This window comes from Heloderma suspectum, chromosome 3 (genome assembly GCF_057233095.1).
Source record: "Heloderma suspectum isolate Gila_16-S chromosome 3, 16-S_ref, whole genome shotgun sequence".
In the NCBI taxonomy this organism is placed as follows: Eukaryota; Metazoa; Chordata; class Lepidosauria; order Squamata; family Helodermatidae; genus Heloderma; species Heloderma suspectum.
In genome coordinates this window covers 114,614,055-114,686,143 of record NC_139460.1, presented here as the reverse complement: position 1 = coordinate 114,686,143, position 72,089 = coordinate 114,614,055, and the positions used below count along the sequence as shown (strand labels likewise).

Below are 72,089 nucleotides of genomic sequence, written 5' to 3'. Positions count from 1 at the left end.
CTTTCTTTCTCTTTCTGCCCATGCAGTGGGCTGCCAGGGAAAGGACAGATTTCTCTTGCCAGAAGGCTGAACTGATAACATGCAGAGGGTTTCGGAAATTAAGGCAAGGGTGAAGACTGCAGGTTTTCCACCTACATAATGATAAAACAATATTCGAGACGGGTACCCCAGTTTCTCCTTAGAACTACCAAAGGTTGATATAATTACAGGATCCATTCAAGCTATTTGTTTGGGGGCTTTATTTAATCCCCATGTTCTCTTTATGGATCTTCAAATGAACACCCCTTGCACATTGAAAGGGGGAGCATGGCTGAACCTGTCACCCCACCCTCCATTGCTGATGTGCATGCCAGCCATGACTTCCACCAGTCACACGTCACAAGAGATGGGTCCCTTCACACATACCAACATATATATGTAGATCGCTTCCATGCAAGGTGGGATCCTGACTGGCCAAGTATTCTCCTCCTCTCATGTGGAGGAGCTCTCCACACCTACATTAGTACGCACGTAGGGTCCCTTTTCATCAGTGGTGACGTGGAGCCAAGGCTCACAGCGACACAGCGCCAGCCCTTTTTAATTAACAGGGATGCTATCATCATCTACCCGCCCCCTCAGAAGTCCCTGTCCCCTCTAAGCTTAGCTGCACTTCTCCCAGTAGCTGGAGGGAAATGCATTTTCCAAGTATATTGTTCCCTGTAGTAATGCAAAGCATTTTGGGGCGCCTTGGTCTTGAATGGGCAATTAAGAGCCATTAGCTTAACCCCCCCCCCCGCTCCTAATGGAGATAAAACTGCTAGAACTGGTTTGTTGATATGGATCAATGTTCCTGCCTGTATTTTTGGACTGTCCTTGGGATTGTGGCTATGGGGACTGTCATGATGAGGGCATGCACTTCAAAATTTACCACTGTATCACTGCTTCTCATATTCGAAAATGCAGCTGACCAGGAGCATGGCTGACATGCATAGTGCCGGCATTTCTGTGTGTGGGAGAATTTTTTAATTAAAAACAACCTGGATACATGAACTGCAATCATATCTTTCACATACTGTTTAGTCTGGCACTAGGGACGAACGAACTCCTCTGCGCCCGTCCCACGCACTGCTCGACAGACCCCCACAGCTTACCCGACCTTGTGTTGCGCTGGGCAAGCTGCCAGACAGTCTGCAGGCATCCAGCAAATGGCATGCAGCTCTTCTTCCTGTTAGCTGCCATTTTGTATAAAACTCGTGGGTAAACTACATTTATTTATTTATTTATTTATTTAGGGGTGTTTTTACCCCACTCTTCAGCCAAAAAAGGCTCCCAGAGTGGCTTACAAAGATGAATATTAAGATAGTCCCTGCCCTCGAGCTTACAATCTAAAAGACACGACACAAAAGGAAAAGGGACTGGGAGGAAGGAGGGGAAGGAAAGCAAATACACCAATGACAGATGTATAGGACCAGGTTGGTCTCCCCCCTGCAATGATGTTCATCCTGGGAGGCAGGGGGTGTAGGCCCCCAGTGGCCCTCGGTTCTCTAGCTGATGGATGAGGCCAGAGTCTGCAGTCCCAAGGAAGTGTCAGTTGGAGCTGCGTGTTCTTTCTAGCAGGAAGGGGAGGAGTGAGCTCCCTGCAGCTCCCCCCTCTCTGGCTGATGTAAAGGACCAGGTTGGTCTCCACCCTGCGATGATGTTCATCCTAGGAGGCAGGAGGTGTAGCCTCCCAGTGGCCCTCGGTTCTCTAGCCCTCTACATACTACATTTACTTACATAAATGGCACTTTCCGCAAAAGGGTCATTGTAAATAGTGCCATTTATGCCTGTAGTATTGCATAAATGGCACTATTTATGGCTGCCATTTTGTGGAAATTGCAATTTACATAAGTAGTTTACCCATGATTTTTACTGAAAATGGTGCTTGCGGGTAACTGGGGATCCCTGCATACTGAATCGGACAAGTGCAGGGACCCATGGACTGGCACTGGGCAGCCAAGCTGGCAAGAAATTGCCAAGCTTGAGCACCAACCGGATAAGTAACCTCCGACATCCCTATCTGACACTTTGGCCAGTCAGGCACAATGGCCAGGCACTTTGTAAGTTTCACAACATATGGTTGCCCACTATGGGGGATTTCCTCTCCCCAGCTCTAACACCACCTGTGTGGAAACTGCTCCTTCACTAGGCAATCCCACCTATAGGGTTTCTTATTTATAGCAAATGCTTCTATTTGGGATCTAAGAAACTGTCTGCCACGATAACTCAGAGTTCCACAAATTGACCGTTTTCTGTTGCCACCATTTCTGATAGAATACTTTAAAAACCCCTAGTAGCTGGTATAAGAGGCTTAGGTGTGAGATGGGCACCAACACTAGAAACAAGATGAACTACTAAACAAGTAATTTCTTAAAGGGATATTTTGTATATAAGGGATCACTAATATTTACTTTGGGGTTTTCAAAAGACTGCTTAGTGACAATTCTTAAGGACTCTAGAGACACTGTTGCTGCTACAAGCCTCTTATTGATTTATTTTACCTCTGGCCAAATTCCCTACTTCCACCCCAGCCAAATACACTTGCAACCAGGTTCAGTTTCTGGGTACAGTCTTCCTCTGACACCAAAGCTCCTCCTGTTGTATTTCTGTACTTGGACAGTTTATCTGGTATTTTACTGCCTGCTCACAACTAGGGATGGCAGAGAATTCCACCACGGACTCCAGTGAGGCCGGATTCTTTAGAATCCCCTCCCCCCCGCCACTCCGCAGAATCCCCCCAGGACAGACCTACCTGGTGGCAGATGAGGCAGCGGCGGCTCCAGCAGCAAATAAAGTGGCCATGGCGGCTCCTGCCACTGCCAGGCTGCTGCGGCCGCCATTTGTGTCCCTACACTAGCCCATGATAGGCTATGTATATATTTACATAGCCTATCACAGCTAAAGCAGGGATGCAAATGGCGTAGGGGATGCCATTTGCGTCCCTGCTTTAGCTGTGATAGGCTATGTAAATATTTACGTAGCCTATCATGGGCTAGCGTAGGGACGCAAATGGCATCCCCTACACAGGACGCCATCTGCGTCTGCCGGAGCCTGGCAGCGGCCCTACTGCAGGTTGTCCCAGCCAGCGGCTTCACAGACTGGCTGCGGAGTGGAGCCGGCCGGGCAGGATTCCAGGGGGGAAGAAACGGATCGCCTCCCCCCCGTCGAGGATTCCAGGGGGAGGAACGGATTGCCTCCCCCCACCTGTGGACCCCAACAGAGCTAGGTAAGTTGAGTTTTGTACACCCATACTCACAACCCTTGTTCTGGCAAGACCTTAGGGCAGCCTCCTAGGCTGAATCTACACATAGCAGTTATACCATTGTCATAACTATTGGTATACATGACACTAATGCGCACCAATAGTTATGATAACGGTATGATAATGGTATAACTGCTATGTGTAGATTCAGTCCAGCTGCTGAAATAACACAGCCCCTACACCTGATCTTCACCAGCCACGTAAGGTTATCCCATAAAGAAGGAATAGCTTAACATCCAGGCCTTGGCTATTCCCTTTGTACTCAGCTTTCTCCTAGTCCTTCTATAACACCATCCACTAACCAGCAGACCTCCTCCCTCCACAGGAGGGAACTAACTAACTACCACAGACTAACTTCCCAACTGTCAACTCTTTAACTGTCATTTCCCAACAGCTCGTTTCCATCTAGATAGAATCCCACCAATCAGAAATAAATTTATCTGATCCAGGCACCATCTGACAATATTCAAAGCAATTGACTCTCTCTCCCCTTTCAGAACATCACTAAGCAACTACTACATAGGCCTTTGACAGTAATAAAACAAGGCCTCAGGCTTACTCAGGGCCGATCTACATTGCACCCGCTATTGCAATGAAGTCGGGGTCCTGTCGGATTAAATGCACTTGCATTAAAAAGTGATTATCCACACTCATCCATTCTCCCCGTTGGGGTTCTTGATCGAATGCGTGAGTTCGGTTCACACTCGAGAGCTGTGCTGTTTTCCTGTTCTTAAAGATGGTGGCTCTCATTGGAGGAGCAGAAACTCTCCCTGTTTCTGCTGATTCCCCGCCCACCATCCCTCTCTTTCTCTATCCCTACGTGTGTGTGTGTGTGTGTGTGTGTGTGTGCGCACATGTGTGTAGGGATGGTACGAGCATCCTGTTGGGGCTCGAAGCCCAGTGAGAGCTTGTCCCTTGCTGCCACCACTGTAGAAGGTGGGGGTGGAGGGAAGAAGGAGGCACCTATCCTCTTCCCCCCCACCACCTGCTGGAGGCCAGGGCGAGAGGCTGGGGGGTGTCTGCCGATGATCTTTTCCCCACACCAGCCCTTTGCAGCCAGCCTGAGGAAGAGGGGCAGCGGCAACAGTACCCAGTGCTCCGCTTTGGGGGGGGGAGGCTGCTAGCATCTTCGAAGCTTCAAAGCTGCGCAGCTTTAAAGACAGTGAAATGACATTGCACAGGTTCCTTGGCACTCAAAGCTTTATCACCAGCAAGGAAACGGCTGGAGGTGCCTGCTCTTGTCTGATCTTGGAAGCTCAGCAGGGTCGGCCCTGGTCAGAATTTTGGATAAACGACCGCCCAGGAATCAGACTTCCTGCACTGAGCAGGGGGTTGTTCTCTCCCTTCAAATGACACTAACTTTTACCTCCTTCTATCCCCTGCTTCGGCTTAAAAAAAAAAGGATCACAACTGAGTGCAGCTCCTTGAGATAGGCTGGGCCGGAACCGTATAGGGTTTTAAAGGTCAAAACCAACACCTTGAATTTGGTGCAGAAAACCACTGGAAGGTCTTCCCCACCCCTACCTTACACACACATAATTCTCTTCTTCCTCCCCTTCTCTTGCTTGGATTTTGATTCTGGGTTTCCCTCCAGACAGACAGACCAACAGAGCCTGCCGGCCTACCTTTGAGCGCAGTGGAAGAATGCAATGAAAAAAGAAGGAAAGGAGGGGGACAAAATAAAAGGAAAAGCAAAGAAGCGCCATTTATTTATTTATTTGTTTGTTTGTTTATTTATTTACTTACTTACAATGTTTATATACCACTCCACATCTAGACAGATTCTGGAGCAGTGAACAATATGCTGCCTTCCCTCACCCCATTCTAGCTTAACTGGTGCTGTAATATTTTCTCACGGCCCCAATCCTGGGCACTCACTTACCCTAGAGTAAGCCACATTGAACTCAATGGAACTTACTACTGAGTAGACATAAGATCATCCTGTAAGTCTGCAAGCTTCAAGTAAGCCCCATTGAGCCCCATAGGGTGCTCTGGAACAAAAGAGGACATTGCTTCTGAGCTTGGTGGGGTGGGGGATCAGAGGTGTCTCCCTTCATTGCAGGGAGGCATTTTACCCTCTGCTCCCTCCAACTGAGAAATGCAGAGGCATGAGAAGCTCAGGTCGGGGGGGGGGGGGCTGCTTACGTCTTTGAAGCCTGCCCAGTGAAGAAATTTATGCTTGAGTGCAGGGAAATCAGGCTGGAGAAGCCCTATTCTTTGAAGATTTAAAGATCTGAAGATTTGAAAATTTGAAGTTAATGCCTTAATTTTTTTAAAAAAAGGAAAGAAAAGATCACTTACAGGGTGATCTTATGTCTACGCAGTAGTTAGTTCCATTGAGTTCAATGTGGCTTACTCCAGAGTAAGTGAGTGCCCAGGATTGGGGTCATGAGAAAACATTACAGCAGCAGTTAAGCTAGAAAGTGTGTGTGTGTGTGTGTGTGTGTGTGTGTGTGTGTATAAAGGCACTCAGTTGTGATCCTTTTTTTTTAAAGCCAAAGCAGGGGATAGAAGTAAAACTTAGTGTCATTTGAAGGGAGAGAACAACCCCCTGCTCAGTTCAGGAAGTCTGATTCCCAAGCGGTCTCCCATCCAAAATTCTGAGCAGGGCTTACCTGGCTGAGCTTCCCTGATGAGTCAAGAGCTGGCATTTCTAGCCCTCTGCTGGTTGGTGATAAAACTTCCAGTGCTAAGGAACCTATGCTATCAGTAGCTGGAAGACCAGATGGGAACATCTAGAGCTGTGATTGGACAGGAGGGAAATACAAACACTGCCGTATATGGACAGGCATGGGAGGCGACTATGACCTTATAAAGTAATGGACACAGAAGAGCAGAGCACATAAATGCGAAATACCGGGATATCAGGGTATTGAAAGCGGGAGCACGGAAGTGGGAAATTCTGGTCCCAATTCGAGGCGGGTCCTGCGTAGTGTAAAAGACCAGCAGTGAAACCTTATTGGAAGCGGAAAAACAGTAAGTGTAGATTGGCCCCTAGATACACTGTAGCCTCACAGAGGCCACACGAAGTAAACACTACATAACAACAACAGTTACATACAGGGCATTTCTTCACACCCATACTTTCCTATTCCAGCATAATACTCTTGTTTATATCAAAGATATTTTAAATATCTACTAAACATAAACAGAAAAAAATATTCCTTTCACAAGCTTTTGTAAATACCCTCTAGAATTAGACTTTTCATTGCCTCAATCAAATAAATAAACAGAACCAGAGGCATGTCATTAAAGATATAGATGAAGTACCAAATGCAACAATAATGAAAATCTGGAGCCTATGATAAAGAGAAATTTATCCTGCAATTTTTGGATTAAAAATAGAATCCTTTAGAAATGAAAATATTTATTTTATTTTATTTATTAAATTTATTAATCACCCATCTGGCTGGTCACCCAGCCAAAATATTTTCCTACTGCATACATTTGTTTCTGTTTGTTTTTAAGATAATAATTATTTGCCAGTCAATTTGTTTTATACTCCTTATGTTTCTTTGAATGCCTGCTTATGGATCTGAATAAGATTGTAGCCACAAATCTCGTCAGTACGTCACCATGACAACAGACTACAAAGGAAGCAAGGTTCAGGGAAAGCGTCTCTTGAAAGGATTCACGTATTAACCTGTCTTCAGCTAAGAAGAAACAAAGTTGTTCTGTGCATTCATAGGCAGATATTAACAGAATGCAGTATACTTATACTCTCTCTCTCTCTCTGTCTGTATGCTTTTCTGTATTCTGTAGGCTTCACTGAGGTGGCTTTAGGGAAGTCATAATATTCAGTTAGAGAAGCCATAGCTACATGCCTTAGTTTTTTATTGAGACTATTATATTAGGCCTACTTTGGCGAGTAATGCCAGATGCTTTACCTACCATTATCTCTCCTGTACAGAAAAAGAAATATGAAAACTAATAGACTGCCAACCATGTTCTGAGGTAGCCTTTTAACATAAAAGTTCCAAACCTCTAAAGTCTGATAGCTAAAGGGTTGTTTCGCCCTTAGAAATCAGGACATATGTTTTACGTTACAATGGGAAGCTGAAAATAATCTATCCCTTTATAATAAAACTTACATTTCCAGCCTTTTGTTGTTGTTCAGTCGTTCAGTCGTGTCCGACTCTTCGTGACCCCATGGACCATAGCACGCCAGGCCTTCCTGTCTTGCACTCTCTCCCGGAGCGTGCTCAAGTCCATATTCATTGCATCAGTGATGCTATCTAGCCATCTCATCCTCTGCCATCCCCTTCTCCTTTTGCCTTCAATCTTTCCCAGCATCAGGGTCTTTTCCAGAGAGTTTTTTCTTCGCATTAGGTGGCCAAAATATTTGAGCTTCAGCTTCAGTATCTGTCCTTCCAGTGAGCAGTCAGGGTTGATTTCCTTTAGGATTGACTGATTTGACCTCCTTGCAGTCCAGGGGACTCGCAAGAGTCTTGTCCAGCACCACAGTTCGAAAGCATCAGTTCTTCGGTGCTCAGCCTTCCTTATAGTCCAGCTCTCACATCCATACATTACTACTGGGAAATCCATACCTTTGATTAGACGGACCTTTGTCGGCAAGGTGATGTCTCTGCTTCTTACTATGCTGTCTAGGTTTGCCATAGCTTTCCTCCCAAGGAGCAAGCGTCTTTTAATTTCATGGCTACAGTCACCATCTGCGGTGATCTTGGAGCCCAAGAAAATAAAATCTGTCACTGCTTCCATTTCTTCCCCTTACATATGCCAGGAAGTGATGGGGCCAGATGCCATGATCTTCGTTTTTTTAATGTGGAGTTTCAAACCAGCTTTTGCACTCTCCACTTTCACCCTCAACAAGAGGCTCTTTAGATCTTCTTCACTTTCTGCCATTAGGGTGGTATCATCTGCATATCTGAGGTTGTTGATAATCCTCCTGGAAGTCTTAATTCTGACCTGTGATTCATCCAACCTGGCGTTTCTCATGATGTACTCTGCATATAAGTTAAATAAGCAGGGCGACAATATACAGCCTTGTCGTACTCCTTTCCCAATTTTGAACCAATTGGTTTTTGAACCAATCTGGTTCTTACTGTTGCTTCTTGACCCTTGTACAGGTTTCTCAGGAGACAGGTAAGGTGGTCTGGTACCCCCATCTCTTTCAGAATTTGCCAGAGTTTGTTGTGATCCACACAATCAAAGGCTTTAGCGTAGTCAATGAAGCAGAAATAGACGTTTTTCTGGAATTCTCTTGCTTTCTCCATGATCCAGTGAAAGTTGGCGATTTGATCTCTAGTTCCTCTGCCTCTTCGAAACCCAGCTTGTACTTCCGGTAGTTCTCGGTTCGCATACTGCTAAAGCCTAGCTTGTAGGATTTTGAGCATCGCCTTACTGGCATGTGAAATGAGCGCAATTGTACGGTAGTTTGAACACTCTTTGGTGTTGCCCTTCTTTGGAATTGGAATGTAAACTGACCTTTTCCAGTCTTGTGGCCACTGTTCAGTGTTCCAAATAGGGATGTATGAAAATCACTTACCTGTTCATGGATTATGCTGATGGTGGGGGGGGAGGCGCTCCGTCCCTCCCCCCGGAATCCTGGATGGGCGGGGGAGGTGCTCCGTTCCTCCCCCCCCCCCGGAATCTTCCTTGGCTGGCTGTGCTCCACGGCGGCTCTGCGGAGCAGCCGGCCAGGCCCCGCCAGGCCAGAGCCGTCCGCAGCCGGATCTCCGGCCACGGAGGGCTCGGGGGGGGGGAGAACCGCATACGCAAATGGTGGCGGCTACGGCCGCTGCCATTTGTGTTCCTTATTTTTGACGTCTTTATCTACGTAAATATTTACGTAGACTAAGACAGCGAAAATAAGGGGAACGCAAATAGCGTAGTGGATGCTATTTGTGTTCCCCTTATTTTCGCTGTCTTAGTCTATGTAATTATTTACATAGACTAAGATGGCCCAAAATAAGGAAAGCAAATGGCGGCAGCCATAGCCGCCGCCATTTGCGTATGCCTTTTTTTTTTTTTTTACCCAGACGTTTTAGTGCTCCGTAAAAACATACGTAGCCTATCACGTCGGTGTAAAAAAACCCACAACAACCTGCAAATGGCGGCGGTGGCAGCCAGTCGGAAGACCAGCCGCCACAGCTGCCACCGCCAAAGCCACCACCGGAGCCGCCGCCGCCCGGAAGATCCGCCCCAGGTAAGTCTCGTCCCGGGGGGATCTGCGGGGGGGGCGGGGGGCAGGCCATTCCGCCACAGATTTCGGGGGGCCGAATGCACTGGCATTCGGCCTCCCCGAGATCCGTGGCGGAATTCTCTGCCATCCCTAGTTCCAAATTCGCTGGCATATTGAGTGCAGCACTTTAACAGCATCATCTTTTAGGATTTTAAATAGCTCAGCTGGAATACTGTCATCTCCGCTAGCTTTGTTGTTACTAATGCTTCCTAAGGCCCACTTGACTTCACTCTCGAGGATGTCCGGCTCAAGTTCAGTGACTGCACTATCATGGCTATCAGGGACATTACGATCTTTCCTGTATAGTTCTTCTGTGTATTCCTTCCACCTCTTCATCTGCTTCTGTTAGGTCCCTGCCTTCTTTGTCCTTTATCATGCCCGTCTTTGCACAAAACGATCCCTTAAGATCTCCGATTTTCTTGAAGAGATCTCTAGTCTTTCCCATTCTATTGTTTTCCTCGATTTCTTGGCATTGTTCATTTAAGAAGGCCTTCTTGTCTCTCCTTGCTATTCTCTGGAGCTCTGCATTCAGTTGGATATATCTCCCCCTTTCTCCCTTGCTTTTCGCTTCCCTTCTTTCCTCAGCTACTTGTAAATCCTCATCAGACAGCCACTTGACTTTCTTGCATTTCTTTTTCTTTGGGATGGATTGAGTTGCTGCCTCCTGAACAATGTTACGGACCTCCGTCCATAGTTCCTCAGGCACTCTGTCTATCAGGTCTAATCCCTTAAAACTATTCCTCACCTCCACTGTATATTCATCAGGGATATGATTTAGGTCATACCTGAATGGTTTAGTGGTTTTCCCTACGTTCTTCAATTTAAGCCGGAATTTTGGAACAAGAAGCTCATGATCTGAGCCACAGTCAGCTCCAGGTCTTGTTTTTACTGACTGTATGGAGCTTCTCCATCTTTGACTGCAAAGGACATAATCAATCTGATTTCAATATTGACTAGGGGTGGACGAAAGTCACTTACCTGTCCTCGAAGATTTCCCGCGGTGGGGGGGAGTTGCTTCGTTGCTCCCCCCGCGAAGTTCAGGCCGGGGGGGGAGGCTTTCCGCCTCGCCCGGCCAAAATTCAGGCCGGGGGGGGAGGCTTCCCACCTCGCCTGGCCGAAATTCACACCGGGGAGGAGGCGCCTCGCCTCGCCTCGCCCGGCCGCGAACTAAAAAGTTAAAAAAAAAAAAACGCCCCCGTGATAGGCTACGTGACGATTAACGTAGCCTATCATGGCTAGATCTGCAAAGTCAGCCGTGATAGGCTACGTAAATCGCCACGTAGCCTATCACGGGTGACTTTAAAAAAAAAAAAGCGCGTACGCAAATTCACGTTCCTTATTTGGTCGCTGTAGTCTACGTAAATCTTTATGTAGACTACGGCGAAAATAAGGGCAACGCAAATAGCGTTTCCCTTATTTTCGCCGTAGTCTACGTAAACATTTACGTAGACTACAGAGACCAAATAAGGAACAGGAATGGCGGCTCCCTATGGGGGCCGCCATTATCCGTACGCGCTTTTTTTTTTTTTTAAAGTCACCCGTGATAGGCTAAGTGATGATTTACGTAGCCAATCACGGCTGACTTTGCAAATCTAGCCGTAATAGGCTACGTTAATCGTCACGTAGCCTATCACGGGGGCGTTTTTGTTTTTTATTCTTTTATTGCAATGGCGGCGGTGGCAGCCGGTCGAAAGATCGGCTGCCGCCCCCGCCCCTGACAAAGACCCGCCGTACCGCCAGCCAGACCCGCTGCCGGGAGGGACATTCGGCAAAGGTAAGTCCCATCCCGGGGGGGGTGCGGGGGGCGGGGGGGTGGAGAATTTCTCCCCGAAACTTGTTCGGGGGGCCGAACACATTGGCGCTCAGCCCCACGAAGTTTCGGGGAGAAATTCTCCGCCATCCCTAATATTGACCATCTGGTGATGTCCATGCGTAGAGTCACCTCTTGTGCTGTTGGAAAAGAGTGTTTGCTGTGATCAGCGTGTTCTCTTGGCAAAACTCTATTAGCCTTTGTCCTGCTTCATTTTGTACACCAAGGCCATGCTTGCCTGTTATCCCGGTGATTTCTTGACTTCCTACTTTGGCATTCCAATCCCCTATGATGAAGAGGACATCTTTTTTTGGTGTTAGTTCTAGAAGGTGTTGTAGGTCTTCATAGAACCGATCAATCTCAGCTTCTTCAGTATCAGTGGTTGGGACATGGACTTGAATTACTGTGATGTTGAATGGTTTGCCTTGGATTCGTACTGAGATCATTCTATCATTTTTAAGATTGTACCCCAGTACTGCTTTTCCCACCCTTTTGTTGACTATGAGCGCTACTCCATTTCTTCTAAGGGATTCTTGCCCACAGTAGTAGATATGATGGTCACCTGAATTAAAATTCGCCCATGCTTGTCCATTTTAGTTCGCTGATTCCCAAGATGTCAATGTTCAGTCTTATCATCTCATGTTTGACTACCTTCAGCTTACCTTGAGTCATTGATCTGACATTCCAGGTACCTAAACAATATTGTTCTTTACAGCATCGAATTTTCTTTTCACCACCAGACACATCCACAGCTCAGTGTCCTTTCGGCTTTGGCCCAGCCGCTTCACTCTTTCTGGCACTACTTGGAAATTCCCTCTGCTCTTCCCCAGTAGTATATTGGACACCTTCCGACCTGAGTTGCTCATCTTCCGGCATCATACCTTTTAGCCTTTTGATACGTTCCATGGGGTTTTCTTGGCAAGAATAGTGGAGTGGGTTGCCATGTCCTTCTCCAGTGGACCACATTTTGTCAGAACTCTCCGCCATGACCTGTCTGTCTTGGGCGGCCCTGCACGGCATAGCTTATGGCTTCACTGAGTTACGCAAGCCCCTTCGCCACAACAAGGCAGTGATCCATGAAGGGGTTTCCAGCCTTAGCACTGTTCAGATATTAAACTGGTGGGGTTTTACATACAAAAATGTTATTACTGGCTGAAGTTTTATTCATAGTCTTGGGGAAGACATTAAGGTGAGCAACACTTCAGTGCTAATGGCAGGATTTCTTGTGGGGGATGGGTCCCAAAGCATTTATTTGGCAAAATAATATTACATAAAAGGCATTTCTACCCATGATCTCTGAAGGTGTGGGTTTATTCTCTAAGAGTTTGGCATGCAGTGCAGAATGTTTGTGGAATGGCCTTGTGGATGTTCAGTCAACCCAAAATGCTCCTTAGCCCAGCCTATCAATCCTGAACTAATTTAGGGGTAGTTCACACAAATAAGCATTGCTTAGGTCTCCACTCAGTCAGGAACCCTGCCTTATTAGTATTCCTAAGTGATTACATCTCTGCTGCAGCCTTGCTCATCAATCTGGAGAGGTTGCATGTGGAGTCGGTAGGAGAGGAGCATGCATCCCCACTCACCTCCATGCTTATATGTATTGAATGCTCAAACAGGGTCATAATGTTCATGAACATTCTGTGACATCTCAGCAGCTCTGTCAACAGGGAGGGAAGCTCAGAAAAAGTATCTGGGTAGTCCAAAGCTGGGTTGTTATTGTTGTCCTACCTGTTTTAAATATGATTGAACCTCTTGCACAGGAATAGCATTTTCCTCAGTAATAGTTTCTTAATTGAGCCATTATTATTGACATTCACTGAATCAGAATACCACAAGGAACCAAATAATTATCTAGGCCAAACACCTGCTATTCTTTAAAGAAAGAACAGGACAACTGAATGTGACAGTTGAATCTGTTGTTCTACGAAGGCCCAAACTAGACATGGTGAAAGTAGCCGTAATTGTTTATTCATATGTCTGTCTGACCTGTTTACATATAAAGTAGAGGATGGGACGTTCATATCTAGCTTAGCCTTAATATTCTCCAAAAATACACGTAATTGTGAGGTCGATCACATGTTACAAATGAAGCTGATGACTGACATGTCATACAAACACATTCCTAACACAGCAGCCAATTAGGTAGCTTAGTCTGAACAGAGGAACTGTTCTTAAGCTTTCCAAAGATGAAGTTCTTTTAGGCCCAAAGCAAAAATTAAATGCATCCAATATACTATTTGAACCTCAGATCATTCCTGACCTCAGTGGCCAACTGACTGCATTCCAAAGTCTGATTAAGCATGAAAAGTTATATTTCACCCATGATATCCCATGAACACTTAGCATTTAATTATTTTCTTTCATACAATTAAAAATAAAGTGTTGCAATTAAATAATTACCCTTTTCCCAGTGAAACACTATCATTCTGCCTTAAAGGATTCCGGCCAAAAATGTTATAGCACATCAGTACATATTTATAGGTTTTTGCCAATGACTTTTCCCTCCTCACTACAAGCCTGCTTCATTAATTTATTGGATGAGAAATAAATATTTGATGTGTAATTAACTGGAGATTAGTATGGAAGTTTCCCTTAGAAACAGATGCTCAGTGCTTTCCATGACTGAAAAGCATTTTACAATGAAGAAAAATATAATGATATTGTGTCACTTTGGGCAGGGAAAATTGTTCAAAACATTCAATTAGTGAATAAAATGGCTGCTCATTTAATACTTTGGGGGTTGATTAATTGCTGCTATAGAGGAAAAACACCAGTTACCATGTGTTCACATAAAAAGCTTCCAAGTGCTAATCTGCTGGAAATTATATTGAGGTGGCAGCCAGCTTACAACTCAGTACTTTACCCAGCTACTTTAAGGCCTAGTTCATACAGATCTTGAGTGTGTGATAGCTCCCAGAAAAAATGAACTACATGAGTATTGTGTAAGACAGAATGAAGCAGTAGGTGGTGAATACTGGGGGCAGGCAAAGGTGATGAGGTGTTGGAAGCAGAGTTGAATGTGCCAAGCGAGTTGTGCTGCATTCCCCAAGCTAGCCTGTTGCCAGTGTTGCAGTTTCAATTGACAGTCTAGTTAGCTTCTGTACATGGAATGGGGGCTAGGGGAGGATACCATTTGGTCCTTTGCCTCAGGCATCAAAATGTCTTGGGCCAGCCCTGTCATGACCACCATGTCAGTTCCATACATTTGGAGAAGGACAAACAGTAAGACACATGCTTTAAAAAAACTGTTCCATGTTCAGTCCAGGTAAGGCTGGGAAACACCCCTGTGTGAAACCCTGGAGAGCTGCTACCAACTAGTGTAGACAATACTGAGCTAGATGGACCAATAGTCTGACGCAAGATAAGGCAGTCTTCTATGTTTCTACATCGTTCATATCCTTGCTGGAGTATAATACCAATGATATAATAATTTATAGATGTTTTCCTTTGCTGACAAATCTACTTAATATCTCGGTACTTCTATACAGATTAAATGCACCTGGAATTTCCTTTACATTCTTAAGGGAAACTAACAGGAATGCACTGAATTATGTATTTGACACAACAAATTCCAACAACAGCCACAACTTTTATATTTTAAAAGGCATACACTCAATGACAAGCACAATTTGTGCATAGAAGCAGTCACTTGCAATGAATAACGTTGATCTGCTTCACAAGACAGCACCTTACAGAATTTACAGAAAACTTAAATGATCTTCATTGTGTGTCTGCAAGAGCATAGTAGCCAAGACAGATGTTGTGCTGACCTCTATTTACTGAATCTGACAGCTAGTTTAGGTACCATCTGCCACCCATTTGGGATACTCACCAGGGAGTATTAAGCTGCTGATGTATCATTATACCAGGTGTCATAGTTGATCAGGTACATCATTTTGGGTGCAATGAATGGAAATCTCTTTTTCATTCACAGTTGCAGAAGACCTTGCTTTTAACTTGGCTACCCCTCATTAAGTCAGGAAACCTAAGGCATTTTCAGTTGAAACAACAGCAAAAGTTAAAGAAAAGATAATCTTTTTATTGGTTAATGTATATTCAGGTCATCTGTTTCCACTTCAAAACTTGTGACCTACAGAAACCAGAAGCAGAGAAACCAAATAGATATACCTATGCAGAAGTCTACTGTGGCCCATTGGACTAGGCTATTAAGATACAATTTTCAAATGACCACATAGGCCAAGTAATAAAATGTTCTTTAAAACCATATCTTCAAACATTTACCATTTCATCTGAGCAGCCTTGCTAAGGGAGGACTTTTGGATCATTGGGTGAAACCAGGAAATTCATTCTGGCATTCCTGGGATAGTTATTGCAAGAAAATAATATAAGACGTTTCTTTCTTTTCCAAGAAAGCTACTGTCTGTATGGTGCAGAATAAAGACCACATTTCTATGTTAGTCAAGAGAATTCCCTTTGGGTGAAGAAAAATAATAAATATGCAAGCATATTATTCTTACATGTCCCATCTCTTAATGATGGAATAGAAATCCTTTGAAGAATGACAGTTCAAAGGACTTTTTGCCACACATTGATAATACAGTAAATGTAGGAGGCTGCAAAAAGGAATAGAGTATATGGGATATACATATAAAGAGAAGGGGAGGGTGGTTAAAAAGTACTGGGAAAAGATTTAAAAAGAGGGTTATGATATCAAAGGAGTGAAAATTTTGGGAAAAGGAAGGATGTAGGTTGACATTCATTTGCTCGGTCAAGGACAACACCTTAAAAGAAGCTACTACACACAGGCACAGTGGCCATTTAATGGGGACAGAATGTCTCCCCCCCACCCACACACACACAGTGTCTTCCATAATATCTGTGTCCCCTGCCCGTTGTGTTTCCATCAGCTCTCATATCATGGCTCCTTTCCACTCTTTCTTCCTGCCCCCAGCCAGACTCTGATGGAGGAAGTAACTCTCTTCAGCTGTTTCTTATTCTGTGAACTAGTCTAACTCCCTTTGGGAAATGGGAAATTGGTGCATTGCCTCTGTCATTGCTCAACCATGCCATACAGTGAGTTGGATACAGTGAGCTGTATCCAACCCAGATCCAGACTTGGTCATAGACCCACTGAAATCAATGGGACTTCTCAAAGTATAACTAAGTCTGTATCCAAACCACTTATCATCATCATCATCATTATAAATGTGAAAACAAAAGAGGAATTCAGGTTTTACAACCTTCAAGATGTCCTACTCCACACCACTTCCAGACTTGTAAAGCCATAAAATAGATAACGGCCATACACCAAGTGGGCCTAGTTATTCCACTCTGATTACTTCTCTAAAGGAAAGAAATGTTATGATACTTAGATAAATAATACTATGCCTGATGTTCTTCCTTAAGGGTGTGATAGAAAGCTGTATAACCAAAATACAAGATACAGTTCATTGTCTGCCCTACCCGCCCACCCAAAATAAGCTACAATGGATGCAACATTTTAACAGTGAAATATATGTTAACTTGTATATATTTACCAGTTATGTCAGTGGTAAAACTTAGATGTAATTTAGGTCAGGATTTTGTCTTATTTTTTAGCTCAGTTTTCCATTTTCTTGCATAGTCTTATTCTACTCCTTCCAGAAGTACTGTTGGGGAAACAATGTCCCTGGAAGGATGATACATCATTACATAGACACTTTTCACAGAGGTATAATGGGGGGAAATGATTCCTGATCATGCTAGGAACACTGCTGCTGTTTGTCACAGTTTCATAGAGTAGTGGGGGGGGGGGAGTTGCCTCTAATATCCTAAATTTTGAGATATAAGTCACCTTCCAAAACTGAAATCAATTTTTGTCAGCCGTTCAAGGAATACAGCAATATTTCCCCCCCCCAGCCTCTAGACCTCATGAAATCAACACACACACACACATAATCCCATCAGATATTTCAGTCCAATGTTACTTGAAAAAGGAGGTACGGAGCAACCCTAAGCATATTTAGATAGGAAAAAGTTCTACAACTCTCAGCATAGGGAATGCTGGGAGTTATAGGACTTTTTTCTTTCTAAATATGCATACGATTGTACCTTTAATTTAGCTGGAGTTAAAGAACCAATGAGCTGCTCTGGTGACTGCAGTTGTAACAAGCTTGCTGTTTACATGAGCATATATGCAGCCGAGAAGAGAAGAGAAGAGAAGAGAAGAGAAGAGAGCTATTTGCAGCTGACTTACTCTCTGACACATGTTAAAGAATCTGAATTACATTCCCTTCTGGCCCATCTGTTTCTTATAGTCCTCACTGGCTTCCTTACACGGACAGAAACTAGACATTCATTTGGTACACTCCAAACATCTACGATTTTGGCAGCTGATGACATATTTATGTAATGGAATGTATGAAATAGTGATACTAATGTTCAAGGCCTAATTTATTTTACACAAAATTTAGTGCTGAAGAAAGGTGACAGATTAACACCACCAAAACTAAATTATTTGGCTCTTTACACCATGCATGGCAGAAGCAGGAAAGGGAAACCCTATAGCATGCCTGGATTCCTCTTTACTGTTTTTTTTCCTCCTCAATGAATCAGTTTCTCAATTTATGAATCAGCCACACATTCATGTCATGAATACTAGGTATTTGGCCAGCACATGACATTTTATGGAGACTGAGTTATGGACCTTGGAGTCCCATATAATAGTTTAAAAAAAAATCTAATTTAGGCTGCTATCTTGTATACACACCTGGGAGTAAGTCCCATTGAACTTAATGGGTGCATTACCTGGGCAGACATATATAGGATTGCACTGTTAATTTATTTTTAATATGTTCAAAACTGCAGCCTTGAGTTTTCAGATGCTAGAACATCTGGCTTCTGAAAATGGTTATATCTGCTATTTTTTAATAGAAGGAATGAGTATGTTCTTTACCAGCTTGCTAATGGTGCAAAAAGAGCCGGTCTGTATGAATTAGAAGAAGCCTTAGGCTAACACCATAAAAAAAAAGCTTGCAATTTTTGTAAAGAGTGGGAAAGAATTTAGGGATGATTAAAAATTGATTTGACTACTATTCTGTCTCCTTTTGGGGCAATTCAAAATTCAGATGATAAAGTTACCCAGCTTGATAAGCCTGTTTTAAATTATTCAAGATAAATTACAGATGCATATTTAGGAATTCTTTTCCAATTCCCTCTATTTCTGTGCAGAATGACAGACAGAAAATGCACATATGGAGGCAAGTTAATATGTTTTCACTTCCCCAAACAGGTCATTTTAATCTCTCATTTTATACTGATTAATGCTATGCTTCCACAAACACAGAACAATTTCTGAAAGATGGAAATGAAAATGATCAGATTTGATCCTAAGGACTTGAAAACATGGAGTAATCTCTATGGCAGGGGTCCCCAACATGGTGTCTGTGGGCACCATGGCACCTGCGGGCACTTCAATTGTGCCAGCAAATGGGTCCCCAACTTAGTCCCCATGGGCACCTGGAAAGATATATCAATTATTTTATTTTTCCCATTTTAAAAAATATACATACATGGATTCATATGACGTGCATACAACTTTCTACCAATTATACATGGTAGAAAGCTTCAACAAAAGTGGCCCACATATCCAAATAAGTATCCATTTGAAGGTGGAGTCTACATGCCATCCTTTCAGACAGTGAAAGTGTTGTAAGGTCCTCAATCCATTGCATTATAGGATGTGTGAGTCTTTATCTTTCCAATGTTGTAATATCAGTCTTTTAGCTTTCAAAAGGGTGCAAGTAATTTATTTAGGCTGACCATTTATTACTCTCCATGAAGCAGGTAAATAATTTAAAAGAGTGTGTACATCAGTGAATATTAAAGCCAGTTCCAGTACAAAACTTTTCTGTGTAATAACCTCCACTCACAGAGAAGCAGCTACTGGACATTGCCAAAACATGTTTTTAAAAGAAGAATTAGCTGTATTGCACTGCCAGCAATTAGCTGAATTAGATAATCCCTTATTGAAGTGACACTGCAGTGTCCAACAGACATGAGGCAAAAGTTTTTGCTGAATAAGATACAGCCTAAGATCCATAGACATGACAGGTAGATGCCAAAGCAGTGATCCACTGATTAGGTATTTTGTGGTGGCGCCCACAGCAGTATCTCACATTTCCAAATGTGCTCATGGGTCCAAAAAGGTTGGGGACCCCTGCTCTATGGGGATGCCTGATAGATTATACTAGAATTTGTGGATGGATCAGCATCACAACTTTGACTCTGATACTATGGGAGAGGTGTCTCTATAAAGTCTAACATTATGCCATATTTTGTGATTTTGTTCTAATAATACAGTTGACATTCCACATCATAAACATGTAATATGCATCATCATCATCAGTATTATTTACATGTATGCATCACTTCCCACCACAAAAAGCACTCTCAAAGTAACTTACACAATACAGAAATCCATGATTAAAACAGCGGCAGGAAGAAGGAGAAAACCACAATCAATACAAACCATAATCAGCACAATAATACAAATAAAAGAAATATCATAAAAACATACTCTCTAAAAACAATACAATATATGAAACCTTTTCCACAAATACACAAAATCTCCCCCTGCTCATAGCCTAGAACAAGCAGCACAAAAGCAGCCCACAGTAATTGGGCCATAACTAACATCCAAATGCCTGGAAAAAATAAGTACATCTTTGCCTGGTGCCAAAAAGATGGCAGTGATGGAGCCAGATGAGCTTCCTTGGGAAGAGTATTCCATAAACGTGGAGTTATCACAGAAAAGGCCCATTCCCTTACTGACATCCCCTGAGCTTCTCTTGGAGGGGGCACACCAAACAAGATATAAAATACAAAGAATAAACAAAGAGTGAACTCATTCCCAGAATAAAGATCCCAATGTAGCCAGAACAGCACCATCCAGGCACAAGAGGAAGTTATCTGTTGGGGGATTAAAAAAAAAAAAGCCCTTTAGGAATGAAGTGCAAAGTACAAAGAACAACATACACTTAAAAAAATAATAGTGGGGAGGGGGAGAGGAACCCAAAACAGCAGGCATGGAATGCTAACTGACATGGCAGCAGGGGAGGCCACCAGAAAACTGGGGTGGGGGGAGAAGAGGAATAGGTTGAAGTATCCTGGAAAAGGGCCTGGCTGGCTAGCTGGCATCTTTAACACTAGGAGCAGTCCAAACTGAAACATTTTGTTGCAGGCCCTACTTGCATTTTCATATTATTAAAACCTATTTTACAACATACACCGAAGACTTCTCTAAGCTAAAAAAGGAAGGCAAGGGGAAAGACAGATTATATGTACCCAGAAGACAGCTGTGGTACTAGTTTTAGTGTTTTTGTGATGAAGCAGAAGTCTGGGCACACTCTCTTGAAAAGAAGGTATGAAGTGGCTCAAGAAAACCTTGTGACATCATCATATCCGCCATCTCACAAACAAGGTTGACATAACTTTCATGCGATGCAAGAAGATAACATCATTGCTTATCATTTTGCACTGGAATAACTCAGTACTTCCTCATCCGAGGTGTGTGCGTTTTGTTTTTTTTCCTTTTCTGTCAAAGCAAATATTGAGATTGAGCCAGAACTAATTTCAACGGTCTTTCAAATGTATTTATGAACTCTCAGTGGGCCGTAACTCTCTAGCCAGTTCCTAAGCTGTGGGTCTTTTATGCTTGGCTTCAGTTGACTGACAATAGCTTAAGTACATCTGCCATGGAGGGACATCATTTGCCAATTTTACTTTATAGTTATATAGCCACAAACTGAGGGAGATTAATATTCTTCTTCAAAGCACTCATTAATATTCCAAGGGCCTCTTCCACAGATTTGACAAGACAAACATGACCCGTCACCTAAAAGGCTACATGAAATGGGCCTTCTAAAATCTTGGTAAAGACATACTGTAAGTCCAGGCAGCATGAAACGGTGACAGAAATGATATTTTGCACCACAAAGCCAGAAGGTTCAACTTGTCAGGGCCAGAAAGCTTTCGATTTGTCTGGCTCTTCTCCTCATATGTTTGTAGAATTATACAAGTTGTTACTTATTTTGCTTTTAAAAAAGAAAGAAAGGAAAAGGGTTGTTTTGTTTTTATATGAGGCCGAAGTCTTGCTGAGTGAGATTCAAATTTTTTTGTATACAGGGCTAGCACAAACCTTCCTCTAGAAAAAGAAATCATGCAGGCAACTGCACATCAGACAACACAAAAGGTCAGCACTTTCCCTGGTAATGATTAATTATTGTAATTTCTGATAACAGGCAACATAAATAATTTGAAATACCCGACAAAGGCGGGCAGTATGAGATGTAAAATCAAGTATTTATTCTGCTTAATTATAGTAAACCACAGAAAATGTTTTTTAAAAACATGTGACCAACTTGTGTGGCTCATGAACTGCACATAGCTCCTAAAATGAAAGTTCTAATTTCAGTTCACAGGCGACCACGCCATCGTTCTCTTGCCTTTGCTCGGCGCATAGGAAGATTATTCTGAATCAGACCATTGGTCCATCTTGCCTAGTATTGTCGACACTGACTGGCAGCGGTGCTCCAGGCTTTCAGGCAGGATTCTTCTCATTCTTTCCTACCCCTGCCTGGAGATGCTAGGGATTGAACCTGACAGCTTCTGCATGCAAAGCAGATGCTCTACTAGGGATGGTAGAGAATTCCACCATGGATTCCAGTGAGGCCGGATTCTTTAGAAGAATCTAAAGAATCTTTTAAAGAATCTAAAGAATCTTTAGAATAGATTCTTTAGAATCCCCCGGAATCCGTGGCGGAGCGGCCTCCTACCCCACCCAACCCCGCGGAATCCCCCGGGACGGCACTTACCTGGGGCGGATGTGGCGGATTTGGCGGCGTCAACTCCGGCGGCGGTTGCTCCGGCGGCTGGTCTCCTGGCCAGCTGCGGCCGGGCTGCTGTGGCCACCATTGCCATCCTTGCAGCTGTGATAGGCTACGTAAGAATTTTTATTTACTTTTATTTTAAATATTTACGTAGGCTATTATGTCGAAAAAAACCAAAGGAACGCAAATAGCACCCACTACACTATTTGCGTTCCCCTTTTTTTCGCTCTAATAGCCTACGTAAATATTTACGTAGGCTAGAGCGGCGAAAAATAGGGAACGCAAATGGTGGCCGCCATAGCCGCCGCCATTTGCATACGTTGGTTTTTTTTTGGGGGGTAGGTTAGCCATGATAGGCTACATAAATTCTTACGTAGCCTATCACGGCAGCCTGGCTGGACGCAAATGGCGGCCGCTATGGTGGCCGCCATTTGCATCCGCACCAGCCCGTCTGCAGCCGGAAATCCAGCTGCGGACGGCCCTGGCTGGCTGCTCCGTGGAGCTGCCACGGAGCAGAGCTGGCCGGGCAGGATTCCGGGGGGGAGGACCGGATCGCCTCCCCCCCGTCGAGGATTCTGGGGGGAGGGACAGAGTGCCTCCCCTCCCACCGCGAATCACATCCGCGAACAGGTAAGTGAGTTTCGTACATCCCTATTCTACTACTGAGGTATGGCCCCTCCTCATTTGTTCTCTCATTCACATTCTGGGTCAGAAATTAAGGAAGAAATTGATAAAAAATGAAGGTCCCATATTGTTGTTCAGTCGTTAAGTCGTGTCCGACTCTTCGTGACCCCATGGACCATAGCACGCCAGGCCTTCCTGTCCTCCGCTCTCTCCCGGAGTGTGTTCAAGTTAATATTCATTGCATCAGTGATGCTATCTAGCCATCTCATCCTCTGCCGTCCCCTTCTCCTTTTGCCTTCAGTCTTTCCCAGCATCAGGGTCTTTTCCAGTGAGTAAGGTCCCATATACAGGACCAGCAAATATTGCTATAATTGAATTTCAGTATGATTTAGCAGGGCTGTGCATCAGATTTGAACAAATGCTGAACTTCAAGTGGGCCACTTCAGAGAGATTCAGGAGACACCTGAGGCAAAACTGCTCCTATCATCTCTTTCTAAAGCAAATTTGGGTCCTCCTGAAGCTTTGTGAATGAATTAGCACTGTGCCTGCAAAAATTGATATTTTCCTCCAAGCTCTCCATATGAGAAAAATGCCAGGGAGGGGAAGGGAGAAGGGACAAACTTTATCAGAGCTCTCCTTTTTACTTCCAGTCACAGTGCTTTTGAGGAGAAATTTATCTGTAGATTATTTTTGTTATAATAAACAGCAATTCCCCAAGCAGTATGTGGAGTTCCACCAAGTCACCACAACTCGAGACAACCTTCCCCAGCATTTTTTTCCCTGGCTGGCTGGTACAGCACAGGGCAGGGCAGTCCATTGTGGTAAAGGTGGTGCCTGTCGGGCAACCTATAATATGGGGGCACCAACTCCAAGCAGGCATCTAGGGAGCACAGTTGGGAGAGGCCTGGTCTTACCATCTTTGCTGCCTCCTCTCCCACTGCTTATAAAGCCTAGTGACAGAACCTATGTTTCACACACTGAAACAAAGAGCAAAAAGAACACCCCATCTCTGCCTGAAAGAAGATAAGAGGGGGATACTCTCAGGGTTTTATAAGAAAGTAAGGTTTTATAGTTGTAGCAAGCACCAACATAAGTGTATGTGTGTGTTGTGTGTAACACAGAAACACAATACACATAAAGAACATGGCAAATTGTACACAAAAGGGGGAAAAGCTGACTAAACCACTAAAAAATCTTCATTATAGATATTCTAATAAGTCCACATAAAGTAAATATATCTACTGCTTATACAGTATTTATTTTTAAACAAAACATCTAATTAACTTTATAGCTCTCAAAATCTCAATAACTCTATACTACCTATTCTATTAAAAAAAGGTTTTTCATAAAATACCCCCCGCTCCCATCTCATTAACTTTCCCTTACTTTCCCAAAATCTAGCCAAATGTGGGAGTTTCACCAATTACAACATATCCTTTAGCCAATCTTCTGCTCAAGGCCCTTCAGGATTTCTATTTTAGCTGTTAATATTCAATTATTAACCAACTCTTTCTGTTTTGTATGTCCGCTATATAACCCAGTAAAAACCTTACTGGAGAGAAACAGTAATATTATGAGGGGTCAGGGCTGAGGCAATTGTTCTCCAGAGCTCAAGATTTTGGAGGAAAGGGATTCCACAAAATGTGCATTTAATGAATGAATAATGAAACAAATGAGACCCTACTAACTGAGGGGAAAAAACTTGTATAGCTAATATTTTATGGATTTGATGGTTCTTTTATTTTTCACTTATATCAAGGGTGTGTATGTGGGCTATGCGGGGTTTGTCATGAAAGTCTACTCGTAAGCAAGTCCTGCACTGCACTTCATTGAACACATGAGGGAGGGGGAGCAAGCCTCTCTGCTCATTGGCTGCCCCGCACCTACGCAATTGCTGACATTCATTTCTACTTGTGGCGGGACTCTCCCACCTCACCCCAAGTAATGGGGCATCAGTTCCCATATACACTTCAAAAGCAGAGGACTACAGCACTGCGTGTACCATGGAAACAGCTAATTCGATTCTGTGAAAATGCGGATTTTGTCCAAATCGTTTCACAAAGAGATTCCATTTAGATGGCCCCCTGCTCTTTGCTTCAGAAGTAGGTGTTATTGATAGATCTTCATATCTTTCTTCAAATTTGCGTTTTCTTTCTTGACTCTCTGGAGAACTATCAAGAAAATGTCTATACGGACCTTCACTATACAGACATGTCAGTCAACTCATAGCCAAGTATCCTACTTGAATAAGACACACAGCCCCTGTGATTGGTCAACTAGATCAGTGGTTTTTATAACAAAAGAATATCATATGATAGTTAAAACAGAATTTGTTAAACAATAAGTAAAACAGTCAGGTAATTCTTAAGTCATAGACTACAGTCTTATTCACTGACCTGGGAGTAACCTCCACAAAATACTGTTACTTACTTCTGAGTAAACATACATAGGATTTCTCTGTTAAACAAGATAAAGTACATCATAGCCTTCCTAAGTTCTTTCCCCAGTCCCTAAAGGTGATATTTAATCATATACTTACTAATTTTATAATGTATCTGCTATCCAAATAGCAGTTTCTATTCCATCATGGTTATAGGCCTGTATGTTATTTAGACTGCAGTTCTATGCACACCTGCCTTGAAATAGGTTTTATTGAACTCAATGGGATTTATTTCTGAGTATATATGCACAGGATTATGCTGTTAGCAGGCGAATAGAAAACTGTCCAATTCCTGCATTAGAGTTATGCTTTGTATTCAGCATCTGTAGAAAATATTCCCTTGAGAGGATAAAATTGGGGATTCATTAATATAAATGAACTTTGAATGCACATTAAATACAGAAACTGATGTAAGGATAAACCTACCAGAAAACTGTATCTATTTCTCAGAAATGTATAATATATAAACCTAGGATTTTCTCTTCTTAGCTATCTCACCTTTACTTCAAAATGTCTTTCTCCCCTGCAATGCCAGCAGCAATTCCACTTATCTTACTTGTCCTGAAGACAAGCAAGATCTCTATAACTGTATACTTCCCACTCCTTTTTCTCTTTTTCTCAGCAGTGCTATTGTCAGAGTGGTTGTCTATGCAAATACCTTTTAAAAAAATCTATGAAATGCTGCTTTAAAATAGAAGATGGTGTTCATAGGCCTCACACCTGGACTATTTATTCTTATCTTTAAAGGTCTTTCCCAATGAGCTAAAAATTGCCTAACCTCCTGGAAGAAAAGCCTGCTATACTAAGATAGCAAATATAATATATATAGGAAACCGCTCCAAATTATGTTAAATTCATTTTCATCAAACTGCTTTCACAGTTTTGCCTTTAATTAATCCCATTCTCTCCTTTCCCAATTGAAGTGTTTTTGCAGCCCAAGAAAAATATCAGAAGTAGTGCTGTGTCAAAAATTTCTTTCACATTTTTTTCTTGTCAATCAATTTGATAAAGAAAATGCTTTCAAAAGAAATTCAAAAGAGCAGAAACTTTTGGAGAAATTCTCAATGGTTGAATCTGGGGTTCTTGTGCTTAGCTTACTTATGAAGTGGCCCAGGACTCGTGTCTGTACGTGACTGACCTGTTTTTCATTGATGATGTACAATCATCTCTCCAGCAGCCTGTAGCCTCCTGGGCTTCTCACACTTTTGTTAATGCTCAGGTGAAAACTTCATGAGGTAATTCTTCAATAGGGTTTCTAGATCAGGATGTGCAGGCAACCAAGGAGGCTGCAGAGCAATGGAAAGATGAGCAATAGAAAGAAAGAAAGAAAAACAAAGCACCCTCTGCAATGTTGCAGTGATTAGGTAAGCTCAAAAACACCCCCAAAATAAATTAAAGATAAATTATGAAAGGTCCTGAGAATGATGCCGAAAAATGTTAGCCTCTTTCATGGGGGGAAAAAACTTTCAGGAAATTGGAGGACATTGGGGCATCATCAGCTCCACCTCTTTCTTGGAGTTGGACAAAACACTGCTCCCTCACACCTACTACAGGGCTTTCAGGGAAGTAGCAGTACTGTAAGCATCTGAATTAGAGACAAAATGTATCAATAATCACCCCTCAGAAATTTAACATTTGGAAGACCATTGGGAAGGGGTGGAACCATGAAGAAAGACTGGAGCAGAACCAAAATTTCTCAGAACACATTTTCTCAGAAAAGTTCTAAGGTTTTTCCTTTCTTACTCCCCTAGAGATAAAGGACCACTTAGCACAATTTCTTCCAAATTTTCTTCACCATTATTTTTGTGGTGGCCGCCTCCCCTCTTCCTCCCACATGCCTGGAGCAATGCTACGTATGGGGCATTGTGGAAGATGCAAACTGGGGGCCAAGCTGCCAACACAGCTGCTGCTGTGGCCACCTGCAATGGCAGTGCAAAAAACAAACAAAAAACCCACCCTCTTACGAAAAATGCTGTACTCCAACTGCTGCCGATGCTGAGCCCTACCTGAGAGAAACGGTTGGGAGAATTTCTCCTCCCGCTGGAAAAATTAGAATTAAAATTAAAATTCCCCACCCCAATTTCTCAGCCCATAAATAGGGTGGAGTATTTTGAGAGGCTATTTGTGCACACCTCTAAAAGAAATTACTCATGCTAATTTCAATGGGACTTACTCTTTAGTAAGTACGCCTAGGACTGCAATCATAATGTATCATCTGGCATTTTGTTTTCACTCTTCTCTATCTGAAAAACTCTTATGAACTTTGGGGATATTTTTTCCCTGCTGCCAGCCTCCTCACTGCTCTGGTTGCCCTTCGCAGAAATATCCAAAGAAATATCCCCCCACCCCTGAAAAACTAGGCTGCGTTTGGCCGAAATATTACTACCTATTCCGGTGTTAGGCTTTCCAAGGAAGTTGTTCTCGGCCCATTTCCATAAGGGTGAAAGATTCTCTGGATGTAGTCTGATCTCCTGGCTTTTGGAAACCTAATTGTGCACACAGATGATTTCAGCCAAAGCCAGATAGATAAAACAAATTAGTGAACATACGTTTTACTTTATTTTTATATTCCAGTTGTACATTCTCACAGCCATATCCACCACCACCCCAAAATTGGCAAACAATAGAGTTAAGGAGTCATGCAGTTCAATAGCAAGAAATTGGACTAAAACAACCTGATTCATTGCCATAAGGATACATACAGGCAGCATCATGCTTCATATGCACACTACATTTGATGCTCCAATTGTCTGCCAATCTTGAATGATTTCAAAACATTTCATCTGAGCTGCTACTGCAGTTGTTTATCGTCTCTTTGGATTTTAACCTGTCTCTTCAAATAGAGTAAGACTGATTTCACACATGCCACTTAGAGCAGTGTTGAGCCACAATCCCACTGCTGATGTGTGTGAAACACAGAAATGCCATTTTGAACGTTCTTTCATTGGGACTTCACATTCATTCACAAGTGCAGGATAGATTTACAATCACATTTCAGCCTACTTGTTTGTCACTCTGCACAGAGCAGAAATTTTATTTATTTTTTATTTTATTTATTATTTATTATTAAATTTATTAATCGCCCATTTGGCTGGTCACCCAGCCACTCTGGGCGATGTACAACATACAATAAAACAGTTTAAAACAATAAAATTCTACAATAAAAACATTTTCTAAAATACCCTAACCCACCCCAAATGCCTGCCTGAACAACCACGTGTTTAATGCACGACGGAAGCTCATTAAAATGGGAGCATGACGGAGTTCCCTAGGGAGGGAGTTCCACAGAGTGGGGGCCACCACAGAAAAGGCCCTCTCCCTCGTCCCCACCAGTCTAGCTGTCCTGGCTGATGGGACAGAGAGAAGGCCATCCGAGGCTGATCTTGTTAAGCGGCCTGTCTGGTGCTGCTGGAGGCGCTCCTTAAGATAGGCTGGGCCGAAACCATATAGGGTTTTAAAGGTCAAAACCAACACCTTGAATTTGGCCTGGAAAACAACTGGTAACCAGTGCAACTCCTTCAGCACTGGAGTGATGTGATCTCGCCGGCAGCTGCCTTTAATCAGGCGAGCCGCCGCGTTCTGTACCAGCTGCAGCTTCCGAACCGTCTTCAAGGGTAACCCCACGTACAGCACATTATAGTAGTCTAGATGAGATGAGACCAGGGCATGTACTACCGATGGGAGCAGATGGTCGGGAAGGAAGGGGCACAGCCGCTGTATCAGATGGAGTTGATACAGCGCTGTCCGGCTCACAGCTGACACCTGAGCCTCCATGGACAGCTGGGAGTCCGAAATGTTTCATAGAACATAGAAATGTTTCTATGCAAAGTATATCTTAAATCCTCCACCTACTATATTTTCTATGAGATGTTTGTATGTATTTTTAGGGATTTTGCTCACCCCTCCTTCTTGTCATTAAATACATTGGAATTGTCAGTGTTTCATACTGATAACTCAAAAAGCGTCAAGGGCTTGTAGACTGACTGCTATATACATTTGGACATTCCAATTTAGTCACTGCTCTCACTTCGGCGTTCTCCTCTACCACCATCCCCCAAGCCAAAAAAATAATCTTATTTGGGGGAAGAGAAAGGATAGAATAGGCCATGGAGGGCTCCCATCAATGCACAAAAGGTCTTACAAAGCATCTCCTTGGAAGCAAATGACAGAGTGCATCTTTTCCCATTGGGAATCATGGAGGAGCTTATAAGCCCCATGATCCCAACAAGGAAAAGATACTGTCTGCCTCATTTGCCACTGAACAAGGGCCAAATACATGCCCCACCCCTTCTGTCTTTATGAGGGACCTCCACTACCTGCAACCCAAATTCCCTTCCCTGCTGTAAGGCGCTTTTTTTTTAGAGTGGGAAAACTGAGAGGATGGCCAGGAAGCCAGGAATCAGTAGAAGTGGGGTGCCAGATCCGGTTTGACTCAGATCCTGCTCAAGGGGAGGCTGAGCACCACTTGAATTAGGGTAACTTTATTTGAGCGCCAAGGCTCACACTGAGCGTCCCCATCCTTTTAAATACTTTCTCTGTTTTTACATATTTTGGAACAGCGAGGCTTCCCTTCACCCCTTTTAAACATTTTATCTTGTCTTGCTTGTATGAAAATGTCTCTATTAAAAAAGGAAAGAAGAGAGAAGCAAAGATGGTACAGAGAGAAGAAGGCCCGATTCTCAAACGAATGTTTTCATGCCATATGAGAGAGGAAAGAGGAGGAAATGAAATATACTGCACATTCAGCAAAGGAAAAGGGAAGGCAAAAATCACTGCTAAATCCTCTTGGGCTATGGCTTTGCCTTCCCCTGACCAGACATACACTTTGTTGTTGTTGTTGTTCAGTCGTGTCCAACTCTTCGTGACCCCATGGACCATAGCACGCCAGGCCTTCCTGTCTTGCACTCTCTCCCGGAGCATGCTCAAGTCCATATTCATAGCATCAGTGATGCTATCTAGCCATTTCATCCTCTGCGGTCCCCTTCTCCTTTTGCCTTCAGTCTTTCCCAGCATCAGGGTCTTTTCCAGAGAGTTTTCTCTTCGCATTAGGTGGCCAAAATATTTGAGCTTCAGTATCTGTCCTTCCAATGAGCACTCAGGGTTGATTTCCTTTAACCTCCTTGCAGTCCAGGGGACTCGTAAGAGTCTTCTCCAGCACCACAGTTTGAAAGCATCAATTCTTCGGCGCTCAGCCTTCCTTATAGTCCAGCTCTCACAGCCATACATTACTACTGGGAAAACCATAGCTTTGATTAGACGGACCTTTGTCGGCAAGGTGATGTCTCTGCTTCTTACTATGCTGTCAAGGTTTGCCATAGCTTTCCTCCCAAGGAGCAAGCGTCTTTTAATTTCATGGCTACAGTCACCGTCTGCGGTGATCTTGGAGCCCAAGAAAATAAAATCTGTCACTGCTTCCATTTCTTCCCCTTCTATATGCCAGGAAGTGATGGGGCCAGATGCCATGATCTTAGTTTCTTTAATGTTGAGTTTCAAACCAACTTTTGCACTCTCCTCTTTCACCCTCAACAAGAGGCTCTAGAGATCCTCTTCGCTTTCTGCCATTAGGGTGGTATCGTCTGCATATCGGAGGTTGTTGATAATTCTCCCAGCAATCTTAATTCCGACCTCTGATTCATCCAACCCGGCATTTCTCATGATGTACTCTGCATATAAGTTAAATAAGCAGGGCAACAATATGCAGCCTTGTCGTACTCCTTTCCCAATTTTGAATCACTCGGTTGTTCCATGTCTGGTTCTTACTGTTGATTCTTGACCCTTGTACAGGTTTCTCAGGAGACAGGTAAGGTGGTCTGGTACTCCCATCACTTTAAGAATTTGCCACAGTTTGTTGTGATCCACACAATCAAAGGCTTTAGTGTAGTCAATGGAGCAGAAATAGACATTTTTCTGGAATTCTCTTGCTGTCTCCATGATGCAGCGAATGTTACTGATTTGATCTCTAGTTCCTCTGCCTCTTCGAAACCCCGCTTGTACTTCCGGTAGTTCTCGGTTCACATACTGCTGAAGCCTAGCTTTTAGGATTTTGAGCATCACCTTGCTGGCATGTGAATCAGCACAATTGTGCGGTAGTTTGAACACTCTTTGGCGTTGCCCTTCTTTGGAATTGGAATGTAAACTGACCTTTTCCAGTCTTGCAGCCATTGTTGAGTGTTCCAAATTTGTTGGCAAATTGAATGCAGCACTTTAACAGCATCATCTTTTAGGATTTTAAATAGCTCAGCTGGAATACTGTCATCTCCGCTAGCTTTGTTGTTACTAATGCTTCCTAAGGCCCACTTGACTTCACTCTTGAGGATGTCCGGCTCAAGTTCAGTGACTGCACTATCATGGCTATCAGGGACATTACGATCTTTCCTGTATAGTTCTTCTGTGTATTCTTGCCACCTCTTCTTAATCTCATCTGCTTCTGTTAGGTCCCTGCCTTCTTTGTCCTTTATCATGCCCGTCTTTGCACAAAACGTTCCCTTGAGATCTCCGATTTTCTTGAAGAGATCTCTAGTCTTTCCCATTCTGTTGTTTTCCTCGATTTCTTGGCATTGTTCATTTAAGAAGGCCTTCTTGTCTCTCCTTGCTATTCTCTGGAACTCTGCATTCAGTTGGATATATCTTCCCGTTTCTCCCTTGGTTTTTGCTTCCCTTCTTTCCTCAGCTACTTGTAAAGCTTCATCAGACAGCCACTTGGCTTTCTTGCATTTCTTTTTCTTTGGGATGGATTTCGTTGCTGCCTCCTGAACAATGTGACGGACCTCCGTCCATAGTTCCTCAGGCACTCTGTCTATCAGGTCTAATCCCTGAAATCTATTCCTCACCTCCACTGTATATTCATCAGGGATATGATTTAGGTCATACCTGAATGGTTTAGTGGTTTTCCCTACGTTCTTCAATTTAAGCTGGAATTTTGCAACAAGAAGCTCATGATCTGAGCCACAGTCAGCTCCAGGTCTTGTTTTGACTGACTGTATAGAGCTTCTCCATCTTTGGCTGCAAAGGACATAATCAATCTGATTTCGATAGTGACCATCTGGTGATGTCCATGTGTAGAGTCGTCTCTTGTGCTGTTAGAAAAGAGTGTTTGCTATGATCAGCATGTTCTCTTGGCAAAACTCTATTAGCTTTTGTCCTGCTTCATTTTGTACACCAAGGCCATGCCTGCCTGTTATCCCGGTGATTTCTTGACTTCCTACTTTAGCATTCCAATCCCCTATGATGAAGAGGACATCTTTTTTTGGTGTTAGTTCTAGAAGGTGTTGTAGGTCTTCATAGAACCGATCAACCTCAGCTTCTTCGGCATCAGTGGTTGGGGCATAGACTTGAATTACTGTGATGTTGAATGGTTTGCTTTGGATTCGTACTGAGATCATTCTATCATTTTTAAGATTGTACCCCAGTACTGCTTTTCCCACCCTTTTGTTGACTATGAGTGCTACTCCATTTCTTCTAAGGGATTCTTGCCCACAGTAGTAGATATGATGGTCACCTGAATTAAATTCGCCCATGCCTGTCCATTTTAGTTCGCTGATTCCCAAGATGTCGATGTTCCATCTTGCCATCTCATGTTTGACCACCTCCAGCTTACCTTGATTCATTGAGCTGACATTCCAGGTTCCTAAACAATATTGTTCTTTACAGCATCAGATTTTCTTTTCACCACCAGACACATCCACAGCTCAGTGTCCTTTCGGCTTTGGCCCAGCCGCTTCACTCTTTCTGGCGCTACTTGGAAATACCCTCTGCTCTTCCCCAGTAGTATATTGGACACCTTCCAACTGAGGGGCTCATCTTCCGGCGTCATCTCTTTTAGCCTTGTGATACGTTCCATGGGGTTTTCTTGGCAAGAATACTGGAGTGGGTTGCCATTTCCTTCTCCAGTGGACCACATTTTGTCAGAACTCTCTGCCATGACCTGTTTGTCTTGGGTGGCCCTGCACGGCATAGCTTATGGCTTCACTGAGTTACGCAAGCCCCTTTGCCACAACAAGGCAGTGATCCATGAAGGGGCCAGACATACACACTGCCCCGCTAGAAGAATTAAGACAAGGCAACTTCATTTTCTTCCCTGGAGCCCTAACTAGCTGTCTGGGTCTTTCCTCCTCCCACCTCTCTCTGTATCACCAATCACCAAGCATTTTAAAGATTTATTTAGTTTCTTGTTTCAAGACCACATATGCTCACCAAAGCAGACAATACTGTATATCAGAAATGGGTGAGAATTTTGTTCAGTTCATTTATTTTGGTAAGAGCTTATTTGTGAATTTCTTCATAAACTGGACAGTAAGACCTTGAGATTAAAAAAGAAAAAAAGCAAATGTGGGAGAAAGCAAAACTGACAGATCCATCCAACTATCTCTCCTGTTTATTTCTTTATTCATTTAAAGAAATTCACACCATATTCTCAAGGTAAAATTTACAAGAATGCTTACCTTATATACACGGCAATTGGCTTGCATGCTAATGCCAGCATGCAACACAGAAAGGCTGGTTACACAGTATGAGACTGTATCGTAGTCTAATTTCAAGGCACTATGGATCAACATCCAGGAGGGGTGGGAAACATGTGGCCCTTATGTTGTTGGTGAACTGCAACTCCCATCAGTCTCAGCCAGCATAGCCAATGGTGGGGGATGATGGACACTGTAGTCCAACAACATCTGGTGGGCCACATGTCCCCCATCTCTGGCATCCAGCATAGACAAGCTAGGAGTGTCTTCACTAGGGATGTTGGAGAAATTCGCAACAGATTCAATTGAGTTCAGATTTCTATGAATCTGACATAAGGATTCTGCAGCGGACTGGCTTCTTCTGAGTTGAATGGTTTTGCAGATCATTTATTTACATTTGGGGGGATTTGAGCAAATTCACGAATGCGCAAGTGTACAAGAGGAACTAAATTCCTGTACATCCCTAAAAATATCAGATTCCATCAATGAACAAACAACAGAATGAATGGCAAACAACAATACAGAAACAATGGAATTGGTTTAACAAAATCTGTACATCCCTAGTCTTCTCCCCACTAGCCAGAGGGACAGAGAGTGGTGACATTTATAACAGGAAAGGTGTAACATGAGCATTAATCTGCTTTACCTTAAATTTGGGAAGATCCTTAGGACGCAGTCCTGTGGCCCCTAGACAGAACTAGACGACCATAGGATTGGTTGGTTCCCGGGAACCGACCTCGGATCCCCCACTCTGAGGTAAGTTCCCAGAGAACAGCCTTCCTATGTGTCTCCGGCCTATGATCTGATGTCCCTAAGCTGTCCGTTAGCATCTAGACAGCTGAAAATGGCCATCTAGCCGCAAATGCAGGGCAGCTGGAGCGTGGAGGTGACGATCCCCTCCATGCTCCTCCACCATACGTTGGATAGGCGATCGTCTCCAAGTTCGGAGGCGGCTGTCTATCTGCACAGGATTGCTCCCTTAGCTAATGAAATGCATTTACAGGGCAATCCTATAGCAGAAGTCTTATTATTTTCAGTGGGCTTACTCCCAGGTCACTGTATATACTAGGATTACAGCTTTAATTAGTGCACTGGTTATGGGCTTCCCAATAGGCATCTGGTTCCCATAGGCATCTGTCGGAAACAAGATGCTAGACTAGACAGACTTTGGCCTGATCCAGCAGGGCTTTTCTTAAGTTCGCTTGAAATATATATGTAATCTCAGTGTTAGAAAATCAAACCCATATTTCCATCAAAGGGGCTAAAAAGATAAGGATTCTTCAGGCTAGAAAAGAAGGGATCCAGGAAGTATCATACCAAGAAAGTATTGTACCAAATGTATAAAATGACAATATGGATGAAAAAGAAATTTATAACAGTCTATTATTTACTCTTCCGAGTAAAACTGGGAACTAAAAATTAGAAAAATCCTGATGAAATCAACCCTCAAATGAGAGTCTGCATTCAGTGTGACACTGAATGATCAGAGTGTTCCATGCATAAAGATTTCCATGCAGTTCCCTCTTGGAACTAATATCCTAGTCTTGGAAGAATATTGCTTCAGACTGTAGCTGTCACCTTGTCAGTAATAGAGGTCAGTGAGAATGCACACCTTCAATGATTTTCTTACACTGTTATCTACCTATTGAATATCAGGTCAAATTCTTGATCTGACTCTTTACAGCCCTATATAAAAAGGGCAAGCAGCTTAAAAAGAATGTTTCACACTGAAATCTTGACTGGCCATATTAGGTCCATTCTTTAGAAACTGAGGAATTGTCACCTACGTAGCAAAAATCTGGAAGAACAAAGCAATCTAAGGCATTACTGATGATTTGACACAAATTTTCTTCATTTTATACATATCACCATTACCATGCCTCAGTAGGTCCATTTCATAAGTTTTCCCTCTATAACAAACCAAGTTCTTTTCAGACAATCGTTTGTGTGCTCCCACTTGGAATATGGAGTACAGTGCTAGTAGTCCTATTTCAAAAAGGACAGAATAGAGCCAGAAAAGGGGCAACCAAAATGATCAGGGGTTTGGGACACACACACACACAGCCACACACACATAGACACACATGTCCTAGGAACAATTCTACATGTTTCCAGAAGAGCACTATAAGGGGAAATGGCCGTTGTTGATGGCAACTTCATCACCACTCGCAGCTGCAACAAACCAGTGTTTTAAGAGGAATGGAGGGGGGTGGCGGGGGGGGGGGAGGTACCACTGCTAGCAAGCAAGTTACATCTCCAAACATAACACATTCATTTATTTTATTTATTTACAGTATTTATATACTGCTCCACATCAAAAGATTTTGAAGCAGTGAACAGCAAAGATAAAAGAATAAAACCCCACGTTAAAACCGGTAAAACATGTTTTTAAAGACAAGTTCCAATGTAGGATTTGGCAAAATGTTGCAACGGGTTTGGGGGGGCTCTTTTTGCCTGTTCCTGGACTCAGATATTGGAGTTGATTTTCTCACTGGAAAAATTTAGGCTCAGTTCTTCCCCATAATTACCAATGCACATATATCGTATCACTTTTTTTTTTTTTTGGCAATGTTTTATCAATCTTGCTATGATTATATGGATAACTGCATGAAGACACTTTCTGCAGAGTTTTACAAGTGCACACGTGCTCTTGTTTTCATTGATAAAACACTACAGAAAGCCAAACTGATGATACTATTCCTGACTATAAGCTGCTCTGAGAGAACCCTTTAGTCCTGAAAAGCGGCATTACAATATCTTAAATAAAATAAAAACCATATGTACAGAGACTTTTGTGTGATGTTTTTATCAGTTCATAGGGGAGCAATTAATAAAACCACACAAATGCATCTTGATGCATTCATATATAGGACTGCAGTAAGATTCTATGTGTGCTTTATTTCTGTCAATGCACATCGGTAATGGAGAAGAGGGAAAAATGTGAATGGACTAAAGGATCGAAAAACTAAGGCTTGCACATGCACCAATTCTGGAATTAGTTTTACAAATTCTTGTTATACCAGCATTCAGGTGGAGCAGAACACACAGCAAAGCAAACAACAGGAAGATTAAAGGAAGAGAACAAGGGAAACCGTCTCATTCCTAGAATAAGCCTCATGTGCAGAGAAATACTTACACAGAAAACGTTTGTCTAATACCCTTGACTATAACTCAACATAAAGTAGTAATATATGTATATGGAGACCACATTACACCTCCCGAACTTCATTTGCAGCTCTTCCCATTGAAGAAGAGAAAAGCTGCTTTTCAACAGTGTTTTGTTGCTCGAGCAATAAGGATTTCTACACACTCAGCAGTGAATGAGGCCCTGGCTGCGTACAGGGTTCTCCTCTGTGCTTACATACGGCATCTTTGGATTGTATCTTTTGGGTCCAAGCTACTCAGGGGAAATAACAGTAACTGAATAAATAACGGAAAAGATTGCAAGAGATTTGAAATAAAATAAACATTTATTCAAAGTATTAATAATCTAGTAAATTGATGCTTTAATATAGAATCTGAGCAGACTAAATCTTGTTCTTATGTTATACTGGCAGCACAGTTACTACTAGAAACTTGTGGGTTCCAACTGCATGGAAAGCCTTTTCGGCGAAATGGCTGCCTCTAGAATTTTGGCCGTTGTGACCACATCAGCAAATTCCCTCCTCTGGGGGCATTTTGTGAGCAAGGGCTGATTTACACATCTTGCTTCGTGCATGGTTAGGATCTGCTGTGGTTTGTATTCTGGATCGGATCCATTCCACTGGTATAACACAAGAATTGGCCCAAAGTATCAGTAAATGCGATTGCCCTGTTTTTCTTTTTTTGCAATGAATTTTACATGACAGAAAGCAAGAGTGAGCATTTTGGAACACTATACTATGCAAATCAAAATGTAAAAAGTTGTGCAATTTATTTGAAGAACAAGATGTACTAATGGCGAAACACATATGCATAACAATTAAAAGATATGCAATTGAGCTGTTTTGTCTCCCACAGTCTCTTTGTAATTAGAGTTCATGCTTGAAAGTACACTGGGCAGGGGGAGGGAGTGGGGACAGACTTAAAAAACAAAATGAATAAGTCAATTAATGGGCATGCATAAATAGGATTACTTGCGAAAGAATGTGAATATGCAACTCTCTGCGAACAGTGCATATTTTCGGGCCATAGTCTGAACATATATCTCAAATGTAATTAATGCCAGCAAATCATATTTCAGCATTTCTGGAATTATTATTCTATATTGTACTAGACTCATACAGTACACAAAAAACCCCTTTGATTTATATTGGTTTAATCAGCTTTAAAAGCAGATCCTCTGACTAAACAAGTACAATTCCAGTGCATTTGAACCTCTTTACAAATTCCATCCAACATACCTATATATAAACACTTGTTTGACAGCGACAGATGCAACTCCTATGGCATTCATTTTAGATAAACAGAAATTGTGACAGCAATCCCTTGGACTCTGCAGGTTGTTTGTAGCTTTGCTCTGACAGCCATCAGACTTTGTTAATTTTCGACACAGATAATCTATTCAAACCAGTTTTCCTTCAGTAAAAAATGTATGGCATCGTCATATCCATCTTGGTATAGCAATTCCATTTTCTCGTGGCTTGGTGGAAACAGAGCCTGATGAAGCCTTACAAAATTGGCTGTGGACAACTGGAACCGATAAACAAGACAAATGGAGAGATCACGATATTTTTCTCTCTTTGTTTCAGTGAGCTTTTTTTTTTAGGTAATATACTGAGGCTTCAAGTGACTATGGGTTAGATCCAATTGGAGCCTTGCATGAACAGCCAGCCCCACTGGGCCCCGGTCCACGCGCACTCATCGTCCTGGTGACCTACCCCTTCCAGAAATGAGCTTTTTTGCTCATTTGGGGGCTTGCCTCTGGAAGCACTACATAGTGGACATGTGTGGACTGGGGCCGGTGGGGGCGGGTGGGCATGCAAGTCCCCAGTGAGATCCAACCCTCTGTCTGGTATCCAGCACTTCTTATTATCTGTCACATTTCTATCCTGCTATTCTTCCAAGTTGATCTGGGCATTGGACATGCGCTTATCCCATCATATTCTCTAATAGTGGAACACCATTCACAATATAACAAAGCCACCCAGGCAGACAGGGATGGTTTCTGCGTAACTACTGGACACTTCAGATATTGACTTAACTGCCCCCCATAACCTGAAATCTAGAAGATCAAAGGTGTGTGTGTGTGGGGGGGGAGAGAGAGCACTAATCATGAACTCTCAGTATTTAGGGTGACAGAAAGCAATTGCCTTGGCTTGTGCCATATGGCAGAAAGGAAGCAAAATTAGGGATGGGAGGAGGCAAGTGGTTCCTATTTCAGTGGCGCTGTGAATCCGCTCTGGGCTTCAGTCAGAACTCCAAATGAGCTATCCAAGGTACTGAACCCATTTGGGGGACAGGGTTCAGCACTTTGGATAGCTCCTTGAGAGTTCTCACTGAAACCCAGAGCGGATTCACAGCCGCACTGAAATAGGAGCCACCAGCCTCTACTGGGAGGAGGTATGAGATTATGGGCCCTAAAACCTTCCATTCCAAGATGCAATACATTTTCAAAGGGCCCCTTCTAAGCTAAAAGAGTTCTTCAGATTGCTGGTAATTAAAATTGGAATCAGAATAAAAATGCTTACTCTGTTGTCATTAATTTCCCTATCCCCTACTCTTAGGTTGTGAAGGGGTCAGAGCTCTAAAGTGCTTAAAGGTAGCCCAGAACTGGTGAGAAAATTAGGTTGCCTAATTTTAATTCCCCCGCCTACCCCCACCACACACACACTTTTATCAGTTAGTGGTTCTGCTCCCTTCTAAGTAAAGAGATCTCGCAAAGGAGGCTTAATCAGGATCAGACCTCCCACAACATTGCCCAGGTTCAGGGTTGGCTATATAGCAAGCTGTTCACTCACTGTACACCACTGTGGTGTAGTGGTTCAAGTGTTGGACTAGGACTGGGGAGACCCGGGTTCAAATTGCCACTCAACATGAAGCTCACTGAGTGGCCTTGGACCAATCACAACCTCTGTATCCATTCTTATACAAAATGAGCTGATCTGCACCTCTTGGACTAATATGCAGATAGGAAGTCAGCTATCTACTGGATTTTGTACTTCTCCAAAAATTGCAATGTTGTTTGGGGAAAAAATATACATTTAAATGCATATTTAAGGTGCAATCCTATGCATGTTTAGACAGAAAAAAAGGCCTACAACTCCCAGAATTCCCCAGCTAGCCATGCTGGCTGGGGAATGCTGGGAGTTGTAGGACCTTTTTCTGTCTAAACATGCATAGGATTGTTCCCTTAATGTATTTTACCTCATTGAAATACTCTTTTGAAATGATTTAAAAATTTAATCACAGATTGAGGAAATGGAACAGAATAGAGTTATGGATAAAAATATGCAAATTGAAATAGACAGATTTACCTATCCCCAATCATTTACGCATCCCAAATAAAAGGCTACCACAAGCGTGATGCACCTCTGAAGCATCAAATATTAAGGACTTTTAGAAGAGGCACATAATTCATAATAACTTTTTCTTGCCTCTGAAGCTACTTTAAAGTAACTGTTCCTCCATTTCCACATAGCAGGCTGTTCAGGTGCAAGTGTTGGAAGACGTTTTCTCCATGCTGTCACAAATAGCCATTATAAATAGTCCATTTATATCCCATCCTTCCTCTGGTTCACCACCACTCATTTTATACTCACAACAACCCTATGAGGTAGGTTAGGCTGGGAGATAGTAACTGGGCCAGGGTCGTCAGTGAGCTTGGTCAGTGGGCAAGGATTGAACCAAGGTTGCTCCTTGTCCAGTACTCTTAACTGCTACACCACACTGTGTCTCACTTAAAGCTGCTGCTATACAGCAGTTAAGTCAGGCAATCAAGCCCTGATAAAAGAGTTGATGCAATGACACTACTTTGGCATCATCCACAAATCATCAACAAGCCCTTAAACATCAACAAGCTTAAAGTATTTTTGTTTTGCCATCTGTTTATTTTAAATTGACAGCTTACCCAATCCTGAAGATGCACGACAATAAGAAAAGTATCAAACTTTCCCAGAAGCACAGGTTTTATTTTTCTTAATGAAATTGTTTAATCCTTGCATCTTCCTCATGCCTTCAGCCGAGTGACTTAATTTAATTATCCTAGCTTCACATTGGGGTAAGGTGAGGTTGAACTGGGCAAAGTTTTAAAGAAAAGCAAAAGGCCCAGAAATATACACAAGGGACTGCAAGATCATCATATCCAGATTTTAGCACAAATGCTTCCCTAAACAGAAAAAAAAAATATTCTGAAGCTATGGCGCACATCATCTCACTTGCTTAACTCACCATTAAGTCTTGTTTAGCCACTCTAGCGTAGACATTCATGCGTCCTTTATCTTGTGGACAGATGTCAAGTCGACCACAAAATGGAGAAACAGTCACAGTTCTGCCAACTGGCAAGATAGGGAGGCCATTGGTTAAGCCACCGTCAACCCATTTCTAATAGAAAATAAAACTGGACCTGGTTACATTCTGTCAGTATTTAACCTGCTTTGTTATTCTACCTTCACATGTCTTCTGCAAATCTGCTGTCCCAGTACACAGATATGGACAATAGTTTATTCAAAACTGCCTGGGTGCTGTTTGTAATTTCCTGTTACAAATCCCCTTTTGGGATGCTAATGAGAGACAGTCTTTTGCTACATGTTCAACTGTTCCTTTTTGTAACAGATGCCTTGCAACTTTAGTCCTCTTATTTATTTACTTACTTCACTGCTATACTGACCAATAGCTAAAGCTCTCTGGGCAGTTCACAAAACAGAACAAGATATCCTTGTGCCAGACATCCTGGATTTCCTGACCGGTCATATTTCATTCTTAATTCTCTCAACCTCACAACACTTAAGGTGCCCCTCAAAGTGTATTATCTAAAGAGTGGTACAAGATATACATATGTTCATTGGAGCCTATCGGAGGGTGACAAAGCTTTATGAGTTGGTTGCCAGCAGTGCATGTTGGGACCAATAAAGCATAATGAGTTCAGGAAGATAATTGAATTCCTGAGTGAGCATGAATTAGAACTGAGAAACAAGTCCAAAAACAGAGGTCGAAGTTCAGAGGTGACTCCATCTATATTGCTTTTATCATTATTCTGACTTTAAGGATCAATTAATATTCTTAACTGGAGTAGTATATAAACAAGACAGGCAAGAGTCTATTCCCCACCCATTTCATTTTCATGAGCTATAGAGAATGGCAGAATATCCTACTATGGAAGTCACAAAAATGAAGCCAGGTTGCTTAACTCCCGAATGCACCTTTTCTCATTTAAATCTTGTGGCTTCTCGACATCTCTACAATCAAACACAACATTTCAAGAAAGGAATGAGAAAAAGCATTGTCCTTTAGGTTTAAACATCTAAACCCAGAGGATGAGATATTTCCATTGGGGAAAAAGGTCTCCCTCTCTTATGACACTAGAACCCAGGATCATCCCATGAAGCTGACTGGGGGGAGATTCAGGACAGTCAGAAGGAAGTACCTCTTCACAAAGCACATAGGTAAACTATGGATGTCACTACCACAAGGATGTAGTGATGGACACCCATTTGGATGGATTTAAAGGGCGATTAGACAAATTCATGGAGGAGAAGACTATCCATGGCTACTAGTCATGATGGTTATAGATTACCTCCAGTATCAGGGGCAGCATGCCTCTGTATACCACTTGCTGGGGAACATAAGCGGGAGGATGCTATTACACTCATGCCCTACTTGTGGGCTTCCCACAGGCAGAAAGTTGGCCACTGTGTGCCCAGAATGCTGGACTAGATGGACCCCCGATTTGATCCAGCACAGTTCTTCTTTTGTTCTTATGAGGCCAAAGCTCTGACTGCTGTGGTAGAACCAGAGAGGTAAGGTTGCCAGATAATGGGGACACATCTGGGGTCTCCAGTCACAACAGGTGAGAAGGGTGGTGGCATTGTTGCTCTGATGACAGGATACATTTTCTGCTCTTGCAAGAGGGGACCACCTCATGGGCTTCTGGGAAGGGATTGTGAGCATCCATGGGCCAGGAGAGTGGCTACCACTGAGTATTTCTCTGGGACTCAGTTGAGGCAGAAGAGCATGAGCTCAAGGAAGGAGAGACAGCCTGGTGTGATTGAAACCCTCTAACATTCCTTATCTGTGGTTGAAACAGCAAACACAGATAGCTTAATGCTTAGGGGATGGCATTCTCCCTCCCCAAAAAACATTTACTCGACTTTCTTACTGTACCCTCAAATGTACTTCTTAATAATTCAGAGGCTGTTGCATTTTCAGACATTATTTCTAGTAATTCACATATATATTACAAGCAGAAATGATATTGTGAAATAGTGTGTAGTTAAACTCCATTTAAAAAGAAGCACATGAAGCATAAAGATTAAGCTTAATGGAATACACATCTACAAGTAAATTCAGGTATCTAAATCTATCTAACTCTGGGCTCATTCGTTTTAGAGTGCTATGTGTTGCTTCATGAACCACACAAAGCATAATCGTATGGGTAAATGAATAAAGTACTGTCTTACTTGTCCTTTAGACCATTATTCAGCATAAAGTCCCAGAACTGCCTGTGTGGTTGCAACAAAAGTCCAGTTTATAGGTACTATAAGTATTTGGAGATTAGTTTCACTTTAGCTGCAGGGGTACAAAGAGTTCTAATGGCACCAAAGAGGCATCCCATCAATGGCAAACAGAAAAATAAAAACCACCGTGAAGCCCTTCATACAAAAAACCTGGAGAGAGATTTGTCTTTAACCATGAATGCAATCTCACATGGTTCTTCTGTGCCATATTAGAGACAAAGGAGCCAATGGCCCAGTTTGCACATAACAACAAACCGGGTTCTTTTTAAACCCTAGGTTGTCATGAGCGAGCTGTGTGTCCCAGTTCACATGTTACTTCTGTGGTTTGGCAGTAAACAAAAAATACACTCACCCCCATGACTAATATTCCACACTGCATCATAATCTGCAGAAATGTCAATCACATGGGCCACCTAGATGATGGGATTGATTCCAGCATCAGACACCAAAGGAGGCAGCATGCTGGGTGGGATGTTAACCGTTTTACCAAGGCACCCCATAGGACTGGTGCCTTTACATGTGACCAAGGCAACTCTTGGAGCACAACAACAGGGAAATGGGTTTTCGAGGCCACCATGCTGCAGAGGCACTGAAGTTATAGGAACTTTAACTTCGGTTCGATCTGATCAGCCTAGTTCAGAAGATGATTTTGACAGTATACATGAACTGTAACACCCATAACATAGAAAAAGTTTAACCACACAGACCTGTCCTTTATAATCCACTGCATTAATTCCTGCATACAGGGGAATGAAACTGCTGGCTAGGAGGGCCTGGAGAAAGAAAAGAAAAAACAATTTAAATAAATATTTTGATATATTAATAGTGCCAGTTTGCTTTCACTAATCTTTGTTTTAAAAACCCGTTGAGTAATAATACCTCTGTTTCAATCTATGTTTGTCTATACTGCTTATATATTTCTAATGGCCAAACAATGGGAAGGGTCACATGTAATACTAAACCATGGTTTCACATAACAAGGGCAAGCTGCGGTGAGCCTTGGCCTTGCGTGTTTCCCCCGTCCTCTCCTCCTCTGTTGTGGCCATGAGGAGCTGAGAAGCTTCTGCTTCTGTTTTAAATTATCCACAGTTTAGTGTTACAACCAAGCCCTAAAATGTTGTTAATCTTAACTATGGCTTTTTAAAACAAGCCAGCTTATTCAAGTATGGCTTGATTCAACAAACTATAGTTAAGATTAACCACAGTTTCTTGGCTTCATGTCAAGCTACAGTTCAACTAAAATACAAGTGAGAGCTTTCGTGTTCCCTCTCACAGTCACTCAGGAGGAGAACAGGGTGGGGAAGTGTATGAACTGAAGACTCACCTAGGTTTGTTTTCATAATGCTAAACTAAGGTTTAGTGTTACATGAGAACCATTCCAAAGTGTTATTATATGTGTATATTAGGGCACCTCCTTCTCTCTAGAACTCTGGCTACCTAGGGTGTCATCCACTGAATAAACATATTCAGATTAATTACACAGGCTGTTAGTTGTGGTGATGCTTACAAACATGTCTTTCTGCCCCCTTCCTGGGATGAGTTTGCTTTCCTAGTTATATTTCAGCTGGAAAGTCGTGTCTCATCTGAAATATGCTGGCCTAAGTAAGAGTTCTTCTTGCTTTATTTATTTTAGTCATTAAAAGCATTTTAACCTGGTTCTATAATATCTAGAAAGGATTGCAGAGCAGCTTGCATAGATCAGTAAAAACCTACAACAAACAACGAAATCCCTGCCCACAAACAAGCTTACAATCTAAAATACATGACATAAAAAGAAAAGGGGGTGGGGAGGAAGGAGGAAAACAAGCAAACTCAGGCACCAATTCTTCAAGTTATACAGCGGCTCTTATAATGACTAGCTTGAATAAAAACAGTTCAGGGAGATGAGGAACTAAATGGAATTGGTCTCTCAGCTGAGTCTATGTCCCATCTCTCCCTCTGCTGCAGACACAGCCAGCTCTTCTTCGAATGCAAACCAGAACTGTCTGCCTCTGTTCTTGAGCAATGGCACCCCAAACATCCTGTCCCATATGAGTCCTCCCAATCATTTTAAAAATGTGGGTTTTTTTAGCATTACAAAATAAATTAAGTCCTAAATCAAATGCTCAGTTACTCACTGGTAATTGAAAAGTAGCCTCCTTTTTAGTAAAACTACGCTCCAAAAAGGTGTACTGAACCACATCAAGAAGAGCTATAAATATGTTTCTTCACCAGCCACTGCCTGTTCTATCTCCCAATAGATGTTCAGCAAATTATGGAATATCAGTCCTAAAATACTTGAAAGCACTCGTACATTTTAAGATGCTTTAAAGAGGCTCTTCTCTTGAATAGATTCTATTTGTTCTGGACCACAGCACATGTTCCATCCCAGCTTAAGGGCTTAACAAAAAGGAACCAAGGAACATACTTCAGTTGTCTAGCTTGATACTTAAGAAGTCAGTCAACAGGTTTTGGCAGAGAACCAGGTCTTTAATGACATATCTGTCAAGAAGAACTGAGAAGCAACCACCACTTCAGTGTTCAAAATCTTACCAATGAGTTACATATATTTTAAAAGAACAATGACAATACTAGACCAAGATTTGGGTGAGAGTAAGTTTCATCTCTCAGTCCTGGCCTAGTTTTCTCCCAGAACCTCACAGCAATGTTATGCCAAAGTACCTGATCTCTACTCACCATTCAAATTCTCCCCACTAGCTACCACCAACCAATCTGGGCAAATCATTAGGCACTTACTTGAGATTATAAATATGGGCCCCAATCCAGCTCTATTCATACACAATATCTTGGGGCCTTGGATAGGGGTCCACATTTCCATCTTCATCAAAATATTTGTGCAGTCAGCTCAATTGGAGCTAGATGATCATTGTGATGTGGCTGTGCATCTGCATTGGTTTTCTGTGTAGAAGCCTGTTTCCACACACAAGACCAGAGTGACAATCACATCCAACTCTTCTCTTCATTTTACTCTATTTAACAGAGGGGGAGGGGCTGTGGCTCAGTGGCAGAGCTCATGCCTTGCATGCAGAAGGTCTCAGGTTCAATCCTGGCATTTCCAATTGGAGCTAGGAAAGGATCCTGCTGAAACCCTGGAGAGCTGCTGCCAGTCAGTGACAACAATACTGGGTTGGATGGACCAATGGTCTCACTCGGCATAAGGCAGATTCCTATGTTCCTAACATATCAAGATCTGTCTTGGCCTTTGCTTATCATTGTATTTGATATAAAGGGCCTGTTATGGAGGCTGGTGGCTCTGTGGTCAGTGGGACTGTGGATCCACTCTGGGTTTTAGTTAGAACTCTAAAGGAGCTATCCAAAGTGCTGTTAAGCACTTTGGATACTTCCTTTAGAGTTCTGACTGGTTCTGGCTGAAACCCAGAGAGATTCACAGCCCCACTGGCATCAGAGTCACCAGCCTCCACTGTACTTAAGGCACAATCCTATGCATGTTTCGACAGAAAAAAGTCCTACAACTCTCAGCATTCCCCAGCCAGCATGGGATATCGTCCTTGCTATTTACTCTATCTCTCATATACACTCCTAGATCATGAAAGGGTTATTATTATTCTAGGAAAAAATATGGCCCGGTTGTTAACATTTTAGGAAGTATTAAGTAACAGCGTGCTTACTTAAAATATGTCAGCAGTCCTTGTTAAAGCAATGAAGATACTCAAGTGAATAAAATGAAGAGTGCTCAGGCCATTGTTAATAAAACCCAAACACACAGACCCTGGGGACAGTCATGCATTTTCATTTATACAGGAGATGTGCAGCTCTCCTACCTTAACAAGATCCTCCCTAGAGGCAAAATTTGAAAGCAAATGATTTTTTCCATTTTTAGCACTAGTGACTGATACAAACAGGCGATTCTCTGCTATCTCATGAGCATTAGGAGGGAGAATCGAATCAATGCAGCCCCTACAGAAAAAGTGGAATGATAAACATTAGTCAGGCTTAATAATTAAACACCTTCTAAATAATTTAGGAGGAAAAGAATGCTGTGTTTTCCCCACAGTTATTACAACAAGCCGTCTACACAGAATCTCTTCAGTAGCATTTATATGGGGTCGGGCATGAAGCCAAATTTGAAAGTATAACTGTGAAAAGACCTACCTAAGCTTTGTCATGACATCATAGCCTGGTGTCAGTGCTCCAAAATATAGTTTCCTAGTATCTTCTGCAAATTCATAGATAATTTTTGTACATTCCTGAAAAATGTTTTTTCCCAAAATTACAGTGTTATACTTATGTATGAAAACACAGCTTCGTCAGAGTTAGATAAATGCTTAATATAAATCTGTTAAATAGATTTAAGTAGTCTTTAAATGTTCCTGAAAAAGAGGAATCAGCAGAAAAATGTGGATATGCATCGCATTCCTACATGGTCACATAGGCACAACACACATTTATTTATTATGCACGCAAAGATTTTCCCTTTCATAAAGGATAACGGAAAGCCCTACGCATCAGGCTTGCTACATGTGACAGAGCTACTGCATTACTGCCATTATGGTAGGAAGTAGCTGGTACAAATTCAATCTGCGCTCATCTTAACTATGGTAAAATTGCTGAAGGAAAAAAAAATGCCCACACTGGCTGCATTCATGAGTCACAATGAGCCATAGTTGAGAGACATGTCACCTGGTGAACTCCAGATGTTGTATAGTACAACGGCCATAATACCTGACCACTGGCCAAGCTGGCTGGTGCTTATGGGAGTTGTAGTCCAAAATATTTGGAGGGCAACAGGTTGCCTACCCCAGCCACAGCTTATCATGACAGAAAGACGCCTAGCCTCCCAGCAGGCCTGCATGCTCCCACATTCCCTAGGATTGGAAGATTGGAAGACAGAACAAGCTGCAGCTATTGAAAGCAAAAGCTTCCAAAATTCTCCTCATAGCTGTGCTATGAGGAGCACATATAAGAGGAGAGGAGAGCGGGGAGTGCAAGTGCCCCCGGGAAGGCTCAGTTCATTCCCATCATGATAAGCCATGGTTTACTGCAATGTCCAAATGCAGCTGATATCTCATCTATCAGTTTCTTATAAATTTTACAAAATTTATTTCTCATCCTCCTCTCTTTCCCTAAATAGGTACACCAGCTGGAAATCGGAGTAGAAATAACCAGACAATTTTTGTCATTTCTATCAAATCCAGAACATTTAGGACTTGCATGATAAGATTAATCTAAATGACACTGATTTTATTTCCATTTAACTAAGAATCTCTTCTTTAATTTTGCCCAAAGATTTTGTGATTAATGAAATTCTAACCAGTGAGGAGAGCAGATGTTGAACAGAAACCATGATCAGATCCTTTACGAGAAAAGAAAATCCTTTAATATATTGAATCATGCAGATTTAAATCACAGAAAACTGTGGTTGACCATGTTCAGTTATTTTTAATGCTAGAGACTAGATGTAATTTACTAAGATGAACACTCATAAAAATGCAAAAATCAGCATAAACAGCTGCAGAGAACATATGGGGTATACCCATGATGATGGAAATTTAAGAAAAAAAAGTTAAACAGCAACAATCCCCACCAGTGACTCGCAAGAGCTTTTGAGAGGGTGTGACCAAGGGGATTGGCAGTGGCCATGGGGGAAATAACGGTACTGGGAACCAAGTGTAGTAAAACATTTTAAGGCCAAATGATAGGATCAGCAGATAAATTCTGATCAGATATAAAATTTGCTGTTAAGCTTAAATGAGAACCAGTAGCAGTAAAGAATCGACTGAAAGGGAAAAACAGAAAATAACTACATTATTCTATAACATCTTGACGAAAGTGGCATTTGTCTTGAACTGTGTAGTCATAAAAAAAAAATTTGCCAGGAGAAACACCTCACTGCAAGACTATGGGGCAGAAAAACAAGGACGTTTGTAGAAATAAAGGGACAGGTTTTGGATATCCCAAGTTCTAATTCTCATGGCTGTGATGATGACGTTCATGTCACTCATTTTTCCCATAGATAGTTTTACTTCTTTAGTTATCTCCAGATACAAATTAGGGAGAGTGAAAATTCAGAATTGTATCATTATTTATTGTTTCCATTTCTTACCAGCAGAATGTACCTATGCTGGTTTTTGCCAATTACACTTGCTATGACTGCCAGCCAATTTTATCTTTGGCACTCAGTAAAACACTTTTATAGTAAATATTTTAAAGGCTGGATTGATAGAATTTATTATAGTCGCAGCCTCAAATTCTCCTTTTTTAACTGCATGATAAATCTTCACAAACACATACTCTCAGTACACATTAGAAAGTAATTGAATAAAATTATAAAAATAATTGTATAAGGTGCTCTAAAAAAAATCATTAACCAACACTGTCCATTTCTTCACATAGGATCTTGCAACATACAAGATATGCAAAAGATGTATAGCAAAACATAAGAATACTTTCTAAAACTACATCATTACTACCAAATGTTTTAACTGGAATATGCTGCCAAATACATATGGGTGCTTTGTAGCAAGCTGTAGGTCCTATTGATACAACTTTAGTCGATATCATCTAAAACGAGTAGATTTCAGCTATCTTTTCAAGATTATATGTTCTTTTTTCCAATTACCTCTAGATTTTCTGGCACCGTTAAAAGAACAGTGGCAATCAAAGATCCTGAAGAAGCTCCGGCAAAGGCCTTCACAACCTTCAATAACTTCTTACCATGTCTGCAAAGAGCAGATGCTGCCCCCAAGTGGTATATCCCCAGAAACCCACAGGCTGCAAATGACAAGTTGAGATGTCTCATTTTTGCTGTGGAAAGAAAGTTTAGAATGGATTATTTAAGATTCCTGCCTCCCTTCAAACACCTCACTCCGATGCATAACATAAACTTAGAATCATTAGGACACGCTGAACTTGTAAAAATTACAGGCCACCTCAGATTCCCAAAACACCTTTGTTTATTAGGTCTGAGGTTCTTTGAAGTACAAATTAACAAAATGTTTGTTGTTTATTCGTTCAGTCGCTTCCGACTCTTCGTGACTTCATGGACCAGACCACGCCAGAGCTTCCTGTTGGCCTTCGCCACCCCCAGCTCCCCCAAGGTCGAGTAACAAAATGTTATATAATTTTATTTTTTCTAAGCATAACTTTATTTTCATCTATATAAAAGTACTGTTAAAGTTCATTTTAATCTACTGTAAACTTAAACGAATTATAACCTATATCTCCTACAGTCTAGCTGCTTATTCAAGCAGGTATCTTTTTTAAAAGAATCAATACTTTTGGTAATTTTCCAAATCCTTTAGAAATAATGACACTAGCTAAAATGCTTACAGTTCCAAGTTAAATTACAGTTCCCGTTAAATATGTATGTTGACCTTAACTAACAGTGCAATCCTACATATGTCTACTCAGAGGTATGTCCCACTGAGTTCAATAGAGTTTACCCAGAAATAAGTAGGAGTCTACACACTTCCCTGGGAGTAAACACCACTGAACTCAGTGGGACTTCCTTCTGAATAGAAATGCATAGGATTGCACTATAAATTGGAGATCCTTTACACAATTTCCTGGAAATAAGCCCCATATGTAAACATTGGGACCTACTTGTAAGTAAACATGCACAAGATTGCTCTGAAAGTCTCTTTGGAAAAAGTTAACTTCCTTCTGATGGCCCATATTTGCATGATAATGTTTCATTTGATCCAAAAAAAAGCTAGCATTGGCATCTTGTACAAAATTATATTGAGTATTTAAATTTAGGGGGGAAATGCACACATTACAGTCTGCACCAAAAAAGCCAACATTTATCAGATCAAAGTGAAGTCACAGGCTGGAAGTAGAGATTGAGAAGAGCAGGAGAGGACAGCCCCGCACCTTCTCCCCCCCCCCCCGTTAATATTTACCAATACAAAATGCATGATATGACATCACTGCATTATGCTTTCCCCCATCCCTGCATGAGGCAGCCAATTAAGTAGAGTGGTGGCAGGGAAACTCACTAAGCAATCATGTTACATCATGCATTTCACATTAGTAAATCTTACCAGGACAAGAAAAGATCTGCTATTTCCAGAGTTGCCATAATATATACTTTCACCCACGATTAGACTACATAAAACAAGACAGTTTAGCATAAAAATAATATAGTATGAGATAGATGGTTACAAAGAGATTTAAATAAATAATTGAAAAAACAAACCAACAAACCAAAAACAACAGAATGAGCATTGCTGTAGTCTGAAAAAATCTGAAACTTCCTAAAATGTCTGGACAAGAGTATTGTAGACTTCCATTTCAGTATATTTCAGATTGTTTCTATGTTTGCATGACATTCATTCTGTGAATTTTAGTGATGGCGCTAGATGGACATTTCATAATTTTGTTAAAGAGAACATAGGGTTAACATTCCTGCTCTAATTCATATGTGTTTAAATTACCAGCAAGGAAACACAAGAAACTGGGATTAAGACAACAGAGATAAATGGCAATGGGGGAGGAGGGAGAAACAGCATATGGTTTCCACTGCTCTCTTAGTTTCCAGATATCATTAGCTCAAAGAATTTAACAGTCTTCAAAAGACATGTAAATCTAATTAAGTGTATCTTTATATTTCCTAGCTGAGCCTGCTGCTTGCATTACCAAATCACCAGAATAATACACATTTAAAAATGTAGCATTCTCCTCATGTAATCCATTTTCACTGTCTTCTTTTGTGCTCAATCTCTGCACAACTCTCCAACAACAAGGGTAAGCATAAAACATTCAGTTACTCCACCTGTAATATGAAATGGTGCAGACGCATGACATGGGGGCTTCTATTTTTACACCCTGTTCTGTCCATTAATCTACAATGGCTCTGGTGACCTAGGACAGAATCTAACGGGGTACTTATGCCCCTGCCAATTCTCTTCCGCCCCACCAGTTCCATTGCACAAGTGGTCCCCACCGCTTGTACAACAGCGACTTAGCGCTTCTGGGGCAACCCAAAATGAGCAAAAATGCTCGTTTCTGGAAGGAGGCAGGTTAGTGGAGCTCACATAAACGTTTCCACAATGTTTATCTTCTTTTCTGCATAATAGGCTACAGTCTTGAGTGCAGATCACATGAAGTTTTAATTCTTTCCTGTGATTCTTTCCTCATTTTGGGGCTTCCCCTAGGAAGTGCTAAAGCTCCCTTGTGTAAGCAGTGTTTCCCACTTGCGTAACGGAATTGGTGGGACCCACTGTTTGCGGCAGGGAATCAGCCTGCTGAATCCTGTTGGATTCTGCCTGTTGGATTCTGCCCAGTATCTCTGTTAACTAAGAAGCTGCAATTAGTTAAGCATAAGACGAAGAAGAAATCTTGAAAGTTTGGCTTAAATCATCCCACCAACCTATTTCTGTATGGAGTGATGGAAAGTCAAAAGATCAGATAACAGCTATTAATTACATTGTTATAATTATCAGTAACTGTAAGCATGTATTCAGTATTCAGATTTAACAGAAGTATATTCAGTCAGGGCAAAAAGCAACTAAAAAAATTATAAATTATAAGTTAATAGACTTCACTTTTTGAGAAATGAGAGACAGACTGCAGACAAAATTAACCATGTAACAAGGAAGTAAAGTGATATGTAAGAGAGAAGTAATTGAAGAATATGAATATTTTATGTACACGGGGGCGGGGCGGGGGATGAAACAAGAACAAAAAAAGAGAGTCCCAGAAAGGCCTATTTTTAAAAAGAAAGCAGATATATCACAGGAAAGAATTAAAACTTCATGTGCTCTGCACTCAAGACTGTAGCCTATTATGCAATAAAGAAGATAAAAGGAATACTTTATGGGTAAATTAAATAATCAGACCATAGTTAGATAGACACAATGTTTTTACCTCAAAGACCTGTCCTATCAAAAATGTCGAATTCACACGTTACATTTTTAGATGCACACTCCTGCCTCGGAATGGATTAGCATATGAAGCCATTGCTACCATGAATGAATGTGCTGCAGTTTCTGCATCCATCCCAGAACACCACAAAAAGAATCAAGAATCGAAACAATCTTGACAGGCAGGAACACTGAGCAAAAAACCAACAAGATGAAATTTCAACACAGATAAGTGTGAAGTCCTGCATTCAGGTACAAAAATATCAAAGGCCCAAGTATAGGATAGAGGAAACCTGGTTTGGCAGCAATGCATGCGCAAAGGATCTAGGTGTCTTATGGCACAATCCTATGCATTTGTAGACAGAAATAAGTCATATAACTCCCAGTATGCCCTAGCCAGCATAGGTGGCATAGGATTGCACCCTTAGTTGATCACAAGATGAATGCAAGCCAGCAGTGTGATGCAGCTGCTAAAAAAACTAATGCAATCTTAGGCTGCATTAACAAAAGCATAGTGTTCGGATAATGAGAAGTAATTGCTCAACTCTGTGCTGGTCAGGCTGCACATGGGATATTGTGTTTAGTTATGAGTACCACATTTTAAGAAGGATATAGACAAACTGGAGCATACCCAGAGGGGGTGAGGGACATGGAAACCAAGTCCTATCTGCAATGGTAGAAAAAGCTGGCTATGTTTAACTCAGAGAAAACAAGATTAAGAGGGGGCATGATAGATCTCTTTAAATATCTGAAGGGCTGTAATGCAGAAGATGGAGCAGACATGTTCTCTGCTGTCCACAGGACAAGACTACAACCAGTTGGTGCAAATTGCAGGGAAGCCGATTTCGCTTAAACCTAACAGAAACTTTGTAACACAGTAAGAGCTGTTTGACAGTGGAACAGATTGCCTCAGGAAGTGGATGTATTTAAACTGAGGCTAGACGGTGAACTGGCAGGAACAGTCTCATTACATCCTGTAGATCCTATATTAAGCTGGGGGTTGCACTAGACAGTGGAGACCGGTGGCTCCGATGTCAGTGAGGTGGTGAATCCGCTCTGGGTTTCAGTCAGAACCAGTCAGAACTTTAAAGAAATTCTGACTGGTTCTGACTGAAACCCAGAGCAGATTCACTGCCCCACTGACATTGGAGCCACCAGCTTCCACTGGCACTAGATGACCTCCATTCTTGCTTCCAACTCTATGATTCTAAGCCTATTCTGGTTACCTCACTTTATAGCTGAGGGAAAGTGCATTGTGGTGATATGGGGAGGGAGTGGACAGGTAGCAACAGAAGGAAGTCAGTAGTAGTGAAGGAGACACAGTGGCTAGAAGTTGGCCATATATAGCAGGACTGGACAACTCTTTGGCTCCTTTCAGATCTATAATTATTTTGCTACACATTTTTTTTTCTATCTTACAACAATGTGTATCTATGTCATACTACCTAGATCTTACTAACTGTAACTCAATACTATGCATATTTACTTGCAAATATCACTATGTTCAGTCAATTTAGTTCCAAATAGGGATATCAGAGAATTCCACCTCGGATTTCAGTGAGGCCGAATGCCAGTGCATTCGGCCCCCTGAAATCCATGGTGGAACGAAGCCCCCCACCCCCCACCCCACGAAAGGCACATGAAATGGAGCACTTACCTGGTGCCGTTTGCGCTGCTTTGCGAATGGCGGCCGCATCTGTGGCTGCCATTCGCTTCACCTTTTAGGCCGTGATAGGCTATGTAAATATTTACGTAGCCTATCACGGTAAAAAAACAGGGGCGCAAATGGCGTAGCGGCCGCCATTTGCGCCCCTGTCTTTTGCAGTGATAGGCTCCGTAAATATTTACGTAGCCTATCACGGCCAAAAACATGAACGCAAATGGCGGCCACCGTAGCCGCCGCCATTTGCGTCCGCAGGCTCCACACGCCTGTGAATGCACCTGGCCGGCAGCTCCGCAGAGTTGCCGCAGAGCGGAGCCAGCCGGGTTAGGATTTCGGGGGGAGGTGCGGAGCGCCTCCCCTCCACCGCGAATCACCCCTGTGAAAAGGTAAGTGACTTTCATACATCCCTAGTTCCAAACAAGTGTGCACTGGATTGCAGCCTTATTTAAACAAATAAAACCCTAAACAAGTGTTTACTCAATGGCATTTTTAAAGTATTATGTTAAATTGGTACTTCTGTGTTGAGTAGTTTTCTCTAGGGACAGGGACCTAGTTTTGCAGCCCAGTTCTAAAGACATTTACTTGAATTCAATGGGAATTCTTTCTGATAAGTACACTTAGGAATACAGCTTCTAGAATTTCTAACAACTATGTGACAATGTTGCCTGAAATTTGGCTACCATTTGTGTGCAAATGTTAGTAATCACACATAACATTAATGTGTGATCATTAACAATTCCAGTCAAATGTTATGCATTTCCAAAAATTCAAAAAAATGTGTAAGATTATCAACGTTTACCAAATAATGGATACTCACTCTAATACTTACATTTTATCTGCTTTTTCTTCTAGTATATACATTAGCATGCATATGCCTGGTGTGTTTATATTTGATGACACAGGTCTAGGTCATAGACTCATAAAACTGGCTGCATTCACATGTAACACTTAACCTTTTTTCAAGAATAAGCCTAAGCAGCCACAAAGAGGCGGTTGGAAGCTTTCACTTGTATTTCACTAATCACAGCTTATCGTGATGTCCAAACCTGGCCAAACTACAGTTAGTCTTAACTATGGTTAGCGGGAACTAGCCAACTTCAAACCTAGTTTATGACACTGGCTTGCTTTCACTAACCATAGTTAAGATTAAACACAGTTTAGGGCTTGGATGTAATGCTGAACTGTGGTTAATCTAAAATGGAAGCTTCTAATCTCCTCTTTGTGACTGCGTTGGAGAGGGAAGGGAGGGAAGCACATCACTCCAAGGCTCACTGTAACTCATCCTCATCACGCTAAACCATGGTTCAGCGTTATGTGCAACCCAGGTCACTGTTTTATTGCAAACTTAGCAAAGAACAATTGAAAGGACAGGAGTAATCAAGACATGAACTTATTATGCAAGCCCATATTCACACCAGAAGCACCCTGGCTAAGATCTTTTAACATTTTGACAAGGTACTTGTAGATAAGGCTTGTAGATAACACTGATGATTGGGCAGACTAAAATATAATAAATAAATAAAGCTCATTGATACTAGAAAACAACAAAGTGTTAGATTGTTTTCATAATTATGAATAACTTAAAACTAATTGAAATCTCTGCTTTCAAACTGTGGTGCTGGAGAAGACGCTTACAAGTCCCCTGGACTTCAAGGAGGTCAAATCAGTCAATCCTAAAGGAAATCAACCCTGACTGCTCATTGGAAGGACAGATACTGAAGCTCAAATATTTTGGCGACCTAATGCGAAGAGAAAACTCACTGGAAAAGACCCTGATGCTGGGAAAGATTGAAGGCAAAAGGAGAAGGGACGGCAGAGAATGAGATGGCTAGATAGCATCACCGATGCAATGAATATGAACTTGAGCACACTCCAGGAGAGAGCGGAGGACAGGAAGGCCTGGCGTGCTATGGTCCATGGGGTCACGAAGAGTCGGACACAACTTAATGACTGAACAACAACAACTGAAATCTCATAGCAGCTTCACAGTAATGCAATATATTACTGAATGAGATTAAATTATATAATATTACCTTCAACCTTAAACAGCAAATTGAACTTGAAGCAGAATTAGAAACATTTGAATTTGGAGACTTTTCATTTAATCCAACAAGTCTCAATAGTTTAATACTGTTTGTTTCCTACCAAATATGGCCAAGGTCACAGCTTCCCTTTCTTGTTTAGCAAACTGAAGTTAAATACCTGGGTCATCCAAATCACTATAAAGGTAACACAAAATATGTCCAACATCTGTCCTAGGAAGGTACCAAGATGGATTTGCTACAATATTTACTTAGTGAATGATGGCAAGATGAAAAGAGATGATGAACAAACAAAATACAAATTGGACCACAAAGATCAGGATTTATTTTGAATACGGATTATGAAAGAATTCAAAAAAATATTTATTTACTTATTAGGAGTGCAACTTCTGCCATTGAACTCAGTCAAACCAAACATTTGAAAAAAGAAAGGTCAGAGAGCACTTAACCACAATTCATGACAGGCTTGTCTTCAATTGTGACTAATTAGGTTTTCAGGGCAGTGAAAATCACAATTTCACTTGGTAAGACATCATTCCTAAAAAGGATTAGATTCTTAGATATCTATCATTAGTTAAACGGCAAAGACCAAAATGGATGATGAGTTTATGATCAGAGATTATTAAAATCTGCATGCTGATTTCTGCACCTCAATATTTGAGGGAGCGCCCCTCCCTATACATACCTGCCTGAGAACTGAGATCTGTTGGAGAAGCTCTCGTCTGCGTCCCACCAGTATGAGACATTCACTATGGTGGGATGTGGGATAGGGCCTTCTCTGCTGTGGCACCCTGGTTGTGGCCCCTTGGAGGCCCAATTGGCGCAGACATTGGTCTCATTAATGTGCCAAGTAAAAACACAGCTTTTAACCAAAGCCTTTGAGGGCTAAATGCATTCCCTAGCACAATGTTTTAACTGTTTTATTGTTTTAGATTTTAACTGGTATTAAATAGTTTGATGTGTTTTTAGGTGTTCAAATTATTTATTGTTTTATACTTTTAAAACTTATTTTATGTGTACACTGCCCTGAGATCTGAATGATATCGGGTGGGATTGAAATGTTTTAAATAAAATAAAAAATAAAAATAAGTACCATGGACTGTAGAATACAGCACCTCACATGACACCTAGCAAGTTTAGTAAAATATTGAGAAAACTCATAAGAACATAAGAAGTGCCATGCTGGATCAGACGAAGGATCCATTAAGTCCAGCATTCTGTTCACAGTAGCCAACCAGCTGCCTGTGAGAAACCTGTAACTGTGAGATAGGACATGAGCGCAACCGCACCAAATCTCAGCTTTTTTAAAAAAGATAGTTTCTAATGTTTATGGTAGAAACAAAAACAGCCCCTCTTGAAGCTTGAGACCCCCTACCCGCAAATAATGGGATAATATTGTAATAATACAACTCTTACAGATTACAAGAAGAAGATGTATGTAAAGTGCTTTAAAAAGCAAAAAAAGAGAAGATATTATTATTCAGTTTTTTAAAAAAAAACAGAGTTAAGGCTATCTCATGTTGACTTAAGCTCCACAAAGCCAGGAAATTGGAGGCTAAAGTTGATGCCTTAACAGACATGCCCTGTGATCAACAGTGACACCGTGCAGTGTCAGGAAATTGCACTTGCTTACAACTTCCCCTCCATGCACCCACATTTTTCCTTGGTCATTCAAGCCCAAATCTAGATGGCGAACATGGAGTGCCTGAAACTAGCAAAGATGCTCTACACTGTCCTGGTTCTGTCTTGCCTTATGAAGCACCACAGCCTTACTGCATTGCTAGAGGAATCCTCCTGTGAGCTGAGCCATATCTGTTCATTGCTGATATCAGTAGCTGGCAGGATCAACATAAGAAGTGTGGGAGTAGCTAGCACAGGAACGTGATATCAGGGATGGGGTCAAGAATGCGGACCCACTCCTCCAGCTATACAAGGGTGCCCTACATGCAAGTAATGTAGGGCACCCATGTATAGCTGGAGTAGCACGAATAGGGCTACATTTTCACAACCATCTCCACAAGTGTACATACAGTTTGAACGCATGTTCAGTTTAACTTGCGAATACTCCTAATATAAGGCCTGATCCCTACATGTCCTTTTCCCACCACGCAGAAAGGAACAGCAGAGATTGGGGCTGTATTTCCCTCTCCAAAAAGGGCCCCAATCCCTATGTTTATTTTTCCCACCATATGGATTCCCACCTGTGCATTCCATGCCACCCACCAATTCCCTGAAGATCAAAATAGATGTTACTGATAGGTAGTACCTATGTCGTCTTCTTTTAAAAAAACAACACAAAGCAGGTGCAAAGGACCCAATTTTGATCAGGACCCTAGCATGGAGGTAGGGGGGCTTTAACCCTTTAACCCTCACCATGGACCCAACCTGGATCGCCCTCCCCCATGCCTGCAACATACATTACAACTCTATCACCTTTATTAATGTAAATTGCAGGCCTGTGGGTCCTGATCCAGACCGCAGCACATGGCGAAATGTAAAACCCCACACAACCTTATGTTAGGGTCCCAATCCTTATAGAAACTTGTCGTTTGTGCCTGAGAGATCACATTCCATAACTAACGGAATAGGCTTTGTATAAAGAATTCAATAGATTCCCTATGCACCATAGAATTCCTCTGCAGATGCTGGAGAAGTGGCAGCATAAATGAAAACTGACCATATCATTTTGACAACACTTGCTGCCATAGGCTTTAATGCGGTAGGAAAACCTTAATAACATTTGAATTGCTGCTCAGAACTAGGGATATTGGAGAAATTTGAAACGGATTAAAATGAGCTCGGATTTCTAAGAATCCAACCTGTGGAATCCGCTGTGGAGCAACACCCCTCTCAGGCTGCGCGAAGTCTGTGGACTTCTGGAAGTTTGGAGTTTTTTACTTTCCTGAAATTTACGTATATTTACTCGTAGGAAAATACGCAAGTTTCTGCTGAAGAAAAGTTTGGATGGAATGGGGGACAATATGCTATATGTTACGTACTAAGGTAAATTATGTAAATTGTTACAAAACCTCTTAGGGAATTGTTTGCGTATTTTTCCACATGACGAAAAAGAATAATTCGCATCCATCTGTGAGCAGACGACAGAAGAAAAGGCGCCTGATGATCCGCAAAACACAGACGGAGTGGATTTTACACAGTCCGTACATCCCTACTCAGAACTTCAAAAACCAATGACGCGGATTGTCTTGACAAGCCTGGATAAAGTACATCCTTAGGTTTCATGCAAACTGTTGTTTTAAAGCTGTTTAGAAATTGGAGTAAAAACAGTAAATGTGTTAATTTTCAACACTCTTAATTTGCTGTTTTTTATCAGATCGGCACATTCATAGAACTCATCAAGATCATTGGTGCCAAGTTGTGACGTTTTAGCTGAACCGGTATCATTTTTATAAGCAGTAGAATATTACAGTTCATAATGACGGACCTTTTTTTTGCTACTCAACTTAACTAAAGGGGCACTACTGTGCCATTTTTTAAAAAATATATGATGATGATGATGACTAAACCAATTCAGTAAACATAACACCAATTCAGTAAACGTTGGGGCAACCTTCCAGGATTCCCAAAATACAAAAGTTTTACGGAATATCACAGAAACAGCTAAATGTTGACAAACACTGAAAAGAGTCTGCCAACAGTTTTTCTTCAAAACCCAGAATTTCCAGTCCAGTGGTGCATTAAAACATAAGCTCTTATTACATAACTATCAAGCATGTTTTTCTTGAATTCAGTAGACTTTGGAAAGGCCTAAAACACGAGACAATTACATTACCATACGAAACTGAGCATGATAAGTAGACCCAGGGGATACCCATGAAATAGGGATGATGAACAGAAATTAATCAGATTCAATGGGAGCAATTAGGCTGCAATCATATATGCACACATATCTGGAGAGGAGAACAGTGAAATCCTATACGTATATACTTAGAAGAATTCAATGGGATTTACTCCCAGGTTAAGTGTGTATGGCAGTGCAGCCTGCTGAGCTCTGGAGACCCCACACGCTTTCCCCACAGCCTAGGTGATCTGCTATTAGTGGGAGAGTCATAGTGAACTGGCAGGAGATCACTGGGGACTAGGAGAGGCTTTCACCTCTCCCAACTCCCAAGTAATTCACCTGCAAGATCACTGTTTTCCAACACTGTTTTTCCAATTTCTCTGTTAGCAACAGAGAAACAGCGATCTCACTGGAGATCACTGGGTGCTCCCAACCCCCAAGGACCCCAGCAGGCAGGTAGGGGAGGTTTAACCTTCCTCATCCCTGCACACTGACATGTGTGCATTTCTGAGGTGGGGGGGGTGAGTGTGTGCATGCACACGTGTATATGTGGGGCAATGTGCATGTCAGGGTAGGGGGAAAGCGGAAGAGTGTATGTGCGTGTGGGAAGAGTGTGTGTTTGTGTATGTGTGCATGTGTACACGCACATATGCAGCTCCCAGCCCCGCATCTGTCACCAGATGTGGCCCTCGGAGGCAAAAGTAATTTGATTTTAAATATTTTATTTCTGTATTTTGATTCTTTTTTCTTTCATGTTATTGTTTGCTGACTGGGAATCTTATTAGATATAGAGCAGTATAAACATCTTGTAAATAAATAAATTAAATAATTAAATAATTGATGGGGCCGTGGTGCCTTAGTGGTTAAGACGCTGAACTGCAGACCGGAAGGTCAGCAGGACAGCAGTTCGAGACCCAAGTGCCGCGTGATGGAGTGAGCTCCTGTCTTCAGTCCCAGCTCCTGCCAACCTAGCAGTTCGAAAGCAAGAAATTGCAGGTAGATAAATAGGCAACGCTTCGGCGGGAAAGGTAACAGCGTTCCGTGCACCTCGGTGTTCAGTCATGCCGGCCACATGACCACGGAAGCGTCTTCGGACAGCGCTGGCTCTTCGGCTTAGAAATGGAGATGAGCACCACACCCTAGAGTAAGACACGACTGGCTGGGGACACCTTTACCCTTTTAAATAAATAAATAAATGTGGTTGAGGAACCCCTGGTGGATAGGACTGAAGCCTGCCAGTCCATCCGATGCATGTCTACTCAGAAGTGAGTCCCACCGAATTCGATGGGACTTTTGCCCAGGTAAGAGGGTATAGGATTGCCTAGGGCTGCAATCCCATACCCACGTACCTAGGAGCAAGCACTACTGAAATCAGTGGGATTTGCTTCTAAGGAGACATGCATAGGATTGTACTGCAAATCTTACTGAATTCTTTGGGATTTGCTTCCAAGTATAACTGCACACGACTTGGCTGTTACCACAGATACCTTGACAAATATTTCAGATTTCCCTACTCCTGGGAAAAGAAGAAGAAAAAATGATATGCATATGCTGCAGAATTTCAGTGCTGGTTTTATTTGGCCCTCCCTTTAAGGAGAGGTTGTTGTTTTTTAAAGTAACTTGGGGTACAAACCTAAACATGTTTAGACAGAAAAACCTGCATAAGATTGCACCCTTATTTTAAAGGCAATTGGAGTTCTAAGAGAATAACAGCATTGAATACCTTCCATCTCATGCTGACGTTCACCATGTGGTGCCTTGTTGGATGCTTTGTCAGAAGCTGTATTGCCTCCCTTTCCATTGACAAATGTTGCTATATCCGTTACCAACCATGCATTCTGAACTTGGGAAACCTACACACGCAGTAAGAAAGTTAACATCTTAGAATACGAAAGAAAACAACAACAAAGTAAGCAGGTCAAATTGTTTACTTTAAGTGTTATAAAAAAAATTGAAAAGTTTGCTTCACAGCTAAGTAAAGAAGCACTCTTTATCCAATAATTGCAAGCTCTATGCCCTTCTGGGTGTTTGTACAGTGTGTTAGTATTAGAAAACATTAATTTCATCTGAAGTAAACAGTGTTTACAGGACTGTAACACATTGCATTAGTTATACGAATAGTTCATTAGTACTAATTACCCCCTGTGGTGATGCAGATGTGGCACACTCTTTCATTCAACTAGGCCAGTCCTAAACATGTATATTCAGTGGAAAGAAGTCCCACTGCTATTAATGGGGCTTGTTTCCAAGTAAGCATAGGATCACAGCCTAAAAGCCCAAGTATATTCATATTTTCTTGGAAGCAGCATCACAAAGTTCAAGTCAAAATCATAAAATATGAACATGCATTCCAAGTGATGCGATCTTCCCACCTTCCTTCATTTCCCTTCTCAACACCCAGCTTTTCCATGGGGCCTTTAGCATATCCTCTTATAGTGTAATCCCATGCATGTTTACTTGGAAGTTACAGGCCACTCTCTTCAATGAGGCTTACTCCCAGGTAAGCGTGTATAGGTTTCCAAGTGTAATCCTTATTCCCAACTATAACCAAGCTGTATGCTGTAGACATAACAGAATTTGCTCACATTTCCTACATACCCTACTCCCTTACTATTGTCACAAAAGAGAAAATTATGTTTCAATGTTAAAGGCAATTTTGTACATCTCTGCCTACTGTTTTCCCTTTCTCTGCTAGTCCTAGACTGCAATCCTATGCACACTTACTTGTGAATAGATGCCACTGAACGCAGTGGGACTTACTTCCAAGTAAGCATCCATAGTGTTGTCCTGTTAGTCTGCTGCCACCAAGAACCAACTGACTTGTTTCCTGCTAAATGCTTTGTGTTCTTCTGCTCCTTCACATAACTGTGAGAAGTTCTAGTTTTCCAAGGCACCAAATCTGGTCATTCCTCCAGATAAATGCTTAACAAATGTTCTTATTGTTCATCCTCTATGGAATTACATTTCACACATATGATAATATTCAAATAAATGAAAAAGAATAATTCCCATTTTCCTACAGGACTCCTTGGCTAGTATGTTTAAAAATAAAATAAAACCCATAAGATCAGGCCTCATTTATACAAGTTAATGTGTCAGCATCGACTCGTGAGAATAAGTCAATAAACTAAACATGGCCTTTGGAATCTGTGGAACAATGCTTGCTAGCATGCTTATTAAATGAACCTATCTTTTCACCTGAAGACAAGCTTGTATGCACAGTATAGCAATACAGAAGTATACAAATATTTACACTGTATGTGGAAAAAACACGGAGAGTTTGTAAAATGCAGAAACGATCAGCATCACTTTCAAACTTGTGGTTTTTAAGGAACAGAGTAGTCTGCAGTCCAGGCTGCTTGAAGTAAATCCATTGTCTTGGGATTCGATATATGTTTTTGGTAGCCCACATTCCTCTAAATTTAGATAATATCAGGACAAGCTTAAAGAAGATTCATCTTGCTGTCCTCCAACAGAAAGAATAAGGCACATAAAGGATTGCCTGACAATTCTATTGTGGAAAGCAGTGTTATAGGCGTAGTCGCTTCAGTCTTGAGGTTACCTGGTGAAAAACACAAACGAACAAGAAATAGTTGCCAAGATGTTGCAAATTAATGAACTAACTGTGCAGAAGGATCAACATGTTTAAAGCAGAGGACAGCTAGCAAATACAGCAGTTTCAAGATCAGGGGCCCAAACCTGCTTGGGATGAGATGAGTATAACACTGATGGATAGTTTTTTGTACATACAGCTTAAGACTCATCTGCACTATTTCTTACAGGCTTGAAATTGCACACACTTAGGCAATGACAAACGAGGATGTTTCTTTTAAACCAGACCATTTCAGTGCGCTTCCTGATTTGGTTTTGGAACAGAAATAGCCTTGGTCACCCTAATGGTGAGGGGGTGAGGGGAAGAGTGCTACCTTCTTAGTTCTCCAGGTCAACAACCTTCAACACCTGAAGGTCAACGACCTTCAACACCATCTACTATGGTATCCCCCTGAGTTGCCTAGCTGGGATAAGTAGGACTGGAAGACATGGTATTATAGTGGCTCCAGACCTTCCTGGAGGGGAAGATCCAGATGGTGGACCTGGGAAACTCCTGTTCCACCCCATGGCCTTTGGCTTCTGGGATGCCTCAAGGTTCCATCTTGTCCCCTATGCTTTTTAATGTCTACATGAAGCTGCTGGTGGATGTCATTTGGAGGTTTAAGCTAAAGTGTAATCAGTATGAAAGTGACATACAGCTCTACCTAACATAACCACCTACAAATCTCTAAGGAGGCTCTAGGACTCTTGAACAGGTCCTGGGTTGGAAGAAGGCTAACATGCTTACCCTTAATCCGGGTAAGGCAAAGATGTTGTGCACAGGGTCAATCTGGACAGAGGATGGGGTTGGATGTGGTTGCATTCCTCCTGAAGGATCAGGTGGGCAAAGCGGGGGGCTCTCCTGGACCTGATGCTTTCAGTGGAAGGGCAGGTGAAATCGGTGACCAGGAGTGTCTTTTTATTAGTTTCAGCTGATTCGCTACCTACCTCCCCTATCTGCCATAGCTACCCATGCATCAGTTACATATAGACAGGCCTACTGCAATGCACTCTACTTGGGGCCACACTGGAAGACGGTTTGGAAACTTCAACTGCTCCAGAATGCAGCTGCCCACTTGCTTGTGGGGACAAGGTGACTGGACCATATAACACCAATTCTGTACTGGCTGCAGTGGCTACCAGTGTGCTTCCAGGCCCAATTCAAAGTTCTGGTCATTACCTTTAAAGCTCTAAAAGGCTTGGGATCTGGTTATTTGAAGGACTGCCTCCTCACATATTAGCCTGCCTGGCTATTAATATCAGCCACTGAGGCACTTCTCTCTGGCCCGCCAGCAAGGTCTATCAGAATGGCAGGCACAAGAGGCTAGGGATGGCGGAGAATTCCGCCACGGATTTCAGTGAGGCCGAATGCACTGGCATTCGGCCCCCCCAGAACCTGTGGCGGAACAGCCTCCCACCCCCTGGTCTCTCGCCGGCTGCTGTGGCCGCCATTTGTGTCCTGCCAGGCTGCCGTGATAGGCTACGTAAGTATTTACGTAGCCTATCACAGCAAAGTGCAGGGATGCAAACGGCGGCCGCTACACCGTTTGCGTCCCTGCTCTTTGCTGTGATAGGCTACGTAAATACTTACGTAGCCTATCACGGCAGCCTGGCAGGATGCAAATGGCAGCTGCCATTTGTGGCCATAGCAGTCTGGCCGCGGAACTCCGGCTGCAGACAACCCTGGCTGGCGGCTCCATGGAGCCGCTGCGGAGCGGATCTGGCCAGGGAGGATTCCGGGGGGAGGGATGGAGCGCCTCCCCGCCCTGCGGATGCCCCTGCACGGAGCCAGGTAAGGGATTCATACATCCCTACAAGAGGCAGAGCATTTTCAGTGGTGGATCCATCACTGTGGAACTCCTTGCTACAAGAAATTCATTTTCCACCACCCACCTTCAATGTACCCAATTGCTATTGTATATAATAAGAACAGAATGTATTTCTGTGAATAAACACGGTATGAACTATTAAAAAAAGGCAGATAAATGCAGCATGACAGAGACAGGGATCCACATAGATATGCTGCCATCAACTTGCAAATACGTACCACTGACATGAGGTAGCTCACTTTTAAGATTTCGAATCCTAATAAGTTACATTTTTATTATCAGGCCCCATTATAGAATTTCATTAGAATGTGCTTCAGCACCTTTCTAGGTTCACCTGCCCTGCCTGACATATCCACATATTTTATTTATCCCGTTTCAATCCCACTCTTCCTTCAAGGGAGGGAATGGCACTATACCCAGTGTCATCTCAATGTATTCTTAGGTAGATGAGGCTAAAAAAGTCAAGTCAGCTGTGCTGAAACCCCTCCTTTCTTCACCCTGCCTACGGGTCCCTCAAGACGGGGGCAGGGGGGGGGATGTTTGCCTTTGCTTCAGCCTAGGCAGGTTGAAGAGAGGAGGGGTTTCATCACAGGTGGTGGCAGCGTCAGGATACAAAAAGTGTGTTTCATTACCACACAAGTGACTTCACTATATTGTGACTTCACTTGGAAGCGGCCTACCGGGTTGGTGTGAGAATGTATGGAATGGTACAAGTGGCTGTGGCCAGTGAGAATGCTGATGGGAGGGGGTGCTGGAGTGAGCTAAAAGAGGCAGTTTGAAGATAGATGAGAGAGGGAGGGATTGGCTTTCTTAGTTTAAACAGGGAGTAGTGGTTAGTGGTTTTAGGCCAGTTTAGCTTAGATTAGGTTAAGAGGTTAACATATAAAGTAACTAAGAAAAAGAACATCATATTCAAGAAATCTTTTAAGGGTCAATCTTTATGATAATCTAAATAAATTATTTTGATTCTTTTACACCGAGTCCGGACTTGAGTCATCATCACACTACTTATACTTAACCAAGGTAGAAGTTTAAAAAGGGCACAACTCACACACATGATTATACTATAAGAAAAAAGGAGTATAAAAAAGGTGGGAAAAGGAGGAAGCCTGAGGTGGGTGGGAACAACCTGCCTAGGCTGAAGCAAAGGCAACCCACCCCACTCCCATCTTGAAGGATCATAGGCTGGGTGAAGTGAGGAGATGTTTCATCACATCAGCCTAGAAAGCTTCATGGTTGAACAGCCATAAATACTGAGACGCATGCAGTGCAATCCAAGGCACGTCTACTCAGAGGTAAATCCCATTAGGTTCAATGGAACATACTCTCAGGTAAGTGTGTATAGGATTGCAGCCTTTATGAATCCAAAAGTGTACTCCCAAAGCCATTACCCACGGCAGAGCTTACTTCCAGGCAAAGTGTTCAGGATCAGGGTGTCCCACTTTAAAAATCATACGTACTGCCAGGAATAACACACACAAAAACGGCTGGGAACCCACATTTACACCATTTTAAGAATACTGCAGAGAGGTTTAAGAGACTATTACATTAAATTTTCATTACCTAGGGCTGCCTTTTTTTAATCTACCTCTTTATCTACCACTTAATAGGCAGACCTTCAACATGTGAACTTTTCCTAGAAAATGCAGTGAGAGGGAAATTGTCATCTATCAAATTGATACCTGTCACAGTTTTGAGGGCACAGGAGCCCTAGAAGAAGAAAATAGCAATGCTATCATAAATGTGGGCTGCAATGCTATTGTACGATAACAAGTTTAAAAAAGTGGAATTTTGATCGTCCTACTGCCTATTACTTATCTGTATTCAATAGACAAAATATAGCAATAGAGAGATCCGATGTCAAGATGCCTCAGTCTTGTACACAGCAAGTGCCCATTAGTGTCAATCACAATTGGTTATTAAGGCATTACTATCAAGGACTAAGACAGAGCCAACATTCCAGAGATTTAAGGCATCATAATTTACCACTTATTTAGCTAAACCACACAGCACTTTTATCCAATGCTAACAAATCTAATGAGCTTGGTCAAGTAACTGAAGTTAAATCAGCCCCACCACATTGATCTAGCATGCTGTAAAACTAGCAGAGTGCAGGCAAAAAAAACTGTTCCCACTTGGCAATAATCTGCCTTCTCTGTCTCTTTTTAGTTCCCCATCTGGAACTCAAGCAAAAGTCCTAATCCGCTTGACTGCTACAGAAAGCAGTGGAAGTTTGCATCTTTGACTTTTAAGATTCCTATTAAAAAGCTGGTGCTACAGCTCTTTATGCTCTTTAAGCCAGGCCCCCAGCCTATTAAACATCCCCTGCCTTCTGTTCTGAAATGAGAGTGGGGTAACTAAGAACATAAGAAGAGCCATGGTGGATCAGACCGAGGGTCCATCTAGTCCAGCATTCTGTTCACACAGTGGCCAGCCAGCTGTCGACCAGGAACCCACAAGCAGGACATGAGCACAACAGCACCTTCCCATCCATGTTCCCCAGCAACTGGTGTACATAGGCTCACTGCCTCTGGTACTGGAGGTAACACATAGACATCAAGACTAGTAGCCATTGATAGCCTTTTCCTCCAGGAATTTGTCCAACCTGCTTTTAAAGCCATCCAAATGGGTGGCCATCATGACATCCTGTGCTAACGAAATCCATAGTTTAACTCTGCGCTGTGTGAAGAAGTACTTCCTTTTATCTGTCCTGAATCTCTCACCAATCAGCTTCGGAGTATGACCCCAGGTTCTAGTATGTAGAGAGAGGGAGAAAAATGTCTCCTTTTCCACATTCTCCACACCATGCATAATTTTGTACACCTCTATCATGTCTCCCCTTACCCTCCTTTTCCCCCCAACCTAAACAATCCCAGCTGTTGTAACCTCTTATAGGGGAGATGCTCCAGACCCTTAATCATTTTAGTTGCCCTTTTCTGCACTAGCTCAGAAACTTCTTTTGCTTGTTTTTAAAAGAGGCAGTTTTTGATTTTGATCAGTAGAATTTATGCCCTCTTAATAAATGAAAATATAATCACTTAGGTTTGCTAGTTGGTCACAGTCCATTATGAACCAGCACATATACATTTGTCAAGGGTGCCCAGTTGACTGGGGGCATTTCTACACCAGCCTAAAATCCTGCATTTAAAACGGGGCTTTCTGCTTCTGTTTTAAATGCAGGATCAGCACTGACTCCCTTTACATGCGCTTCCTCCTTGCCCCCTTCTCCCTGTAGCTGAGTCTTCCATTATCTTTCATTGATCTTGCTTCTCTTCTTGCCGCTTTAACTCTTTTCACGGAGGAAACTGAAGTGGAACCCAATGGGGAAATTCGATAGCTCATTATCTACAATCTATTTAAAAACAGAACACAGGGCATATAGCGCAGGAGGGTCACTGTGTCATGTAAAGAGCCCTCAAACTTCCGTGAAGGAGCCACCTTACTCGCAGGATAAAAAGCTCCGTGTGATGAAGCCCTGGAAGAAGAGCCATTGCTCAGTGGGGCAGTGCATGCTTTGGATAGCCTATTTATTTTATTTTTATTTATTTATTTATTTAATTTATTAAATGCCCATCTGGCTGGTCACCCAGCCACTCTGGGCGATGTACAACAATAAAACAGTTAAAACAATAAAATTCTACATTAAAAACATCATAAAAATACCCTAATCCACCCCAAATGCCTGCCTGAGCAACCACATTTTTAATGCGTGGTGGAAGCTCATTAAAGAGGGGGCATGGCAGAGTTCCCTAGGGAGGGAATTCCACAGAGTGGGGGCCACCACAGAGAAGGCCCTCTCCCTCGTCCTCACCAGCCTAGCTGCCCTGGCTGATGGGACAGAGAGAAGGCCATCCGAGGCTGATCTTGTTAAGCGGCCTGTCTGGTGTTGCTGGAGGTGCTCCTTAAGATAGGCTGGGCCGGAACCATATAGGGTTTTAAAGGTCAAAACCAACACCTTGAATTTGGCCAGGAAAACAACTGGTAACCAGCGCAACTCCTTCAGCCCTGGAGTGATGTGATCTTGCCGGCTGCTGCCTGCAATCCTAGCTCCAACCTCTAGGTTATCTCCAGTTACAGGCTCTCACCAGGGCTGGCAAAATTATCTCACCCAAGGCCTCAGCAGAGTCGGTGCGACGGGGCTGTAAGGACCAATGGGCGGATTCAGTGTCCGGCAGCACCCCGTTTCCCTACAGTCAGACCCCAATAATCGCTTGGGAAAGGCTCACAGAGGCGCCCACCACCCCATCCCCGAGCAAACCAGTCAGGTGCACTCCCACCAAAAGCCCCACACAAGAAGCAGCCCCTACTTCGCAAGAGTCCTTCGGAACTCGCCGCCAACCGAGCGGCTCGCATCAAGAGCCCCATGCCCGGGAGCAGCTGCCACTCAAGGTTAAAAGAGAAACTGTCCGTAGCGCTCAGTATCACCGCGGGAAAGGGGGGGGGGAGTTATTACGCCACTCCTTGTATCCCCCTGCTCTTCTTCCTCCCTTTGGTCTCGTCCCAGCTGCCTTCTAGCCCCACCTCCCCGAGGAGAGCCGCGGCGCGCTCGTCACGCGCTACGTTTGCTTGGAGCGATCGGCAGATCCCACCCTTCCCGCTCTCCCTTAAAAAGACAGCGCGTGCAGGCGCGCCCACCGCCTTTGCGTGCCCCCTACGCCATCCCCTCGTGTATTGCTTACACAAAGCCTTGTCCTTCTGGGCTTCTCTCCTCAGAAAGGGCGAGAGCGGCCGCAACGTTTTGGTTTCCCTTTCGCTTTGCGCGGACTTGGCTCCCTTGGACGATGGGAACTGTAGGACAACCGCACCTGGGGACCAAAGTTTGGAAAAGGCTGCCTGCTGTCACAAACAGTGCTGGAAGTCTAGTCTGGTTTAACAGGGAGGCAGTGTTCTCTTCTGCTTTTGCTTAAAGGTTTAAGCGTGCAATCCTATGCATGTTCAGGCAGAAAGAAGTCCTACAACTCCCAGCATTCCCCAGCCAGCTTTGCTGGCTGGGGAATGCTGGCAGTTGTAGGACTTCTTTCTGCCTGAACATGCATAGGATTGCACCCTTAGTAAAGTTAGTAAAAAGGAAGCCCAACTGTTATGGTCCGTTAACTAACACGCTCTGCTTTAGAAGCCATTTTAATCTGTCCTGAAGTAATGGTATGGGCAAGCGCAGGGCTTCTTCACACGGAGCTTTTATCCCGCTATTGAGATTGCTCGCTCACAGAAGTTTCCGGGTCCTTTTCAACCTCCAGGGCACATCCAGAGGTATTTCCAGGTTATTCCATGTAAAATAGATCCGGAAATAATGATGTACTGATTGTTGTGCTATTAAAGCAGCCACTAGATGGTGCTGTTTCATTGAGTTCTATGGAACCTTGAAAATTAAAAACTTCCCCGCTCAGCACTCACCTGGTTGCTTCGGGGAGCCCGCTGTAAATGCAAAAAGGCTCCACAACAGTAAGACTGCGGATTTTTTCTTTAAAGGCCGCCGCAGTGATCGTTGACCCTACTGGTAATGGAAGGCGGTGTCTTACAAATACTCAAGTGCTCCATTTCTCATCTTTAAATTTTGTGCACGTACATTCAAAATGGATGCCCTACTAGGAACCAAATTTCAGCAATGCACTGTTGTGACTCAGGCCTGAAAAAAATGGAATCTGAAACTCCGTAGTAGAAAATGGTACCATGAAAGATACCCACTTCCTCCAACAACCAAGTAACAACTGTGCCTCTATTGGAGTAAGTAAGTAATAATTTATTATGGTCAATTGACCAGCAAAACAGATTTACAACATTATACAAAAGCCATAGAAAATAACAATTATTAAACCAAGGAAGAGTGCATAGCACAACCCTCTGTTGGAGGAAAGGCCCTATACTTCCTTGCTAGGGCAGGGGTTGCGAACCACTTTCAGCCTGAGCACTGCAATCGGTTTTGGAGAAGCTCTCAAGGGCTGCATGCCAGGGATCGGTGGGGCCAAAATTACAAAAAAAAAAAAAAATGCCAGCATATTTATTTATTTAAAATATGTTTTGGCTGCCTTTCAGGGTAGGAG

The 72,089-nt window shown here is 42.5% G+C and overlaps 1 protein-coding gene across 2 annotated transcripts; it reads right to left on the bottom strand.

The window, feature by feature from the left end:
• Positions 1-36,185: 36,185 nt before the first annotated feature.
• On the bottom strand, positions 36,186-70,909 carry PNPLA4 (patatin like domain 4, phospholipase and triacylglycerol lipase). Of its 2 annotated transcripts, none has more exons than XM_084844241.1 (9): positions 70,728-70,909; positions 63,882-64,190; positions 62,352-62,481; positions 49,878-50,062; positions 47,411-47,505; positions 47,080-47,215; positions 44,005-44,070; positions 41,013-41,165; positions 36,186-38,315 (listed from the first exon to the last, which is right to left on the bottom strand). In XM_084844241.1, exons 2-9 carry the CDS (start codon positions 64,038-64,040, stop codon positions 38,184-38,186), a joined length of 1,056 nt encoding a protein of 351 aa, XP_084700367.1. In that variant the 5' UTR covers positions 64,041-64,190; positions 70,728-70,909; the 3' UTR covers positions 36,186-38,183. The 2 variants fall into 2 exon arrangements, with proteins under 2 accessions (XP_084700367.1, XP_084700366.1); XM_084844240.1 differs by lacking the exon at positions 70,728-70,909 and adding an exon at positions 70,356-70,561.
• Between the last annotated feature and the right edge of the window lie 1,180 nt (positions 70,910-72,089).

Coding starts and splice junctions, on each gene's coding strand:
- PNPLA4 (XM_084844241.1), bottom strand. CDS start 64,040: ATGTGGGCTACCAAAAACATATATCGAATCCCAAGACAATGGATTTAC. Junction 47,506..49,877: donor CGGTGCCAGAAAATCTAGAG/GTAATTGGAAAA, acceptor AACATTTTTCAG/GAATGTACAAAAATTATCTA. Junction 41,166..44,004: donor CAGTGGATTATAAAGGACAG/GTCTGTGTGGTT, acceptor ATTTTCTATTAG/AAATGGGTTGACGGTGGCTT.